This window comes from Dipteris shenzhenensis, chromosome 4 (genome assembly GCF_047967505.1).
Source record: "Dipteris shenzhenensis isolate YYH24624 ecotype China chromosome 4, Dip_SZ_1.0, whole genome shotgun sequence".
In the NCBI taxonomy this organism is placed as follows: domain Eukaryota; kingdom Viridiplantae; phylum Streptophyta; class Polypodiopsida; order Gleicheniales; family Dipteridaceae; genus Dipteris; species Dipteris shenzhenensis.
In genome coordinates, this window is record NC_141599.1 from 45,541,273 (window position 1) to 45,613,361 (window position 72,089).

At 41.4% G+C, this 72,089-nt stretch overlaps 3 protein-coding genes across 3 annotated transcripts; 2 read left to right on the forward strand and 1 right to left on the reverse strand.

Moving 5' to 3' along the window:
* The first annotated feature begins 24,040 nt into the window (after positions 1-24,040).
* Positions 24,041-26,678, forward strand: LOC147902948 (pentatricopeptide repeat-containing protein At4g18520, chloroplastic-like). The gene is made up of 5 exons (XM_087373971.1): positions 24,041-25,607; positions 25,704-26,023; positions 26,108-26,244; positions 26,368-26,477; positions 26,545-26,678. Exons 1-5 carry the CDS (start codon positions 24,041-24,043, stop codon positions 26,676-26,678), a joined length of 2,268 nt encoding a protein of 755 aa, XP_087230097.1.
* Positions 26,679-28,969: 2,291 nt separating this feature from the next.
* Positions 28,970-31,949, forward strand: LOC147902949 (uncharacterized). The gene is made up of 4 exons (XM_087373972.1): positions 28,970-29,218; positions 29,460-29,504; positions 30,586-31,293; positions 31,803-31,949. Exons 1-4 carry the CDS (start codon positions 28,991-28,993, stop codon positions 31,947-31,949), a joined length of 1,128 nt encoding a protein of 375 aa, XP_087230098.1. The 5' UTR covers positions 28,970-28,990.
* A 34,690-nt stretch (positions 31,950-66,639) lies between these two features.
* Positions 66,640-69,481, reverse strand: LOC147902950 (uncharacterized). The gene is made up of 5 exons (XM_087373654.1): positions 69,382-69,481; positions 69,120-69,273; positions 68,486-68,939; positions 67,982-68,341; positions 66,640-67,875 (listed from the first exon to the last, which is right to left on the reverse strand). The coding sequence occupies exons 3-5, from the start codon at positions 68,593-68,595 to the stop codon at positions 67,812-67,814; spliced, it is 534 nt and encodes a 177-aa protein (XP_087229780.1). The 5' UTR covers positions 68,596-68,939; positions 69,120-69,273; positions 69,382-69,481; the 3' UTR covers positions 66,640-67,811.
* Between the last annotated feature and the right edge of the window lie 2,608 nt (positions 69,482-72,089).

Here is a 72,089-nt window from a genome sequence, read left to right on the forward strand (position 1 = left end):
ATCAAAGAAAGAAGTTAGTGTTGCAAAGCATACCTTTTCTTATCATTGCTGGAGTGTTGTATAGAAGGGGCATTGATTAGGTCATCAAGAGATGTGTTTAGGACCATGAGCAAAAAGTTGTATTAACAGAAGCACATGGAGGTATAGCAGGAGGTCACTTCTCAGGAGATATCACAGGCAAGAAAATCTTGCAGGCTGGATTATGGTGGTCCAATGTGTTAAAAAGGATGCCCACAAATATGCAAAACCATGCCTACCTTGCCAAAGAGATGATAGACCAATGGTGGATAGTGAAAGGAGTCACACCAACCCATCCTCCCATTGGGTCCATTTGAAAAGTGGGGCTTGGACTTTATTGGATCAATCAAGCCTCTAGCAAAATATTCCGGTAATCAATATATACTTGGTGCTACTGATTATTGCACAAAATGGGTAGAGGCTGTTGCACTCAAAACATGTAAAGCTAGAATAGTTGCACATTTTCTATACCATAATATTGTTACCAGATTTGGTGTTCCAATTGAGATTGTATCTGATAGAGGGACCCATTTCATAAACAAAACAATTAGAAAGATGACAAAAATGCACATGATGTTGCATAAAAAGTCTACAACATATTAACCACAAGCCAATGGTTTGGCTGAGAGTACAAACAAGTTAATGAAAAAGGTTTATAGAAGAACCATTGCTGATCATCCAGAGGATTGGGATCAGCATTTAGACTTAGTACTTTGCAAGGGCAACGTATTGATGGAAAAGTGAAATGTAAGGGCAATTTGTAAGTTGCAAATGTGCTCGATGCAAGGACAACATATTGATGGAAAAATGAAATGCAAGGGCAACGTATTGATGGAAAAGTGAAATTCTCCAATTAAAAAGGGAACGTATTGATGGAAAGGTGAGACGTTCAGCTTATGCTAAAGGTATTGATGGAAAAACCCTTAAATTAAAAAGGGCAACGTATTGATGGAAAGGTGAGATGTAAGGTATTGATGGAAAACCCCTTAAATTAAAAAGGGCAAAGTATTGATGGAAAGGTGAGAGGTTGTTCAGCTTATGCACATCAATAAGGTGAGCTTATGTACATCAATAAGGTGACTTATTGAGATGTTCACCAGTGGCACTTGCAAGATGATGTTCTTTTTGTTCAAGAGCACAAATTGGATGCTAGGGATTGCGTAAAGTTAGGTAAATTGATTTCAGGTCACACTTTCTAGTCACCTCCTTTGGGCACTAGGGGAGCTACATGCATTTCCATTTTGGATTCTATTTTTCCCATGGTTGTTGGTCAGGGGCTCCTCTCTCTCTATAGATCTTAGTGGATATTGATTTTCATTGGGGGATGTAAGGTTGGACTTCTCAACCTTCACACCCCCAAAAATAGAGGGGACCGTGTCCCCTTTGGAAGGATTGCGCCCCCATTGTAGATTCTTGGAGGTGACTTCAACATAGTGGAGTTGCCTTCTAATAAGAAAGGGGATATGCATGGTGGCATCCACTCATTGGAGAGAGTAGCTTGGGATGCCTTACTTTTCCATTTCAGTGGTGGTAGAGGTTAGATTGATGATGCCTTAGTCATAGTCACTCCTACTTTTGTTGTCAAACAGGAGGCCGCAGATGCCCACCCATGCATGGATTGATAGGTTTTATGTTGATGATTAAGCTCTAGACAGAGGTGGATCGGTACGCATTTCTCGTGGTTTTCCACGTACAGATCACTTTCTGGTCATCTTGATGATTTTGGAGCCTCATTTAGGAGGATTGTCTACCAGTATTTGGATTCTAGATGCCTTTGATGCAAAGAAGAACCTCATAGAGGTAGCTTTGCATATTTGGGTATCTCATGTGCAAGGTGGAGTGCCCTCCCCCTCAGATGTGGCTACGGCCTTGTCTGCCATTAGTGTCTTCTATCATTTGATCGCTAGTACTAGAAGACGTGAGATTCTCAGAAGGGAGATAGGTGTTCTCTAGCAGTTGGCTTGTCTATAGAGGGAAGAGCAAAAATGACCTACTGATGCTTGGATACAGGAGCACTTTGCTACAGCAAGGGCTTATCAACAAACTTTGTTGGATCTGAGAGATGTGTATGCCTTTCATGCACATGAGTCATTTGGACTCAGATGGGGGTAGTCAATAAACGTTTCTTCACTACTCATGGACCTAAGCATAGCAGGGAGAGTATTTCATAGCTCATTGACTCATACAAAGTTTTGCAAATAGATCCTGATGCCATCATGGACCTAAGCATAGCAGGGAGAGTATTTCATAGCTCATTAACTCATACACAGTTTTGCAAACAGATCCTGATTCCATCATGTGCATAGCTACAGGCTTTTATGCCTCCCTTCTCATGGAAGATCTTGGTACACATAATATAGATGATGCCATATATGCTATATGCAGTATATTCCTTCGTTGTGGTGAAATAAAATATGCAAGTCTCAATTTCCCTCTACAAGGGTAAGTGTCCAGGCTCAAGATAGGCTTACACCCTCCTTCATCTGCCCGTTGCTGCCACATATGGGGTGGGAGCGTGTTGGGAAAGGCTTGTGGGGGGAGGCTAGAGAGGGTGCCATGTGGCAAGACCTTCACATCACTATCTTTGGTTTTTTAAAACCTCATTTTTGGGAGGTGACACTTGTAGAGAGAGAGCATTGAGTTCTACAGAGAGAACAATGCTGATTATATATGGTATAGAAATCAAGCTTATAGATAAGGGCCTTTTCACACCTATTTTTATGTTATGTTAGTAAACACAACTATTTACGTTATTTTAAAGTTACTACTAACAACACAATGCCATTCCCATTGGTATCCATTATGTTATGCATAAAGTTGTCTTATCTTTCTTGCAAAACTCACATGGAATCTTTTGGGGCTGTGGTGCTTGAGGTGGTGGCTTCAAGCTTTGAAGCTGCTCCTTTCTCCAGCTTGGAGATTTTATCTGCTGTCTTTTTTGCTATGGATTATTCTTTGTTTTTTTGCTTCTTCTCTTTCTTTTTCTTCTTGGAATATTCTTCATCATCCTCATCTTCTTCTGATGAGGTAGCTTCTTCTTCATCAATGTCTTCTTCTGCTTCACTATCAGTGTCCGTATTTGAATCTGATTGTGAATTTGGATGCCTTTCCCTCTTTATCTTCTTGGACTTTGATACTGTACCAAGTCTCCTTTCTGCCCGTTGGGCTTCTTCTACCATATTACTAAAGTCATTGGCTCCTCCAAGTTAGTCCTAGGCAACTACTGCAGTTCTCATTCTTTGTTTAATCCTTTGCAAAAATAATCCCCCACTTGCTCCTGGGTGGGTTGTTGGTTTGCGGTTAGTCTTCTGTTGAGGTTTTGAAACATCTGAGAATAATCTTCAACCATAAGATCTTTTTGTTTCATAGTTCTCAATTTCTTGAGGATATTCTCTGGAGCTTTATCCTTTCTAAAAGGACTCAAGAATGCTACTTTTAATGTGTCATAGCAGCAAAATGAGCAACACCATACTGCATAAACCACTTCATTGCTTTACCATTGAAGGTAGTTGCAAATTGTTCTTTCTTGGTAGCATCTGGCAATATCCTATTTGACATGGATTGTGCTTTCCATAAAATAAATGGAGAAATTTTTACTCACTGGATTTCAATCAATTGATTTTTCTTGAGTTTAAAGCCTCAAATGATGTTCTACCTATTGCGACTCCATGTTGATGTTCGATTGTATTTGTTGTAGTTGCTTGTCATTGTTTTTTATGTCACATGTTGCCCGTCGGTAATCCGACTGTTGTTGTCTTGACTTGTTGTCGTCTGTTGGTGGTCTTCTTTTCGCCGATAATCCGACTATTGTTGTCTATTGATTTGTTGTCGTCTATTGGCGTACTCACAGAGGAAGATTATCTAGTAAAATTGTTTCTGCTTCGACTTGCTTTTGTTTTTGTGGAGTTGTCGCTTTGCTATCTCTACTATTGTTATCAGTGTGCAGCAGCGTGAACTAGAGACTCTAGGAATGAATGCTGTGAGGATCACCAAATGTGTTTAGAGTGGTATTCAACTAATGAAAACATAGAACACACGTCAACTCAAATGCAACAGGTGCAAGGAGTTGGACAAGAGACTAACAGGAGTCGGATTGCATGTAGACTGAACTAAACAATGAAAGAACAATAGAGAACTCGTGAATTTGCAAAACAGGTATTTTGTATTATGCTTCAACAAAGATAAACAACAACTCAACCTCAAAATGGGTTGTTACAGGACTTTTATAGCTGTCCAGATCCCTTCTGACTATTATAAGTCTCTAGCCAGTTATATCTTGTAGTAATAGCCCTTGTTACAAAACATCATACTATTGCATTAGCCCACTAGTTTGAGTCTCTTTTTCACTTGCTTTGGATTGAGAAGAGTTATCCCTCGTTCTCCTTCCCAAGCCCATAATGACTGCCTTGGTCTACACTGTGGTTTCTCGTCTGATGTCCTATTCAAGACAAAGAACTAGTTGGTACCACAACCTAGCACTGGTCTCTTGAATCTCCAATCAAGGAGGATATTTTTAATGGTTTTCTTCAACATTGTATGTTAGGTGTGTTTGTTGTGCATTCATGTATTGTGTAGCTAGTAAATGCATGTTTTGATGTGTTTTTAGCATAGCCCATGCATACCAAATACTAAAATGCTAGTTGGGGTGTGTACTTTCATGTTATAGTATTTTTTTAATCAGGAGTATCTATTAGAGAAACTAGAGGTGTACACATGTATAAGACTCACATGTGCATTGTTTAATACTAAAGGAAACTTCACAAACTAACTTAAATAAAATAAATAGAGAATCCTTAGAATCTAATACAAGAGTGCACAAGTGCGCGAGGGCACTGCCTCCTAATATAGTGGTAAACTTTTGGATGCATAAGAGAAAGCAAGCAATTTTTAAAGGGGTGTTGGGCTATTAAAAGGTAATTTTTGTAGGTAGATCTCTATAAATGGGAATTTAATATACATAATTATTATTATTTTAATTACTGGTGGAATTCACAAAAGAGTTTCAATTCTCCACTATAGCACTGCCTCTAAGGAGGTAGTGCTCATAAAATATTAGCTAGGGGCAGACCCTCTTACACTAGGATAGCTCAAGGTCAAACTAGGAGATTCTTCTAAAAACCCAAATCAAAAGACCTCAACATGAGAAGCGCTTATCCTCGCAACTAGAAAGTCTCTTTCTACCTCCAAAAACAGAGAAAGTTCATGAAGAGATAGAGGTCCAGCCGTGCAAATGCTAGACAAAATCAAGAAGTTAGAGATGAATTACCAAGTAATATTTTGTCGATGATAGTCCATACTAGATTATTGAATGAAACAACCAATTGCTTGTGTGCTAATGTCGTAGTAGGATATGTCCATGGTCCCAAGCCCCTTGCTACCCTTCAGAGGGGTGGGTGAGGAATTCTTGGGTTAAGAAAGTGTTGCTAGTGTCACACATTAGGTTTTATGCAATGTGTGCCTCCTCATTTTTGTTTTTGAGAAAGTAGAAATGGCTAGTGCAATGCCTTGGCAATTTTATCATATCAAACATATAACTTGTTGAATCTACAATGACTCTTATTTTTTGCTCAAATACGAGTAGGAACATATATACTTGCAATAATATCATTATTACAAGCCCTCAAATGTCTAATAGTACACAAGCTGCTACTTACAAAAGTTGTGGGAAAATAGCTCTTGGAAATGGGAATACTCCAAATGGTAGCAAGGTAACTTTTGAAAAAGGAACATAGTTATGGAAGTGAAGGTCATTGGGCAAACCTCTCCATGATAGAGCCTGCATAGAGTTACAAATATTAGCCCCCCATGCTACCATTTCCAAGGCTTTAATGGGTTTATGTATACGTAAGGTTCATATGCAGGTTGTAAACAACCTAGAATTTGAGAGCTATAACCTTACAAATGGCTTTAGATGACTTATACCAATCGATTTGAGTACTTGGAGGGATAAATTCGGACCTCATATGAGGAAGTTATGTTAGTTTTTAGGCGAATTTTTGAAAATTGAAGCTCTAAATATTAGTTCCTGAAGCTTTTAGATTCGCCATTGGGCACCCTTGAAATTTACCCTGAATGGTAGTCACTAGAATACGATTGATTGAATTTCTATATTGCCACCATAATACTAAAGTAGTAGTAAGTCTCTTACAAGGAAAGCGTACACAATTTTTACAATTTATTGCAAGCTTATAGTGTGTTTTCTTGCCCGTCATGTAGAGACTAAGAAAAGTGTTGGAGTGACTTTCCATTGAGAGAAGCGTGCAATCATTCCATTGATTTGCACTCATTGTTTATCAATCACATTAGAAAAACAACATAGTTTTGTGTCCAACTTGAAATGTCTGCAACCATTGAGAACCATAAAAAATTTATTCATGCTTTCAATTTTCTTGCCTTTTTCCCATTGTTTGAATATTGAACATATTTAGGCAGGTAGCATTGTGGGATAAAAGGCAATTCTAGCTTCCCATTGAGCCATGTGTCTTAATTTTAATTCTCAACTTTTTTATTTTTCTTTTGTGAAGGGCTATAGTCCCTTCCAACATAACTACCCCCTTTGTCGCTTGCCTCATAGCTTTCTTGCTCATGTCCATTTGCCTTCTTGATCAGGGGGTTTCGCACAGGATGCCATAGCCAAGATCTTGAAGCTAGCTCCCATAGCTCCCTTGCTTCCTCTTCGCCTTCTTTTCCCCCTCCTTTTCCTCTTCCTATCCCCCACCATGGCCTCCCATGATGATTTCATTCACGTCACTGATCCCCTCCCTCACCCCCCTTCCTCCCTCTCCAGTATCCCCATCAAGGTACCCCTTCCCTCCACGATGTCGCTCACCTCTTCAAATGCTTCATCTACCCCTCAAGCCCACCCTACTGCCACCGATGCCTCGACCCCTCTATCGTCCATGGCATTGCCCAGTTCTTGACCGAGGAGGAGTTTTCCCTACCCAATTCCTGGATCTGACCGAGAAGGAGTTTTCCCACTACTTGGGCTTGCAGGTTGCCGACCAATGATTTGACCGAGGAGGAGTTTTCCCTACCCAGTTTTTGGATCTGACTAAGAAGGAGTTTTCCCACTACTTGGGCTTGCAGGCTGCCGACCAACAATCTGCAGATCAATTTCGATGCAACTTGCCTTCACTGTCTTATAAAATTAATCTTCAAAGATGTTCATCCTCCTCTCCTTCCTCTGTGTGTTGAAATGAGAGCAACAACAACCGCAATCACATGCAACAAGGATGTTTCTATTGGATCCATGCGTCTAGTGGGAGAACAGGTTCAATCCAGTGATTGTGCGTTATCATTGAAAAATGCATAAATCGAAGTTGCAGGCTCATTTTTTAGTAGAACTGATTGTTTGGATTTCCAAAAGCATCACAACTTTCAGAAGCATGGAGACTATGTGTACAATGATGTAGAGGAGGCACGATGGGTTGATATTGGAACTAATTGTTTGAATTTCTAGAAGCATGGAGATTGTGTGTATGGTGATGTCAAGGAGGCCCGACTGGCCCCCAGGATACAAGCGCCTCCCACTGGAATCCAACTATGCTGCTCCAAATTCGAAAAAATCATGTTGAATTGTGATAAATTCTTGCGGTGCGAATCAATGAACGAATCAACGAAATAATCAAAAATCAATCTGAGACAAGGAAAGGTTGATGCCGCTGATTGAACACAATCACCCATTTGTGGTAGGTTGTTGGGACAGGATTGCAAGATTGAAGAGCCACGTAAAACATCGATAAATACTAAAAAAAATTACCACCCGTGCTCCTCTCTACTACTACTACAAACGCAGCCAGGAGCTAGTCCACAACGATCAGCAAGCAAGCAGCAGGTCAGTGAAACTTTCAACAAAAATGAGCGGGGGGTGTGTGTGTCTGTTGTTCAATTGGAGGTCAAGTCAAATGGAGAATGGAAATGAAGCATTTGGAAAGGGCTGTGTAATTATAAGGTGAGGAATACAAATAGGTCGGAGAGCATCAATCCGAGGATTCAGATTTGGAGGAGGAAATTTATGACAAAGTAACACAACGGTGGAATATTCTGATAGCAATGACAGAGAACTAATACAAAACAGAATAATTGCTTAATCGATTGAAAGATACAAAGTGAATGATCACGCATGTGATATTCTCCTAGAATATAGGATCTAATACATTCGGTGCACATGATATATAGTGGAGCTCTCCATGTGTTACTCCACATGATGCATTTTGAGATGCTAGGCTATGATTAAGGTTGAGGGTCGTGGATGACCTAACATACCCCCCTTCAAACACGACCCTCAATTCATGAGATCGTGAAAACAGGTTTGACTTGATTCGTTTATATGAAACCTTGCTAAGGAATGGTTGATACGCCGAGAGAAAATCGGAGCAGTTGGAAAAGTGGTCAGAGAAGAGGCTTAGTGAGAATGCCTGGTGGGATATCAGATGTAGGCAGATAATGGACCATTAGAATTTGATCACATACATGATCTCGGATGTAATGATAGTGGAAATGGAAGTGCTTTGTTCGTGAATGCAATACTGGATTTTTAGTCAAAGCAATGGTGCTTTGATTATCACACCAAAGAGGTGTGGGAGTGGAATCTGGAAGTTTAGAAAGATCCTTAAGTAATTGACGAAGCCAAACGATCTCCCGGGATGCAGTAGAGGCTGCAATGTATTCTGGCTCAGTAGAAGACATTGCAACCACTTTCTGAGGTTTGCTGAACCAATTGATTACAGTGCCATTGAGAAGAAAACACCAACCAGTATGAACATTTGTACCCCAATTGGCATTTGAATATGCATGTAGTTCAAATGAAGAGGAGGGCTGGCATCGAAAAGTGAGACCAAAAGCTTGAGTACCATAGAGGTAGTGTAGGATACGCATGAGTAACTACCAATGGATGGGAGATGGATGGGAACTGTATTGAGAGAGAGAGAGATGACAACAAAGGCTATATCAGGTTTGCAGCAAACCATAGTATAGAGAAGGCTTCCAAGTAAGCTGTGAAAAGGAAATTGAGGAGAAGTTTGATCAGAAGTGGGAGTAGTAGCATTGAAGATAGAGATGGCACTCGGATCCATTGGAATAGAAGCTGAATTACATTTAGCCATGTTATACTTGGACAGCAAATCACGAACATACTTATGCTAAGAGAGGTGGAGGATACCAGCATCATGATCTCGAAAAATTTCCATGCCCAAGCAATAACCAATCTCGTTGAGAGCAACCATGTCAAAATGAGTATGGAGACTATATTTAACTTGTGCCAAAGTAGTGACATTGTTGGCAAAGAGAATAATGTCATCCACATATACAGTAAGCAGTACAATGGTAGAGGATTCATGAAAAATGTAAAGATTGGAATCTGCAGAAGAGGAAATGAATCCATGAGTGTAGAGATAAGAGTCAATTTTTTAAAACCAGGAACGTGATGCTTGCTTCAGTCCATAAAGAGACTTGAGAAGACGATAAACATGCTGTGGATGAGAAGAGTCCTCATAGCCCGGTACTTGAAGCATGTAAATTTATTCCTGAATGTCACCATGCAGGAATGTTGTTTTTACATCCATCTTATGGATATCAAGGTCCTCCTATGTAGCATAAGCAAACAAAACTTGAATGGTACTTAGCTTGACAACTGGAGAAAAAGTCTCAAAATAGTCGAGGCCGGCAACTTGGGAATACCCTTTGGCCACTAGTCGAGCTTTGTATTTAGAGAGAGAGCCATCTCCATGAAATTTCTTTTTGTATATCCACTTGCAAGGAATTGGTGACCTCTGAGGTGGTAATTCAGTAAGCATCCAAGTGGAGTTGCGAATGAGAGAAGCATATTCTTCGTCCATAGCTTGTTTCCAATGTTGTGCTTCCGGGCCATTGATAGCTTCATCAAATGAAGTTGGCTTGGGTCCATTGTCAAGATGACAATAGGCTTGAGCTTGAAACCAAGGGCACTCTCCTACATAAAAATTTCGAGCATTCTCGATTACCTTAGCAGATGGTTTTCGTGATCAAGGAGGAAGACAACTAGGTGGTATAGCATCGGGCTCTACTTAGAGAAGATCATCCATGTCACGGTAAACATCATTAAAAGCATCATGAATAGGAGAAGGAGAATCTGTTGCTGAGCTTGATGGAATGGAGGAGGAGACTTCAAATGAATCAAGGGAAGAGGAAGCATCAGAGGAAGCCTAGTTAGGAATTGAGGATTCGTCATGAGCTATAGGAGTGTCAGAATGAGATTCCTTAGGCAACGAGACGTCATCATCATTCATGGCAAGATCAAGAAGATCATCGTTACCAATGAGCTGAATGTCATGAAGTTCATTACTAGATGGAAGAGCACAATCGAGAGGTACGCTTGGAAATTCAAAATGGGAAGACTCATCATGACCATGCATTGTACCTGCTGGAAAAATATTTTCAAAGAATATAACATCAGTACTTAAGATCATGCGCGCTGCAAAAGGATCCCAAAGCTTATAGCCACATCGGTCTATAAGATACCCAACAAATATGGCTTTGTGGGCTACGAGGATCAAACTTTGAACATTGTGAAACCGGTATCTTAGCAAAAGCCTAGCAACCAAATACTCGAAGTGTAGAGACATCATACAAAATACAAAATCATACATTTCTAAAAACAAAGTACCATGTGCAAAATGCAAAGTGCTATATTCTATATCCCAAACTCAAATTGCTACATACTATATGCAAAATGCTATGTGCAAAATGCAAAATCATATGAACCCAAGGAAGGGCACATTCCTTGGTCTTATAATTTTTGGAGAGGAAATGTGCCGACTCTCCCCCTACACGAATGTGTGGTTAAGTTTATTTGTTTATGTGTTGGATACAAAGTGCTATTTGCTAAATGCAAAAATGCTAGTTGATCAATGCTAAGTGCTAATTCTAAATGCAAAATGATATGTACGAAATTTAGAGTGCTATATCTCAAATTCAAATTGCTACCAAATATATACAAAGTGATAAATGAAAACTGCTATATCCCAAATTCAAATAGCTACAAATATATGCAAAAAAATATATGCTAAACACAAACTACTATGTGCAAAAAGAAATATCTATTTACCATGTCCTATATTCGAAATGCTATATGCTACATTCAAATTCCTATATGCTATATTCAAATTGGTATCAACATAAACTAGAGACGTTATAAATTTTGAGTGAAAAATATAAAGTGTTAACAACCTTGATATTTTGTTTGCAGATTATTCGAATTGGTGAATTTCAAGTCATTTTTAATGCTCTCATCCACAACGGGAAAATAAAGTAGGTGCTTCTACTTCAACATATAATTTACTTTACAAATATGAAAAGGTCTCTTATTGAAAGGAGAGAACGTGCTTCCTATATTAGCATAGAAAACAAGAAAAGACGATTACAACCGAGTTTCTCCTTATGGCTATTCATCAATAAATTTCTAAAAGAATAGAACCAAATCACTTCTCAATATATTTCGAAGATGCAATATTGTGTATATTGTGGTAGAATATAATTTAACACAGGTTCTTTTACAAAGTTAAAATCAGTAATATCACTACTAGAATCAAGTATAACACCATATGACTTATCCAATACGTTCATAAGTTTGCATGTAGAAAATGGCTTGTAAAGCATGCATAGATAGTCCATTCATAAAGTTGTACTCGGTTCCCTATGATCCACACTATTTACATAATGTATTAGGTGCAAACATATTTCAAATGCAAATGCTTTCTATAATCGATATATCCTTAAACATTTCTAAAGGTATTACATCTTTAGCAACAGGTATACTACAAAGGAGATCGATGTTGGATAATCTACTAATATGTTGGAATTGCCAACAAAGATTCTGTAGTAACTCAACAAACTTACTATCAACAACAAAACACGTTCTGGCGTTTAACTCTAGAACAAACCCCATATTTAAAAAATACTTGACAATGTATGAACGACCGCATCCAAAACTAGGAGTAAGTGTTCTTTCTTCAAAAGTTATTTCTGATATTATTGAAAGACACTCTGCTGACTCACCATTTGATCTTATGAAAATTGACATGAGGACAACTAGTTGCCATACATGCTACCTACAACTCATCAATTCAAAAAAAATACATCACATGAATTCGGGACAATTGTACTTCGTGATTCAACAAGAATTATTGAGCGTCAGCTCATAACATCTATGGAAGGTCTATCACAATGTGACGAATTAACACTAGAGTATGCATTATTCCCATTCCTCAATCCTTTTGAATATGGTGCTCATGACAACAAGATGTTCTTCAACGTATATTTAAAAATGAGAATATCAACATTGTTCTCTATTTTCACTCTTTACAAACCATACTTGTTATTGATGTACCAAATACGTCAATCTATTTTAATAGCAAACTCTACTCAAACTACAGTATTACAAAGAGATATTGACCAACAAAGACGACAAGATCCAAGGATATCTGAACAAGAGATAATTAGACGTATTCTTAAGTTTCATATACCAAGTTCTATTCCTGGATCTCCTTCATGGCACCGTAGAAACTTAAAAGATCTAATGGCAATGGTTGACACATGGGGCCTTCCCAATATATTCCTTACACTTACGGCAGATGAGGTATCAACCACAAGATGGTGTGAAATCGATCAAATAGAAACCATTGCTAAACAATTCAATAAAAACTTCACATGGAGAGATTGTCCAGTTGAATGTGCAGTGCTCTTCCATGTTAGACTGCAACAATTCTTAGCAATATACGATAAAGGACTAGTAGGTAGAGTCAACCATCACATCATAAGATATGAGGTACAAAATCGAGGATCTATGCATGCACACATGATGCTATGGATAGATGAACAAGACATAGATATTGTATCAAACCAGATAGATGCACATATCCCTTACATGAATGATTTTAATAACTGGCAAGAGAATTCAACTCAAAGAAAGCTTAACTATATGGTAAAGAGAAAACAAATCCACACATGTAGGCCAACATGCAATCTATTTGACTCAAGCACAAACCACAAATGCAAATATGGATTTCCATATCCAATACATTTAGATACTAAACCTACTATAGATCCTCTCACACAAAGATGGATCTACTTCCGTCCATCACTAGAACATCGTAATGTCGTTCCATACCATGCATGAATATTACTCTTGTGGCAAGCACATATGAATATTCAGAAAATAACAAACACAGGCCTATCATATTACCTTCTAAAATATGCTATGAAAACCGAAGCCATGGGACACATGAACTTGAATCTTGGTGATGCAAAACTTCTAGGACTAGATAATCTAGATCCACTTAAATTAAAAATGATATCTGCATACATTCTTTCAAAGCCAACATCTCCAACAGAGGCAACATTGTCATGTTTACATATATCTACCATTCAAAGAAGCGAATCTGTGCATTTCATTGACTCCTCTCCCCTTCTATGCACCAAAAATACCTTCGTGAACATTGTGTTTCTGTAATGCATCCTATAGATACACTGTTGCACTCATCCAAGTGTCATGGAGAACTTGACCTTCTATGAATTCTGGAAAAAATTCAATGTCCAAAAGTCAAAGAAAAAAAACAAAGATAACATAACTATCGTAGATTCTTTTGGAAATTATGTATATCCATCAACACGGATCATACGTTTCACAGATTACCACCCTGCTCATCATTTTGAAGGATTTTTTTACAACCTTCTACTAAAGAACGTAAATTTTAGAAATGAGAATGAGCTCATTTCTGAAAACAATCATACGAAATCTTAAGTACTTCATAGAATGCCATATCCGAGACCTCATAAAAACAGAAGAAGACATCGAATCTCTTATCGATCAATATTGCAAAAAGTGCACTTGCTAATAGATCAAAATCGCCACCAACTAATAAACATGATACTCCAAAAAAGCCCATTACGTGTTATTCAAAACTCTTTCATGGCTTCAACCGATCTTCATGAAGATACCAATATACATAACACAACACGCACAAAATTACTTCAAATGATGAACGAGTTCAAGGATTTTGAAAATGCAACTCTTTCTTTTGAACAACAAGAAATTTACAAAAAGATTAATGGATCACCCACAGGACTTCATGTCATGTGTGGTACTCCTGGTTCTGGAAAGACATTTATGATCAAGTACATTACTTATAATTATGTAAAACAAGGAAAATCAATTGTTCTAGCAGCAATAACAGGAGCTGCTGCAATGAGACTAAGTCGATTAGCAACTACTATCCATCATCAATTTGCTCTACCAAAGAGACACAATATGTTTCGTGCCTCCTTACCAGTGTCAGACAAACGATACATAGAATTACAAAATGCAAAAATCATAATAATTGATGAGATCTCAATGATGACATGCCAAACATTAAACACAGTAATCAGACAACTGTGTGAAACTTGCAAGCAAACAATCTTGCAGCCTTTTGAAAATAAAAAGATGCTCTTATTCGGACATATGTCCCAGTTGCCTCCAGTCTGTAAATGCAAGTTGCAAGAAAATGAATTTTGTAGAAAATGTTGTATTGAAAACTCGGGTTTCTGGACAACTGCAACCTTTTCATTCCTACACACATCAATACGTCACCTAGAAGATCCAATATACGTACAATTCTTAAACATAATCAGAATAAGACAACCAACGGTAGAAGAGATTCAGTATTACCTAGGTAATTTAATCATAAGTGATAGTGAAGCAAACGATTTCATTGACAAGGACACAACTATACTGTGCACCCATCAAAAAGACACACGATACTATAATGAGCTCATACTACATAAGAAATTGAAAGAGCATCAAATTAAAAGTGTCACTGTGACATCCAATGTAGATCAAATCTTAGAATTAAAAGAATGGATAATGGATCCAAATTTCCACTCCATACAACAAATAGCAATAGGAGCGAAAGTGATGATCATAGAAAATATAGATCTCACAATCGGAGCTACAAATGGCGCTATTGCAAGTGTCATATCACTAGAAATAGATAATAACACAAACAACATTTTAAAAATTCATGCCAAGATCTTATCAACAAATGAAAAAATCACACTAAGACGATCAAAACATAAACAGAAGGTATTAAACTCAATATGGTATCACAAAACAACTTTTCCAATCACACTAGCATATGCAATTATGGGACACAAGTCACAAGGATGCACACTCAAAGGAAAGGCTCTTGTAGTAATTAAAAAATCATTTGCACCAGGACTAACATATGTCATGCTTTCACGAGTCACCACTCGAAACAACTTAAGAATCTTAAATAAAATAAATCCATCTAACTTCATTCCAATGCTTACATGAACTTTACAAAAATAGTAATCAATAGAAAATCCTTTTATTAAATATTCATCAATATAAGAGAAAATAAACTTTTGATATACAAACTAATATGCAGAATCTATCAAAAAACTTATTTGAAGAACAACCAAAAATAAAATATGGCAACATCAGACAAGGTACATTTTCAGTATTAAGCATTATAGCATTTCTTCACATTAGTTTATATTCTAATTTATAATAGATTACTATTTCGCAGATCTTTGATCAATTCAAAAGTAAAGCCCGATTGGCTCAACAAGATAAAGAGAAATCAACAAAAAGAACAAAGGGACAAAATTATTTCTTGTATACAGCTTAAATGCGTCTCACAAACATGGCTAGAAAGGAACCAAATGAATACATTTATGGATGGAGCACATTGCAAGACCTTAGGAATTTCATGGATAACAATCAACATGAAGTACAACAATGGAAGGCAGAACATGGGGACAAAGAAATGAGAGCAAACGGTTAGTAACCCAATTTTATTTATAAAAAATGATTAAATTTTAAATTTTAAAATATAATAAATAACATATACATAATATCAATTCAAACATAATGCAGGTCTAACCAAGTACATAATTCAAAAAATCACAAAAGAGGACGATATCATTACTCCAATGATGTTGAGAACAGAAGCACAAGCTATAATAGATAAGCACTCAGAAGGAATTTCAGCTTATTGCCTTGAACTTCTACACTTTGGCTACAATGTAAGCTTAGCCGAACTCCTCAAAATAGATCGTAAGAGTGGAAATGTCATACTAGCAGAGTTTAACAACATGTTCCAAACAGATTATCAAAAAAAAGCAAAAGAGTTGCCATTTACCATAGAAGGTATAACTTCCATTATTGATTTAAATTTTGCAAAAGAAGCATATGGCGAACATTTTGAATTTTTCCCAACTCCACCAAAGAACAATATATTTCAACCCCCTACAGGTACATTCTTGACTCCATATCTTAAAATACATACAAACTTCATCTTCTAACACATAAGAAAAACTCATCGTACTTCATTTTGCTATTTCAAATAGGAAATCGCGAAGAAGACAAAGAAAAAGACACAAAAGGCTCATATTACATATATTCTATTCTATGTATTGCTACAGAAAAAAGATATATTGGACAAACTAGAAATCTTGAAAAACGGATAGCACAGCACCAAACCAATCCTCCATTAAAATTGAAACATGATGTTAACAGGTAAAAAACCGTTCCACTCGAACTTCAAAACAGAAATCCTAGCCACCACAAACTTTAAAAGCAAAGCGAATACACTCGAAGAGAAATACATAAGAGAACTCAACACAACTAACTCGAAATATGGCTACAATAATCTCAGTGGAAATCCAGCATCTACAAAAAAAATTTACTTTCTCAAAAATAGAGACATAATCTAGTATATTTAGGTAGAAGCACATTTTCAATACATGTAAAGGACTTCCTATTTCAAACTATAGTTAAATCATACTCTTCAAGGACTCTTAATTCATAACATATATTACTCATTTTTTTCCATTTTCAAAGCAATACTACTTTTTTTCAATACACATAAAATAATTCATATATGAACTGTTATTAAAAAATGCTTTAAAAAACGTCATGTTTTTAGTGATATATAACTCCATTTATAACAATTCCAATAATAACCACTTTTAGGTATACTATATAAATTTTCATCTATTGTTACTCTTATAATAATATTATAGTGTATTTCAAAAAATACTACTATAATAAAATCTAAGTTCTAAATTCACTTTAACAATCAAGTCAAGATGGAAATTATTATTTAACAATTTTTACGAAATAGCACTAAATTCATTTATATATATTCTAGCTCAATACAGCTACCTGCCCGGATCTAGTTTACATCATTGTGGAGAGACGTGCTCATTTTTCTCAAAGGATCCAAGATGATAAGACACACACCTGTGGTAATTAATATGTAAAGGTCCGAGGTCGGCTAAGATCAAATCTCAACTGTTGGATGAAGCCATTTTTAGAATAGGAATATGGCTAGCCCGTGGCGGCAAGTACCTCCAAGACTCTCATAAGACAATTCCAGCTGCCTCCCTGGAATGCTCCACGTGGGGGAATGGCTCGTGGTCGGCCATTTTCGGGTCGGAAAGTGCCGGGCCAATGGCTTGCAACCGTCATGCGCTCACCATTGGCCGGGCACTTTCTTTCTTGGAAAGGCCCATTTCCCTATACTTAAATATACCTTCTTTTTCCTTTTTTTTTTTTTTTTTTTTTCGATAAGCTGCGATTATATTAAATTGAAAGAAAAGAGAAAGATTACAGCGCTGCCCGGAGGCAGAGTCAACAACCCCAACATGCTGGGGGGATTACCAAAGGAAAGTCCTATTCAAAAGGGAGGTGCTACTGTCTATCCTCTAAAGAGGATTTTGCTAGCACATTCTACAACAAGTAAATTTGATTTTTGAGTAGTGACAGGGCTACGAGGATTTCTTCTTGTTTGGCTAGGTTCTCCTCCATTTGAGCCAGCTTGGGATCTTGTACTTTGTACGTGTGGCCTTCCATCTTCTGCTTCAAGGCTTGCATCTTCATCCTCGCGTCTTTGAAAGAGTCTTCAATCTGCTTAAAAATGTCACGGATTAGAGGATGCAGTATATCTTTAAGCGTACCTTGAAAGAGCATTTCATTACGGCTGATCCAAACATTCCACAAGTAAGCTGATCTAATACTATTCCAAAGAGTTGTTGGCAATCCATAGATTTCTCCTAGAAGGAGTTCCTTAACTGAAATAGAAGAAGGATGGATGCAGGACATGAGTTTGTTAAACCAATTTAGTGCGGGAATGTTAAAGCTGCATCCCATAAACAAATGTTGGAGAGATTCATTTTCAGTTTTGCAGCGGCAACATTTACCATCTCCCTTTCCTATCCTAAAAGCCCTCATGGAAGTCCACACAGCATGATGTAAGATTAACCAAAGTAGGCAAGACTTTTTGGGGCTGATGTCCCTTTTCCAGCAGTTGCTGAACCTAAATTCCCATTGTTTTACATTCCAATTGATTTTCCAAAGTCTATTAAGTTTAAATTGAAGACTGGAATTCAATTTATGAAGAGAGGGGAGGGGGAGAAGCTGACCCCCTTGATGCCATTTAAAAGATTGGATTTTGAATTCTCCTTTGAAGTGGATCCTTGCTGGCCTGGAGTCCCAAAGGTCTATCCTTTCCTGCACAAGAAGATAATCAGAGTTAGACAATTTGAATAGACTTTTAAGACTCCTTTTATCCTTCCATCTCCTATTAGCGTAGTCCCATATGTGACCCCAGAGCCGAATGCCCTTCTTGTGCAGTTTATAAGCATGTTTCAGATCTCCAGAGAAGAAGTTCTGAAGTTGAGTGCTGAACCAAACAGAGTCCAAGTGAGCCCATGAGCAGATATGACTGGAGTATCTTTTGAGGATAAGTTGCTCTTTGAACTTGTTCCAAGAGTTCCAAATCCCCTTCACCAACTGGGAGCCTTTCGGAATGATTTTGAGAGGGCTACAGATGAGGGGGATAGTGTCCAAATTTTTCCAAGTAGGGCAGTCCTTAAGTCTAAAGTCCATGTTGTGCCTATGGAGCAGAAGGGACCAGTTGTCATTAGGGGAGAGAAGACTTCTAATGACCCATTTAGCAGCCATTCTGTCAGATAGCTCACAAAGGTTAGGGATCCCAAGACCTCCCTTCTCTTTGGGAGTGGTGCAGAATTCCCAGGCCACTTTGGGCAGTTTGTAGATGCTCCCGTCTCCACTCCACAAGAAGTTCCTGCATAATCTGTCAAAGGACTTTAGGTCAGCATTAGAAGGCCTCCAACAGGAGAGGAAATATATGGTGGCAGGAATCACTATGTGTTTGAGGACCAAAACTCTAGAGGCCATGTTGAATTGCATCCCCTTCCACTTGTCGAGCTTGGCTTTCAGCTTGTCAAGGACCCACTCCCATCTTTGGTGTAAGGAGACACCAAATCCCATCGGGATACCAAGGAGTCTAAAAATATCACCATCCCTAATCATTTTGCAACCTTGTTGCAGGAGCCAGTCAGGGGGGAGTTTGTTCATAGTCTTGATTCCAGTCTTGGAATGGTTAACTTGGCTGCCACTGGCCAAACAGAAAGTGGCCAGACAATCCCAGAAAGAGGAGATTGATTGGTCATCGTTATGGATGAGAGCATTGGTATCATCAGCAAAAAGTTGCAGGCAGAGGTCAGAGGGGCTATTGGGAATGGCAATTCCTTTTAGGGCGCCTTGTTCCATCTTATCCTGGACAAGCCAACCAAGGGCATCAGCAGAGATGGCAAAGAGGAGGGGGGCTAAAGGGCAGCCCTGCCTAATGGATCTCTTGAGAGGGAAGGGGTCAGACAAAGAACCATTAATGGCAACTCTAGATCTTGCATTGCCAAATAGAACCATGACAAATTTAATAAATTTTCTTCCCAAGCCCATGTCATGAAGGGATTGAAAGACAAAATCCCAGTCCAACCTATCATAAGCCTTGTCAAAGTCAATCTTAAAGAACATAAAGTCTTGGTTGGTAGACTGGGCATGCTCAATACCCTCCCACATGCTAATGATAGCATCAAGAATGTACCTTCCCTTGATAAATCCCTTCTGTTCCTTTCGGATCCAGGAGTTTAAGTGGTTGGAGAGTCTCAGAGCAAAGGCTTTGGCATATATCTTGTAAGCAGTGTTAAGACATGTAATTGGTCTCCAGTTATTAAGAAGGTGTTTTTCTTCTCTTTTATGAATAAGCTTGATAACTCCCTCGTTAACAGAAAGTGGGAGAGAGCCAAACCTGAGGGATTCGTTCCACACCATCAATAGGGGAGAAGTAATACAGTCCCGAAAGGTTTGGAAGAATTCGTTCGGAAGGCCATCAGGGCCCGGACTTTTGCCTTTTTTTAGCTGGTCAATGGTGTACTTAATTTCAGTTTCGGAGAGGTCCTGGTTGAGAATGTAGTTCAGCTCCTCTGGGACAACAGCTTTTCTACAACGAGCTATAGTAGCTCGAGCCCTGGTCTTCTCAGTAGAGTAACAAGGATCCCTACTGAAAATTTCAGAGAAATAGCTTCTTATGTACTCTTTATTCTCCTCTTGGGAAGAGATGAAGAGACCATCTTTTTTCTGCATAAGGGGAAGGAGGTCTCTTCTAGACTTCTGTTTAAGGGTCCGAAACATTTCCTTCGAGGGTCTATCGGCTTTACCAGCCCACCAATTCCTAGTGTACTTCTTAATTTGGTTGCCCTCAATAAGCTCTTCCCTTTTGAGATCAGCCTTGGCTTGAAGGATGTCAGAGAGGGCTACTCGATTTCCAGCAAGCATACTAGTTTCAAGGGTTTTGAGGGAGTCATACTTGGCTTTCCTCCTGAGCTGCCTGATTTGTTGGACAGATCTTTTAGTCTCTCTAAGGAACTGTTGGGTTGATTTCACAGCACAAGCCCAAGCACGGGAGGGAGAAGAGGGACCTTCAAAATAGGAGGACCAAATCTTCTCAATCTGATCCTTGACAAGGGGGAGGTGAAAGAGGTCCTGATCCACATGAAACCACCCAGACTTGATATTAAAATTGGAGTTGGAGAGACTAAGCAAAATAGGTTTGTGATCTGAAAGACAAATGTCTTTGAAGACCTTGACCTGAGAGCTGTTGAACGAATGAAGGAGACCTGAGGAGACATAAGCCCGATCCAATCTAGCCTTCCTATGATCCTTTCCTTTCTGAGAATTATCCCAGGTGAAATCATTAGAGGACGAGGCATCGACCAGGGCATGGCTGTCTTTACATTTATTCCACTCTCTCTTCTCCCTACCACTTATAACAACACCCTTCCTAAAATATCTATCAATGCTAGACTCTACCATATTAAAGTCACCAAGCAAAATAACCGGAAATTGAAAAAAAGAGAGGGAGGTCCAGAGGGAGGGCCGAGAGCTAGCAGGACCCCAAGCATACACAGAGGCCACCACAAAGGTCTCCTCGGCTTGTATCTCTACCGCTACCCACCTGTGAGAATCATCATAGAAAATGTTAGTGATTGATGACCCCCATTTCTCATGGACTCCAAGGGCTGCTCCCCCCTTCCTTGGGGGGTGGTTAGTGTGGAACCATCTGTGGGAGGTTGACACAGCTTTGAGATTGTACTCAAGAGTCTTGTCAACAGCCTTTAATTCCTGCAAGCAAATAAAGTCAGCAATAATATTGTTGTCACTCATCCACTTCTTAAAGACCCTCGGTCTGTCTGAATCTGTTAATCCTTGGGTGTTAAATGAGATGGCTCTTATGGCTTGTTTCATTTCGAGTTAATTTTTCTGTTTCCTAGCTTGAGAACCTTTCTTCCCTATAGATTGGTGGGGGATTTCCTGGCTAGTACCCACTTTGGAGAGCCTGCGTTTAGCATTGAGGTGTTGGGGCTTACCTTGAACCTTGGGTGACTTTTCTAGAGGAGGTTGGAGGTTCCTACCTGGCAGAGTTTCTTCTTCAGCCTGCGAGAGAGAGTTGTCTTCCTCCATGATTGGCTGATTCAGATCATATTCATTTAGCTCCCGAGATAATTGTTGGTCTACGTTGAACTGAGTGTCATCAACAAAATCGTCTTCTCCCATGTCATCTGTGGAGGATTTTATGTCTTCTTCCCCTGTCAGTTCTACATTATTTTTACCAGCATCTTTAGATTCCTTTTCATGTGGCTGGGAAACAATTAGAGCTGGTTCAGTCAGGTCAACGAGGAGAGGAGAGAACTTATTAAAGTTTCTACTCTTCACCTTATTGTGGACAACAGTTTTTGAGAGTTTATTTTTCTTAGAAACGGTCTGGAAACCATCACTATCAGGCTCATTCTTCTGCCCTTGGACGGGGGCAAGCTGAGAGTCAGTAGCAGACTTTTTTATTGTCTCTGGGCAGTCTCTTACAAAATGACCAGTACGCATACACTTAAAGCAAGCATTAGGAAGATTTTTGTAAGAGATTTCCTGTTTTCTGACTATGTTTCCTTCTGAATCCTTAATCAATATGAATTCGGGCATAGGACCCATCACTTCCATCTCAATGAGCACCTGCGGGTGCCATCTCGGGTTGATGTCTGTGAAAGGGCGTTGGCCTAGTAATTTCCCTAGAGGTTCAACTATTAATTTCAGTATAGGGACGAGATGAGCAGGCAAATTAGGTAATTCTACCCAAACCGGCATTCGGGTGGGTTTTGGGCCCATAGGGTCAAAATCTTCGTTCCATTTAAACAGAGACAAAGGGGAATTGCGAACCATCCACTGTCCCCCCCCCAACACATTCAACGCTGCTTCTTGACTCTCAAATAGAAAGAGGAAAAAATTATTAGGCAGATACTGTGTAGATAATACCTTGTTTCCTCTAAGAATCCAATTTTGTCGAGTCCACTGACGAAGGACTTCCGCGGGAGGACGAGGGCCATGGCATAGACCAACCAACGCACGTTCCTGATACATTTTGGACCAGCTGAAAAGAAGGTTGGAAGGGATTTGAACAGAAGCCATACCTCCCTTCGATGCTGCAAGTTCGCTGTTCTCACCTGAGGCTTGATTGCTGGTTGTATATTTGCCTTGAGCTTGGGAGATTTCTGCAGAAGAGTACATGTCCGCTTGGAGATTCCCAGCAGAAAAGCCATCTCTCGTGGAAAGAATTGGAGGGCTTTCACCCAAGAAGGGGGCCTGGGGAGGGAATGGAGTCCTGAAGCTCCCAAATGCCGGGCTGTTGAAGCGGACGCTATCATTGTGCGGGGGCTGGGAATTAAAGAAGGGTCTCAAAGGGACTGAAAAGGGTTGGAACACAGGGTTCCCCGTTAGCGGAGGAAAGGAAGGTTCCCCAGGCATGCGAGGAAATCCGAGGGAGGTTCCAAACATCCTATTATTCTGAAAATCCAGGGCTACCGTCGTATTGGTTCGGGCTAGCGTCTCGAGCTGAGATAGTCGGTCTGTATGGCTTTGAAGGAGATGGTCGTTTCCTTGCAGTTCCTGACCTTGGAAGGCTTCGTGCTCCAAGTCGAGGCGAGGGGGAAAAACTGCTGGATGGCGTGATGCAGGGGAGTCTTCCACCATCTCTGTGGAAGGGCCTGCCTCACCCATGGTGAGGTGGCCCTCCTTTAGGGAGACGGAGAGCCTGTGCGGAAGGGAAGGGGGGGAAATAAAACAGACAGAGCTGGAGCTTAGGGAAGGAAGCTTGCATGTGAGGTGGAACTGACGGGGAGCAACGGCTCCTCAACGGCGCTCCTTCCGCTACTCTCATCTACCGCTGGCATACCTTCTTTTTCCTGATGATGCCATTGGCTGGAAAAGGCCTCCCCGGCAGATTCCCCTATACTTCCTTTTTCCTGGGAGACTTTCTTACTCTCAGAAGGCAGGTGAGTCTCGTGACAAAGACAATGATTTTATATGCATTTGTCAGGTACCTCATGATGACTTCAAAGTTCAGCAGCTAGTAACAAGCCACTTTAAATGTAGGCTACCACTCGAAGGAGATTAATTCGACACGAATTCCCTCTCTGTTAAGATTCAAAACATATAATGATAGGCTCCTTAACCATGAGATAGCTGCTGCTAATTGGAATTTGGGGGCCGTTCGGAGTCTTAATCATTGCGCTATATTCCTCTCCGGGTATTGGGCATGCTTTGTGTTGCGATTGGAGCACACGACGCAGTATGTTGCACATGTACAACTGCCTTCAGGCTAGGGACACGGAAATAGACTTTGGTAAGCACAAGGGCAAGACTCTGGGATCGTTGCCTGTCCCCTATATGAGTTGGATAACCACCAAGCTACATGCTGGGTGGGAGGGGTCCAAAGTTGAAGAAGAGGTGCTAAACAAGCTAGGGACCTCAAAGACGAGCCATGCGTATGCGGTAGATGGCCACTTTCCTGTGAGGAATAAAGATTGCCATCATCAAAGCTTGAATATGGACCTGGGTCCGGAGACAGATGTGGCTACATATGCGTCGTTTTTGAGGCGTTGCACCACCCTGTCGGAGGGTGAACGTGTGCATGAACACATGGCCAGGCGTGGGCTGACAGGTAATAGATTTTTGAGTAACCTTCTCGTTCAGATGTACAGCAAGTGTGGGAAGCTGGAGTATGCCCGTGCTGTATTTGATAGGATAGTCTATCGGAATTTGTACTCTTGGACTATTATGATTTCTGCGTGTGCCCAGAACGGGCACTCAGAGGAGGCTCTACAACTGTTTGGTTTAATGCAGGCCGAAGGCTTTGAACCTGACGACATCACCTTCATTTCCGTCTTGGACGCATGTGCGAGGTTGCCAGCCCTAGAAGAGGGTCGAGAGATCCATTTAAATTTTACTGGCAATGGATGGGAGTTGGATGTCATTGTTGGCACAGCCCTAGTCAATATGTATGGCAAGTGTGGTAGTGTGGATGATGCGAGGGCTGTGTTTGCAGAGATGCCACTGCGGGATGTCATCTCTTGGAGTTCCATGATGACAGCTTATACCCAGAATGGGCACTGCAAGGAGGCCCTACAATTGTTTGATCAAATGGAGGCAGAAGGCTGCATGCCAGATAAGAGCACCTTCATCTGCGTTTTGGATGCTTGTGCCAGTGTGCCAGCTATAGAATTGGGTCAACAGATCCATGCTCTTGTTGCTGGTAATGGCTGGGAATCGGATGTCGTTGCAGGGACAGCCCTCATCAAATTGTATGGCAAATGCGGGAACCTGGATGATGCAACGGCTATATTTGCAGAAATATCACTACCAAATGTGGTCTCTTGGAGTGCCATGATGGCGGCTTGTGCCCAGAGTGGGTATGGAGAGGATGCCCTGCAATTGTTTCGTCAAATGCACACTGAAGGTTTTGAGCCAGACAAGGTCATCTTCATCTGTGTTTTGGACATGTGTGCTAATATGGGAGCCCTGGAAGAGGGTCAAGAAATCCATGCTACGGTGAGTGGCAATGGATGGGAATCGGATGTCATTGTGGGAACAGCCCTCGTCAATATGTATGGCAATTGCAGCAGCCTGGATGATGCCAGGGCTGTGTTTGCAGAGATGGCATTGAGGGATGTGGCCTCCTGGAACGCCATGATGGCAGCATGTGCCCAGAATGAGCATGGCAAGGAGGCCCTACAGCTGTTTGATGAAATGCACACAGAAGGCTTCAAGACAGACATGATCACCTTGATCAGTGTGTTGGATGCGTGTGCAAGCTTGGCAGCCCTAGAAGACGGTCGTCAGATCCACACTAACGCTTCTGGCAATGGATGGGATTTGGGTCTTGTTGTGTGGAATGCCCTCATCAATATGTATGGGAAGTGTGGGAGCCTGGATGATGCAAGGGCTGTGTTTGCAGAGATGCCAGTGCACAATCTGGTTTCCTGGAATGCCATGATGGTGGTGTGTTCCCAGAATGGGCACAGCAAGGAGGCCCTTCAACTGTTTTGTCACTTGCAGGCAGAAGGCATCAGGCCAGACAAGATCACTTTCCTCTGCATTCTGGATGCATGTGCCAGTTTGGCAGCCTTGGAAGAGGGTCGAGCGGTCCATACTACACTTGACAGCATTGGATTGAAGTGGGATGTTGCTGTGTGGAATGCCCTTATCAATATGTATGGAAAGTGTGGAAGCTTGGATGATGCAAGGGCAGTGTTTGCAGAGATGCCATGCCGGGATGTGATCTCCTGGAATGCCATGATGGTAGCATGTGCCCAGAATGGGCATGGCAAGGGGACCTTACATCTATTTGGTGAAATGCAGGCTGAAGGTGTTAAGCCAGACCAGGCCACCTTTATGTGTGTGCTCAATGCATGCTGTCATACAGGTTTGGTTGCTGATGGGAGGCAATACTTTGCCTCTATGAATAGAGACCATAGAATAACGCCCTCTGTAGAGCAGTATGTATGCATGATTGATCTTCTTGGGCGAGGAGGGCTATTGGAAGAGGCAGAGGACCTCATCATAAGCATGCCATTTGAACAGCTTGCTCCAGCATGGTTAAGTTTGCTTTCATCATGCAGGATTCACGGTGACGTGGAGCGGGCTATCCATGCTGCAAATTTTGTTTTTGAGCTGGATCCAACGAATCCTTCACCATATCTACTGCTAGCAGACATCCACGCTGATGCAGGTAGATCTCATAATGTAATGAAGGCGAGAAAGGCAATGATTCACAACGGCAACGAATAAAATGCCAGGTTCCAGATGTATTGAGGCGAATCCAACGAATCCTTCACCATATCTACTGCTAGCAGACATCCACGCTGATGCAGGTAGATCTTATAATGTAATGAAGGCGAGAAAGGCAATGATTTACAACGGCAACGAATAAAATGCCAGGTTCCAGATGTATTGAGGCGAATAGTGTGGTGCTTGAACTTCATTGTTAGCAACACATCATATGCGTTGCAAAGATTTCTAGGCTTGCAACCACCCCAGACTACATGCCTCCAACCACTGAGTGTCTCTCCCTCCTTTGGAATCATGATCAGTTCCCATCCCTTGGTTTTGATGAGCAAGTACACATGCTTGGTCACTGCATTGCTCTTGGACTTCGATCCACCCTTGAATAACACTGAATTGTATCACCAGAAACCTTACGGTTTACTATCAATGTCATATTCACAATTGAAATTGACAAACTTCAAACCTCCTAGCATCCATGAGATAGGATTAAGAAATACTGAAATAAAGAAATATGACACAGCATGGGATGTAAACGAGACTATTCCCTACTAGGCTGAGACTACTCTCCCTACTAGGCTATTGATTGGATATTTTTCTAAACTTGAAAGCGTTGCAGCATTAAGAGATTAAAGTGAATGGGCCTTTCTTGCTAGGCCAAGCCCAAACCACTATGTGCATCGGAAAACATAGATTATTATCCCCCAAGATTACTTACTGATATGAATCCAACTCCATGTATGTGCAAAAGAATGTATGGAAAAACTTAATGCTCAGATCTGGAGACACAGAACAAGATATTGCAACCAAAATGTAATCAGTCAGTCCACAAAATAGGACCAAAGGTGAATACCAAAGGTAAACTTGCAGCCTAGTGTTGCCCAATACTCTTGCTCTATCATGCTGCATGCCTCCAAGTGAGGCCTTGAGTGGCTTTGGGAGGGTCGCCAAAACGGCTTCGTTCTGTTCCAATATTGAGCTCTACACCCAAGTGAAGACCCACTTGAATGCTGTGTGTTTACTGGTGCCTTTGTTGTAGTCTGCTGCTGTCGCACATAGTTGCCAGGGAACGCCGTTCCATAGCTATGGAACATTGGAACGGCGTTCTCTTCACTCAGCTTGAAGAGAACGTCTGTGGAACGTCTGGCCTCTGGAACGGCTATGGAACGTTCCATATCCCTTGTGGAACGTCTAGGGAATGTTCCCTAAGCCGTTTCCTTCATGCAGGTAAAGATTTGGGACAAATTATATAATCCTAATCTAATCGACGCAATTCGCTGCTGTGTGTGTTCCCCGCTTGCAGTCGACCTCCATGCTTTGCATGTTCACCGCTTGCAAGCTTGCTTCAACTTGCAAGGCTTCATGCAACGCCTAGCCTATACCTAGCAGCTTGCTAACGCTATAGCCTATCAAGCTATGCTAGCCTATGCTACCATCGCGCAGCATACGCTACAGCCTATGCTACAGCTAGCCTACGCACAGTTAGCCTACTGCATGCAAGCGTTCCAACACACACAGGTAACGGCACAAGACAGACAGCTACGCTAACGCCCATCTTCCGACTACATGCACAGGTGAAGGCTGCACAAAAGAAGAGTTCTAGCTTGTCGCTGGAGGCTGGGCCTTGGCAGCTACACTAGCTTCTACGAACTGTTGGCAATAGACTGTTGTGCTCAACGACCAATTAGAACTTGGCGTTGAGGCTTGAGCTAGAGAAGGCTGAAGCATTGACTGTGGACTCTACGTTGAGACTCTACGTTGACTCTACATTCAAATTCCAGAAGCTGAGCAGAGTGAGGAGTTAAGACTCAGGAGGTGCTCAAGCCTCAGTGAAGCAGCCTGCAGGTACATTACTACAAAAATTATATACATATGCATAGTGCTAATGCTGTGTGCAAGTTGCACAGTTTGGTCATAATGAATTGCATGTATAATCTGTCAATGCATCATATATTTGCCTATTGTGCAATGTACCAAGTTGATATTGATGGGATTTCAATTTGTTGCTTTAACAGTGAACTGTGAGGGCAGCAAACAAGTTACAACAATCAACTTTGAAGTTTGAATTCTCATGGCTCCTCCACGCGCTGATGCCCAATCCCCTTGGTGGAAGGAAATGGACCTTCTAAATCCCGAGGAGGTGCTTGCAGGAGGTTCACGAAAATGGACATGTCGCTATTGTGGCCAGCCAAAGACTGGCAGTTCAGTGAGAGTGAAAGCTCACTTGTTAGGAGAGCAGAATAAAGGCATTAGCATATGTCCTTCAATGCCAGAATATGTTCTTTTACGCTTAAAAGCATTGGCAAATGCATCTAAGCATGGTGCTCGAGCTTTTATGCCTGTTGGAAGTGCAGTGTCTACGAGTATTCCAGTCTCAGCAATGCCTTCTATTTCAGTTGCCACTTCCAGTAAGGTCACATTTGGGAGGCACATTATCCTAAGCTCACTTTTAGTGCTTGCATGGCACATTGCTTGAATAACTTGCTGAAGGACATAGGGAAGCTTGCTTGGGTTCATCCAATAATTGATTTTGCAAAGGATATTATTGGTTTTATCACACAACACCACTACATTCAGTGTAAGCTTGCCTCCAAAGACCTCTTGAAGTATTCAGAGACACGTTTTGCATACAACTTCATCATGTTGGAGCGTCTTCTAGAGGTAAAAAATGCTCTAAGGCAACTTGTTGTGTGTAATGAATAGGAGGCGTGTTGGAATGGTCACCTCCCCATCTGTAAGCCCCCAAATGAGGAGAGCGTGGGGGAGGGAGACCTAGGGCAGAAGATGCCCAGAGAAGAGAAAGGGAGGGGAACTGCCACATGGGCAGCACCTCACACAAAGCAAGAAGGGTACCTGGCAAGTCGTGGAGCTCCTGATGTACAGGGCAGACACGTGGACATCAGGGACCTGCAGCAGCCTGATTACGCAGGGATTTCCAGCAAGGACAGACGGCGCAGCAGTACGGAAGGGTACGGTATGCATACGTGGCTGTAGGGGGCTGGTGAAGGCCTGGCAGGAGGCAAGGATGCTGCAGCAGGAAGGCGCCTGCATGAAGAAAGATACGGGGCAGATCAGAGTGGCGCAGCAGAGGCGGGACAGACCAGCACATGGGTCGGCCAGGAGAGAGGCTGGTTGGGCCAGGCCTGGGCCCTTGCCTTGATTGGACGGCCAAAAGCCCTAGAAGTGTGGGCCAAAGGGCCCTAGTTTTGTGAGCCCTTAAAGGGCTGTTTTGGGGCAGACTGGTCGGCCCAAACAGACCAGCCAGTCGGCCCATTTAGGGCTGGCTGGTCGGTTAGTTCACGGGGCCCTTGGGGCCTATAAAAGGAGAGGCTTGTGGCCTCATTTCTCATCCAGCATAGCCAGCAGTTCCAGGGCAGAAAGGAGCAGCAGGGAGGCTACTCTCTGGGCCTATCTACAGGAGGTGAGAGAGTGCAACAAGTGCTGCAGACTTTGCCAGGAAGAGGCTGGACCTTGGCTGTCTTCTAGGGCAGCAAGGTGCTGAGATCATCATAACTTCTGGAGCAGCAATTCACAAGCAGGTTGGAGCAGTGGAACAGGGACCTGTGTGCTGCAGACAAAGCTTGGCAGGGGCTGCCCACCTAGGCTGATTCACAGGCAGTAAGGTGGAGAACAACACACTGGACGGAAAGTCTACAGACGCTCGAGGTGGAGCACGCGGGCTCGAGTCTAGAGATAGCCAACAGATAGGAGAAAGACCTTGTGGTAAGATCAGAGGACCACACCGTTGGTGGGACTCTGGATCTCTCTCTTGTATTGTGTCCATAGTTTTGGACGAAAATATATATCTTGGTGGTTTCTCTATCTGGTTGGTTCATTGTCTATTGATGAGTCTGCACACCTATTTTATGCACATAAGTAAAGAAGTTTGTGATTCCACACCCACACCGCACACTGTGTGAGCTCCTGGGCATTACTATAAGTCTTCCGCTGTGCGTACCCTCTGTTGGGTATTTTCTAACAAGGCATGGAAGGAATAAAAGAGTGCAAATGCCTTGGAATGCAAGTCTTTATGCTTATCTGATTCCTATTGGGAGGATGTCAATCATATGGTGAAAATAGTGAAGCCCATCATCCTTTTAATGAGGCTTATGGATAGTGATGAGCCATGCATTGGCAAAGTTTATGAGGGGATGGACAAAATGATTGAAAATGTGAAGGAGGTGGTGACTAATCCTGATAGGAAGCAAGAATTAGTAGACTTGGCAGTGGAGCGGTGGAACTCCTATCATTCACCCTTGCATGCTACAGCTTATGTCTTGGATCCTGAATTTCAAGGTAACAAGCAAGAGTCGGATAAGGAAGTGATGCGAGGATGGGAGGAGATACTGAAGCAAATGGTACCAGATGCACAAGAGCGAAGGCAAGTAAAGGATGAGTTGGCTTTTTATAGGAAGAAATATGGAATGTGTGGCTCTGAGGATGCACAAAGGGGCAGGTATATTGTGGGGTCTGCTCTATGGTGGGAGGATTATGGGGCTGATACACCTTTGTTGCAGAACTTGGCTATCCGCATTTTGAGTCAAGGAGCAAGTTCCTCTCCTTGTGAGCGCTGGTGGAGTAGCTTTGGGCACATTGCATCAAAGAAGAGGAACAGACTTGGGACACAAAAGGCAAGTGACCTGGTGTTTGTGCATGCAAACTTACGTTTGCTTCAAAAGATGAATGCTGGGTACAGCCGTGAGGAATTCATTGGATGGCAGGAGAAGAATGGTAAGGCAACATGCCAGCAAATCGTTCCTATGGTGGGTGCATCCATGGATGATGTTGGAGATGACCAAGAAGATGGAGATCATCCAGATGATGGAGATGATGAAGAGGAGGAAGAGGGCAGCAACCACAATGCTGCAGATTTAGATTGATCATTGACAGTGTTGAGTGGATCATGCATGTGGCAGCTAGTTTTTTAAGTTCTAGGAGCCTCAATAGTAGGAGGTGTCACTCTCCTTTTCTTATACCCAATTCAAGATTCCAAGACTCAAGATAATCTCATATGTTTGTGCCTTGTCTCTGATGGACTTTGCTTTTGTATGCCATTGGCAAGCTATAATGATTTATCAATGATTATTCGTGAACTATGTCCCGAGTCTTGAGTCCTTAAGGCTTACTCCAAAAGCAATTGCAATGTTTTTGAGTCTTGGATTCTAAGTTTAAGCTTTCTAATGTATAGAATAGTATGTTTTTTATGGGTATGGTGATGTGGCGTTCCCTTCCCGTTCACGTTCCCTAGGATTTGGCCGTTCCCGTTCCCCAGGGGGTCGACATTCCGTTGCCGTTCACGTTCCCTAGTAACTATGAACCTGCATCTCTCGGAATGACTGTTGGCTTGAATTGTATACTTCTGCCTCCCCAATGGGGCTTTATTGTCAGAAAACAGAGGGCTTTGAATCCTTGGGGGTAAGCCAGGCAGGCCAGCAACAACAAGTAACATGGACTAGAAAGGAATAGCTCTATCCAAACACTCAATGATGCAACCTCACTTATAGACTTGAACAGTAGAGAGAGAGAGAGAGAGAGAGAGAGAGTTTATTCTTCCACAGGATGTGGGCAAACTAGCTCAACTGTGCACCAAAACAACCAGCCAAAGGCTGAGGCAAACCACTGCTGAGATCTTTGCTGAAAACTCCCCTCGGAAGAATTCAAGTCACGCTGCTTGTAGAGGGCTTCAGTGAAGGATTTGATGAGGAACAGAGGGGGGAAGTGGAGGTATTTACAAGGGGCCTGGTAGCCCCCTGTTTGACCGACCTGGAAGCCGACTGACAGCCGACTACCAATTGGTTGGTTGGCTGGGCCAACCAGCCCCTGGCCAAGGTGATACCCAGGCAACCAGCCCCTGGCCAGGCTGATAAGAGGGCTTCCCTGCGCTGCTCCCACTGCTGGAAATGTTGGCAGCCCTCTGCCCACCCAGCACTTGTAAAATTGCAGCCCCATGAGCTCTTGCCTTTCTCCAAAGTCTCATTTAATGAGGCTCAAGGCAGGTTTTGCAGACTGTCACAACCAATCCCGTGGCTGTCAGACTGTTTGGGCCAATGAGAATGCTTGGGCATTGCAATGCTGGGCTGCTCTTTTGCTGCTGCTCCTGGGGCTGTCCTGCCACACCCCTTTGCTGCCACACAGGCTGCTCCTGCTTGCTGCGATCTGTTCCTGCACCCAACCATGGAGTAGATCCATGCCACAACTATTCAGGGTGCTGCGCATACTCATGGTCCAGGCACCCCTAGCCCCTACTGTCATCTGAATCTGATGTCCTCATATGGGAGCCCTCACAGGTGAAGTCAGTGACTTCTAACATTTATGTAGGGCTCTTGATCTGGCTGACCTGAATTCCGACAGATCCCAGCTCTGTCAACCATATCTGCTGCAGTCCAATGATTGCCTTGACTGGGCCAACCAGGAATGGCAGACTTCCCTCGCCTATATACTAATGTGCAGGTGCGGCTGCTGTTCTATCTGCCCCACAAAAGGGGCAGCCTACCTGCCCTATACAAGGGGCGCATTTGTGGTCAAAGGGTTGCTGTCCTATGGACACTTGCTCTTCTAGCTGGACCATAAACTACCTCAAGGATGTGTTCATGCTCCCCACATCACAGCCAATGTGCTGCCCATGTGGCAGCCAATTTCTCCTTCACCAATCCCCCTACCTTTCTACAGGTGTCCCTTGCCTCTCCTCATATGGGGGGCTTACATGTGGGGAATTGACCCTCATTCAAAAACACCCATCTTGACGGCCAATGTGGGCCGCAAACCTCCCCTCGAAGAATGTGGTCCATGTGCTCCTTGGGAAGAGTGCTTAGGAATGCGTCAAAGGCAGCCTTCAAATCTGGTCCAAACCCCCGTATCTCATACTCCAGGTTTTGCTCTGGTGTGGTGCATGTCCCTTGCTGCATTGTTTATGCTCTATTTGAGCGAAATTGGGTAACACATCCATCATGTTGCCCTCCACGTAGTAGTGACCATGTGCTTGATATCTCCATAACGCTCCAAGTTGATCCTTGTGTAGAGAGACCCTAGTGCTGGTCCACGTCAATCCTCTCCATCAAGGCTCCATTAGAACTCAGCAACTAGCTGTCTCCGGATCATTGCTTCCTATGAGAAAACCTCAGGTTCACTTGTCCTCTCCACCACTAGTATTATATGAAGTCTCGATTGAGAACTTAGCAACTAGCTGTCTCCGGATCATTGCTTCCTATGAGAAAACCTCAGGTTCAGACCCTAACCCTTTCAAGGTACTTGTCCTCTCCACCACTAGTATTATATGAAGTCTCGATTGAATTTGCCATGTGAATCTTCAATATCCTGTAACTGGATATCATCGAGTAACCTCTTTGACAATTGATATTGTCAGCATTGTAGTCTTCAAGAAGTCCATGACGTGAACCCTTATAGTCATGAAGCAATCGCTTCACATGCCTTTACAGTGAAGCTACTCCATTCGGCTGGTCTATAACCTTCATTTTCCTTGTTGAGAACTCCAACACATTCAGATACTTCAAAGCTGCACCGTGCCTTTGCAGCGAGTCAGACATCCAAAGTGTAATGTTGTCCATCATTTCTACCTACAACGGTCTTTGTTTCACTGCTCCTGAAGTCTCCACTCAACTGGCATACTTAAATTTCATCCTCCTCAGTGGTGACAGGGCTCGTCCTCTCTTTGAAAATCAAAGCAACACATGTCCTCCACCTTCACAAGGAATCGGTTTCTATGCACCAATGCTGAGTCAATGTTTCACGCAGTCACCTCATTGGCCGCAAGTCTCGTCTTGGAGATGCTTGGGGAACAGTTTCTACCACCGTTGCCTTGGTTCATTCTTTTGAGGTTTTGTTGCCTTCTTCAATTTGCAATCACGTGCTGTGCCAGGGCTTAATGTAGTAGAAGCAGTTCTTCTTGTCTCCACCTTCCAAAGATCCCTTCCACATCTAAAGAGTCACCATCGGTCCTTTTCTTGGGTTTATCTAGTCCAGGCTAACCTTATTGTTATTCTTGCCTGATACCGATACTGCAAAGGCCTTCTTGTCGCCATTAGCTCCATACTTCATCTGATCCTCTTCTTGGAGCAAAATGGTCCAACTCCTTGAAGGTAATTGGCTTTGATCATTCTCCAACCATGATGGTTGTCACCAATCCTTTGTGGCTCTTCGAAAGCTTACTAGCTGGGCCAACTCGCTGTTGCTCACGTTGTGACAAACTGTAGCTGATAACCTGATAAAACCTGATAACTTTGACAAGGTAGTCATGTGCTTCTCCCATCATCGTTGTGGTGATGATCCTATTTGTGTTATTGGTCTCATTGAGATCTCTCGGAATTATATTACTATAATCATGGAGAGTGCTAGGGCTTCCACTCCCTGATCTTAGGTTGTTTACACACTAAGAGGCGCCCATTGAATTAATAGGAAGCAAGTTTTTGGGCCCTTGCAAGGGTCCTAAGGGAGTGTCTTGGTTTTTAGGTCCATAGTTTTGAAGTTAGTTCATTTGATCAATTTGACCATGCAAATTGTGATTAGTACGAGCTTTAAGTTGCATTAGTAGTAGTTTAAAAGCTTCTAATGTGTTTAGGGTTTAAGGTTGTGGAGGCTCTAAATGTTCTTGTCTTTTGTTGTGGAGATCCTAAATCTTCTTTTGTTAGGTATTTCTCTCTAAAAATAGAGGCTCTCTTTGTCTCTTGTATGACACCACCTTAATATTACTCTTGCCAAAATAGGCACGTCCCCACTTTTATTTAATGATCCATCCATTACACACCTCTTTCACCTCTTTTCTCTCCTCTCTTTCACTCATCGATCTTTCCCCATATTCCTTCACCTTCACTTGCTTTTTCTCTTTTCCTTTCCTTCGAATTTACATCCATCGTTTCCCTTTTACATTTATCTGAAGGAGCAACTTTACACTTATACTTATAATGTCACTCCAAAAGGCAGATCCCCACCTTGTTTCAAGATAGCGGGCAATGGGTAGGCATCTACACACACACACACACGCGGGCACGTGCGCCCTGCTGACTCCACGTCTTGCCCTCCCCAAGCCCTTTGATGGTTGGGTAGCCAAGCTTGGCTGGCCAAATATGTATGTTGGTTTCAATGACTTGGCGCTCATGTGTGTAGATATCATGCCATTTGGGTCTCTTGTCTTGCTATATTTATTGAAGTGAATTATCCTAGCATGATTTCACTCCTTTCGTTCAAGCTAGGTGCTTGTGTACACACTAGTGAATGATGCCAAGTACGTGCCTTGAAGATGGGATCTTTGCTTCATGTACTTTCTATTATATCAAATAAAAAAATATATATGCTTAGTGGATCCATCTTCTCTAGTTGGGCGCTATGCTTTATGAACAACATACGCTCATCTGATGGGCTTGTGTTTATGTGATAAAATTCTCTATTGCTACTTGGAAGAGGCAAGGACAAAAACAAGTATGTGATAAACTTCTCTAGTGCTACTCGTAAGAGGAAAGGATAAGGACAAGTATGATGCTTGTGGTGTATTTATGTGTGTGTTCAAAATTGCATTGTGCACATGCCCATTGGTAGGAGCATTGCTTTGCATACATTGGGACAATGTGTGCTTGACTTCTCTAATTGTGGCCTTGTTGACTTTTATCATGAATGAAGTGCAATATGATGTGGCTCCATGCGGTCTCAAAATGAATTGCACATCAATATTATCTCCCCACCATACTTTTGATAAGGTCATTTTGAAATTACTTGTGTATATGTATTTAGGATTTCTTTCTCATGTCTTTCCAAGAAAATTATAGCTTGTACATCCTTGCACACAAGGCAAGAATGTGCTCATCTTTGTCATTACAAGCTCGTGAAAGAAGTTTTCAAGGTCAACAACAAGGACAACGATTGTGCAAGCAATGAACAAACATGCTTAAAGTTTCTTTTGCATGCAATTGAAACCATTGCTCGCTTAGTGGAAGCAAAATTTTGTTTTGCGCATAGTGGGATGAGGAGAGCCAAAGTAGCAAGGTTTGTTTTTCTTCTAGCAAGTCTTTTTGTCTTGTGGATTTGGATGTCTTTGGATGGCAATGAAAATTTCTAGATGTATGAAGTGATGTATGTGTCTATGAACTCCTCTATCTCATTGTTTGACGTGATGCCATAGAGTGGTGCATTTTCAGCCCACAGCAAGCCATGGTCATGTTGGCTTCCCATGTTTTGAATCTCAATGATAAAGAAGAAGTCAATTACTTTCCCTAAAATGTTAGAGTCTTGTTTTAAGAGGGGTTCAAGAGGCGCTTTATTGTTTGGACCCCATAAACATAGTATTGAGCAGTGGTGACTTGATTTGAATGGGCCAAATCAATTGTGTGTACAATAGATGTACTTTTCTACATTAATGCATCGTTGTGTTGTAGATTATGCAAGCATCCTAGAAATGTCTCCCAAAGCTTCTCTACTGCAAAGAAGGCAATAGAGCCAATTGTTTCACCATGGCAAAAATGTTTTTTTGTAGCTTGTGCTTGTAGTGTACAAAGCTTTGTGAAGTCTCGAAAGCCAATATGGGATTGCCTTTTGGCATACCCCATTATCCTAATTAGCCTAAGATACTTTTATGTTGAAATCTGTCATCACGAGTGCATGAATTTGTAGAATGGACAGGGTAGCTAGGACCACACTCAAGAATGACATGTGGAAAATATGCAAAGGATATAATTACAATACAAGAGGGTAGTCCAAATATAAGGTACATAACCCTTGAAAGGAGAGGACCTTGAATGCCTTGGATCCATTTTAAAGCAATCAAGGTCCTTGGAGTGGCAAGGTGGCTAAAGGATTGGGGCACCCTCAATACACAACTACACCATATTAATGTCACATGTTGAATTTTTTATAGAGAATTAGAGCCTCTCTCTAACTCGGCATGGAGAAAACACATGGCAAGGTCAACTCAAGAAACTATTCCAGAAAAAAAAGATAACAGTCTTCCCTTAAACAAACCGATGCAAAGAACAAGTTGTAGTGAATGGATGTATATAGAGTTAATACAACAGGCTGACAAGCTCATGGTTGGAAGGTAGTTGTGTAGAATTGTTGCAAAGAAGAAGCTTCCAATCAACACATGCAGCTGACTAGCAAATCGGACTGCAAGCTAGACAAAAAGTCATATCATGCACATGTGGTGTGTGGGTCTAGGGACCAAGAGAGCAGACATGGTATCGAGAATCTTAGCAGCAATGGTCCCAAGAATAGTCACATGGCAAAAGTGATAGGCCAAACTAAAAGCAAATTGTGGGCAAACTATAATAATGAGCTCGTGCACAGATTGCAGTGCACTGACCAAGAGACTTGATAGAAGCCACAACTTTGTGGTGAAGTGTGAAGCTAAATAGTGGACACGGGGCCAAGACTTAAAGAAAAATTGATAGGATTAACGCAACAAGATGACTTTAGCAAAAAGCAAGTTGACTACAGAAGTCGGACTGAATAGTGCTCACCAAATAATTGAGTTGAACACAAAAGGTAGTAGCCATGTGACACATGAGATTGTGTGACCAAATAGGATAGCAAAATCAAGCAGACTGCAATGGCTTGATACCAAACACATGGACTAGTACCAAAGCTAGAGGTTGAATAGCCATGACACATGGTAGCTTGAGAATGAGCAAGCAAGAGGGAACCACATTGCAAGAAATTCGTGGACAAAAAATAAATTGGATGGAAAGAGAGAGTAAAAATATGGACCGTTGGAGGTCTCTCTCTCTCTTAAGTTATGAATCACACACATGTGAAAAATACCACTAATCCTCCAACAAATGAAACCACACAAGAGGAAGAAGTGCTAGATAAATAATCAACATGCAAGGTGAGATTTACACAAGGTGACAGCCACAGCATGAAAGCCAATAACAAGGTGGATCCAATGGATTGTAAGAAGGAGCACATGAGGACAAGGTATAACTCGACTCATGATTGGAAGAGGTTATTGAAATGTGCAATCATGAGTGCATGAACATGTAGAAGGGAGAAGGCAACTAGGACCTCTCCCAATAATGACACATGGAAATATGCAAAGGCATAATCCCACATACAAGTGGGTAGTCCAAATACCAAGGCACAGAGGCCTTGGAAAGAGAGGACCTCCAATACCCTAGATTCATTTTAAGGGGTCAAGGTCTGTGGAGTGGCTAGGGTGGCTAAGGGGTTGGGGCACCCTCAATGCGTGGCTCCACCACCTTAATGTCACATGTCACCACAAACTGCAAGAAGGATCACATGAGGATAAATTCAAATGGCAAGTTAGAAGCCGACTCATGATTGAGGGGGGCTATGGAAATGTGCAATAATGAGTGCATGAATGTGTAGAAGGTAGAGGACAACTAGGAACTCACCCAAGAATTACACAGGTACATAAGCCTTGGAAGGAGATGGGCGCTCCAATACCTCGGATCCCCTTTTAAGGGGTCAAGGTCCTAGGAGTAGCTAGGTTCTTGAAGGGGTTGGGGCACCCTCAATACATGGCTCCACCACCACCTTAATGCCACATGTCATTTTTGACACCTACCATGAATTGATGCAATCCTATGAAAAAACCTACCTTGGATATAATCCCACATACAAGTGGGTATTTAAATACCAAAGTACAATAGCCTTGGAAGGAGAGGACCTCCAATACTTCTAATTCAAAAATCATGTCATGACATGCCCTCTTCCTTACAAAAGGAGATGGCCTCATCTGTGTCTAATCAAATATCCTTCAAAATTTGTAGGGTCATCCTTCAATTTCTCTTCATCAAACCATTGTCCATCTTTAGCAAGGTATTTTTTAACTTTACCAAGTATCATGGTCTTCTATTTCTTGTAATCTTGACCTCATGGAATAGTATGCATTCCAAAACAAGTAATTCTACCCCGTCTTGAAGTTCTAGTTCTTGTTCCTCAATAGGCCTTGCCTGTGGTGCACTCTTAAGTGGATTCAAAATGCTAACATGGAAATTGTTCCTCATCTTCTAGTTAGCAAGAAGTGTGAACTAGTACAATGTTGGATTTCCTCTAGATGTCTAACCTCTAAAACTTGGAAAGGTCACCTTAGTATTTCCTTGCACTACCTTAATTCTCCATTTGTTAATCTTCAAAAGAACCCAATTTCCTTTTGATAATATACATAATTATGTTTCTTGTTCACAACCTTCTTGTGAGCCTATTGTAGATGTGATTTAACTTGTGTGAGTACCTCTTGTGAGTCTTTAACAAACTGACCAATAGTCAAAATCCTATCTCCTAAATGTGCAAGTAGTGTAGCCAGAACTTGGATATATGATCTTGAATGGTGCATTGCAGGTATTGAATGGGTTAAGTTGTTATAAGAAAACTCTAATAGAGATAGAGATTGCTCTTATTGAGTAGGATAGTCATGGACATAGCTACATAATAAATGGATAATAGCTTGATTCGCTATCTAACTTTTTCCATTAGTCAGTGGGTAATATGTAGTAGAGAATGGCAACTTAGTTCCAAAGTTCTCAAATAGGACTCGCTAGAAATGGATTTGGAACTTAGGATCATTATTCTATGTAATAGACTTAAGTAATCGATGAAACCAAAGAATTTCCCTAATGAATAAGTTTAAAGTGGTCTATGTAGTAGTGATGTTCTTCTTACATGGAATGAAATGTGCTTGCTTACTAAGTCTATCTATAACTGTGAGAATTTGCTCATTTTATCTCTTTGGTTTGGAAGATATGTAGTAGAGAATTGCAACTTAGTTCTTAAGTTCTCAAATAGAACTCACTAGAAATGGATTTGGAACTTAGGATCAATGTTTTATGTAATCAACTTAGGTAATCAATGAGACCAAAAGATTTTTCTAATGAATAACTTAGTGGTTTTTGTAGTAGTGATGCTCTTCTTACACATAATGAAATGTTCTTGCTTACTAAGTCTATTTACAATTGCTAGAATTTTTTCATTTTATCTTCTTAATCTTCAGGAATTCTGACACAAAATCCATAGTAATATGTTCCCATCTTTCACAAGGTATAGGTGATGGCTTAAAAAATCCATGTGTTTTATGAGGATCACTCTTAACTTTTTGGCAAGTTAAGCATTGTTGAACTAAAGTAGTTACATCTTTTCTTCTTTTTCATAAAAAATACTGCTATTATGTATGAACAAAACCCATGAGCTAGAGCAAAAACTCAAGGCGACAATACATCATGCGGTGCATGAGAAAACACCCCACAAAAGGAGGTAGACAACAACCAAGGTTGAGTTTAAAATGCCATCTCAACCCTGTCATAGTCTCGTAGAAGAAAGGGGATCCCCTCCATTTTGTGAAAAAATAATCTCTCTAGTAGAGGCTACACATGAGGACCCTTGCATGGTCACCCAAATGGCCATCAGTGTATGGATAGTGTCTGCACAAATACTTGCCAAGATATAAGAAGGGTGGACTTGGGATCCATCCAAATCCTTTGTGCATGTGGCTCTCCAAATATTCCACGTTGTAATACTCACCAATACCTCCCAAGAAGAGGCCACAGATGCATGTGCAGCTCTGAAAGGTGAATCATCCATAGAGAATTGCTCAACTAAATGGTGACGAATCAATAAAGCCCAAGATGAGTCATGTCTCTCATAGAAGACCAAAGGCCCCAAAAGAGAGATCCAACCAACTAAGCCCCAAGTCATGAAGAAGGGTTGACGCGAATTAAGGTACTGAGAATCTTGGCTGTCCCCTTCCAAATTATATTGGGCCTATCTACAATTCCAAAGGCAAAATGCTAAAGTGACTCCACGCTAGAGTGGTGGCGAGAAGAAGTAGAGTTAGCTCCAAACCTGAAATAGGCATATCATCTGTTTCCATCCAATCCATTGGGATGGCTGTATCAATATTTTCTATTCTTTTTGCACTCTCTCTGAGATAGATTACCAATTGGGCCTTATGCTCCTCTCAAAGGTTTTTTAAAGCTTTCTAGGACCCCACTATGGAGATAAGACTCCTCTCCTATTTGCACCACTGCATATAGTGTGAGGAACCAAGTGATCAGCCATGATCATCAAGTGTGTTGTCGTTCCACATGTTAGGCTTCCTATCCAGCTCTTCATGAGAGAAAGGGGGAACTATCAGGAGAGTACTCCTAAAGCTAGCCCAAGCCTTCAGTATAGTATCCATAAGAGGGGACGAGGGAGACTTGAGGTGAGTCGAAGTATAGTCCAAGCCTTTAGTATAGCAGCCATAAGAGGGAACGAGGGAGACCTAAGGCAAGATGAAGTGAAAATCCATCTATGATTGTAATTCCAATCTACTCCCGAAGTTGGTGTACAAGACTGCATGTTGTGCATGAAGAAATCCTTCCACGGCTCTTGTCCTGGCATAAACAAATCCTCCATGTCTCTTGTCTTGGCATAAGTCCTCTCACCACCATCTTGCAGAGCAATGCCCTACAATGTAAATATGGATCTATGATGTTAAGGTGTGGGGAGGATCAATGTCTCCCAAGCCATCCTGGCTATGACATCTATTGTGCCATTAAGCCCACTCCATAGAAAATTCCTTACAAGTCTCTTGAGCCGAGTGATACACTCACTAGAATGGCACTAGCAAAAAAAAATAAACCAAGTAGTGGCCAACAAAACTTGATTGATCACCACAACCCGGATGCAAGATCAAGCTTGGCTGAACTTCAAAGGAGGAGTTTTCTCCTTATACTCTCCAACATCGGCACAAACTGTTGTGATGGGTAGATACCCATGCCAATCTGGCACCCCAAATACCTGACAAGGACACCCCAAATACCCAATAGGGACATCCCTTTGAACCCAAGTGAAATAAATATCAATCCCCCAATCAGGGATGTCCTCAATCCAAAAGCTATTGGATTTATCCCATTGATTGATGTGTGCATCCGTAGTAGTGCAAAATGTATCCAAGTTTATCCTTAAAGAAGTAAGCATGTGTTGCGGCATCCAAAAGAACAATAGTATCATTTTTGAGTTCACTCTCCAAAAGTTCGTCATCCCGCCTTTGAGGAGAATTATAAGCCCAAAGATATCAGCTTGAGATGTAATATAGATGCTCATCACTTCAACCACAAATCAAAAGAGGAACGGTGGAGCTAGAGGGCATCCTTGGTGGAATCTAAAAATCTAAAATCTCTCTCCATTGACCCACTAATAAACACCTAGCTATGGGCCAATCTTTATAAGGAGGATACCCCTCAAACCCATGCATGTAAAAATCAAAAGCGAAGAAGGGTGCGTTCCAAAAAAAACCAATCTACACTCTCACAATCTTTCTCAAAATATTCCAGAGTAGAATGTCCAACCTATGGCACAGCCCACTCACAAGCCTCCCAATATGAGAAAATATTATCAAATATTCTCCTGCCATGAATGAAGCCCATCTAAGAATCATGTATAAGATCTAGAAGCATGGGCTACAAGCGTAGGCTAATTGCTTTTGCCACAATTTTATAGTAAGTGCCCAAAATAGTAATCGACCTCAGCTGAGACACTAAGTTCCATCTATCCCCTTTTGGAATAAGATGAATGAGACCATTTGTAAGTGATATCTGTGGGGGTTAAAGGTCACTGTGCCTTTACTCCAGTTATGTACAATACTCAAACACATATATAAATGAATGAAAAAGAAGATTAGGGTGGTTCTGCATCCACCAAAACTTGTGTGGCTCTCTGTTTCTCTCTCTCCTTCTTCCATTCTTGCTTCCGTTGAGAGCACTCTCAACTGGTATCAGAGCCCGGGTGATCTAGCTGAGTGTGCGTGAATGCTTGCAAGCTCAACAGCTCTGTGGGAGGAAGGAGAAGCTCTGTGGGAAGCTTTGTGGGTGACTTTACTTGCATCCGAGTGTGTAGAGACCTTGGAGGAACCTTTGGAAAAGTCACTTTTGAGTGTTTCTTGAGAGTTGAGAGAGTTAGATCTTCATGAGTTGTACCATCTTATTCTCTTTGATAGATAGATAGAAAGAATTCTCTTCTTCTTGCTTGAGATATTTCATTGTCCGAGAGAGATCTTTTGCTATGAATTCTTCTTTGCAAGATAGTGTCATTGAAAAAGCTTAGTATTCATTCGAGAAAGTCTTAGACTTTGTGAGTCTATCCTATGACCTAAGCTAGTACAAATCGACTCTAAAGGTGGCTTCTATAAGGATTCACAACAACTAGAAAGCCTCCTAGCCACCAACTACAACTAAGTTACACAAGCGGCAACTCTCCACCGAGCTTCTTTAGCCTTTTCAAGCACATCTAAAGCTACAAATAGCTGGTCAAGATACACCGAGCTATCGCCAATAGCATCTAACAAAGCAGCAGCCTATGCGACTTGCAAACAAGGCATCAAGCACTTAGCCCTAGCATGCCATCAGCTCACCTTCCACGAAGCTCCAACACACTAGCCTACACAACACTAGTCACCTCCGACTTCAAATGCCATCAATAAGCTCACCTCTAACTCTCCATAGCCAACTCGGCTATGAAGGCCTCACTACACCACACACAAGGGCTTCAAACATAGCAAAGACGCTACTAAGGCAACTCTCCATCTACAAGGGATACAAACACAGCAAAGGCACTACTAAGGCAGCTCCAAGGCAAAGGCAAGAGCGACTCTACACCATCGATTAGAAGCATCGACTGGCTGCAAGCAAGCATCACCTTGCCAACTGCACCATCGACCAGTATTGAGGAGAAGCTTTAGCCATAGCTAAGCTCTAGGCTCAATGCCGTAGTGAGGAGCACCAACGAACAATGCCAATGAGCAATGACCTCCAAGCATCGCCTAGCCAATCAACTAGCTACACCTACAAGCTCTGACTCATCCAAAGTGCTGCAGCAGCCTACATACAGTGCAATAGTGGCTTGGTAGATGATAAATGACAATCCACAACGGAATGATCCATAGGACGCTGTAGTAGTGAGTGACGGTAGTATTTTTGTCATTGGAATCTCCAAAAGATTTCGGTAGTATCGAGAAGATTTTGGTGAGGTCTCCCTGTGACACATGGCACTCCAACAACCTTATCATCAGCCCTATCTTCACCAGGGTCAAGGCTTGGTCAGTCTAGTGACTTATGGCATACTGTCTAGCATGTGGCTTATTAGCCACATCAATAGAGTAGGCCCATTGACTACCACGTCACCCTTATCTTCCACATGATAGACGCCTACCACATCATCCTCCAATTGACACATCATCCCATCCACATCATTATCACATCAGCATTCCCAAGCCATTTTCCACATCACCATCCACATCATCTAGACACATGCCATGTCACTTGCCACATCATTGTGCCACATCACCTACCACATTAGTAGATATAGTCAATAGGCCACCTTAGCATCCCAGTCATACTACCACATCATTTCCCACATGGCACACAACCTCCTGCCATAGCTTGCTCATAGATATTGGGGCAGAATGGGGGTTGGAGAGGTTGTTGTCCTAGGCTAGGTGCTAGCTACCATGGATGTGGCAAGGGATTGGGCTCATGCGACTCCTAAGTCATATCAATGATCTCCTACCCTACTCCAATTGGCCTTTTAGCATGTGCTCATGGTGGAGCCATTCCACATTCTCTGCTACTTTCTTTTGAGCTTCTCCTGTGCAGAGCCTTTCCAATTCCTCTTATTGCTAGAGAAGATCCTGGCGCTACTTCTGTGTCACTTCTTCTTCCTTAAGCCATTAGGCCTTTGCCTCTTCTTATAGAATTTTTGCTTCCTCTTTGTCTTTTTGCCTCTTAGCAACTCCTTCATCTTGGGGCTGTTGTCTTTGCTCCTCCATCTTGCATTTGGGTGAGGGATTTGTGGGCATAGATCTAGTGGAAGGGGGTTGTGAGTATATTGAATTCCCTTGCCGCATCACCATACCCTTCTGGAATAAGGTCGTGGGACCCCGTGGGACAGGTGATGGATGATGGGCATGAGAAACATGGTCTTGCTGATTTTTTCTCCATGCATATAGATTCCTCCCTCGAGAAAATGGAGTCGGGAATCCTGCATGACCGGGGGGGAAGGGTCTGGGCTGCCGAATCTAATGAAAGGAGCACCGGTGCATGGTCGGAAAGTGTCGTCCCTGGAACTATACCCGCCTGATCTCTTAATTTGTCTCTTTTTGATTTGTGAAGGTGGGCCAGGAAGTTGGGTAGCACCATGCTATGATGCTCTGCTAGCTGAATTTTTGCTAGCAAAGTGATAACTCAAGTCAGTGTTGTGTTCTGAATGAGGTTGATAGGGACACTACCCCTATGCACTTTGGTGTTTTATTTCACAACTGTGGCCAGCCTTTTCTCCATGGTATGTAGCTTTACAAATGGTTGGGAGATAGTGGGGAGATAAAGGCACATTAAACTATGTCTATCGTGAAGCGCTAGTAGCGGTATTGCCCATTTGCATGCATCTAACTGGTCATGCTAGTGGCCTGATCGTATTTGTCTATGAATTCCACTGCTTGGCAGAGGTTGAGATGACATGGGAATCTACTATGGCCATTGTGTATAGTCCAATTTCTTGCAGGAACATTGCTAACTTAAGGTCCTAGAGATCTTGATAGAAAGGGGAGTTGTGGTAATACAACCTATAGTCTTTCTCATTACACTTGTATTGAAAATGAATGACAACCCCCTGGAGCTTTCCATCCAATCTTGTTCGAGGGGGGAGAATCGTGTAACCTGGACTGCATGCTCTGAGAAGCTCTATGTGCATCTTGGGTGCCAAGGATGCAATGTTTGTGGAGAGTATGGGTGCTAGATTGTCAAGAAGACAACTCTGGCTCATGGGTGGCCTATTGTACAGAGGTTTCTTGTTCCATCTAGTTGGGGAGTGGAAGGGAGATGGTGTGTGAAGAAGAACGATTAGTAGAGTGGGGAAAAGTTGAGGAGGCTTTGTCTATCAATTCCTCAATAGATAAGAGGTTGTGTGCACTAATAGAGTGCAAGGAGGTGTTGGACATGTAGAGGGAATGGTAATAGGAATTATTTGGGAGCATTTGGAGCATGGATGTTTTTATTAAAGGTATATTTATATATTAATATAAAATACTGGTGAAAGCTTATCGCGCTATTTTTTTAGGTTTCACAATATTGATAGCATATAGTACCATTTTGTATATTTTCTTTTGAATTTTGAAGTAAATCATGTAAATCTTGGCAAAACTTCAAAAATTTTAACATAAAAGTTTCAAATCTTGGCGAATGTTTCAAACATTTATTTTAATTAGGGCATACAAACTTTCGACGCCTATATAAAAGTTTCGCTTCTTAACCAAGCTAGCATGTGAAAAAATCATCCCTGATTTGGAGGTTGTGAGAATTTGTTGTTAAAATTTTTGGCAGAGTTATAGTACAATGCCAAGTGAGATCTTGCAGAATGGGTGTGATTTTTTGGTGAGCTCTTTGTCATGAGCTTTTTTTCAATTTTCATGAATATTGTGAGCTTTTCATTCACCTAAGAGAGAGAGAGGGGGAGGGGGGGTTTCATGGAGTGGGGTGGGTGGAAAGTTTGGGTTATGGTTGCAGTTAAGAGGAGAGAGGGGGGAGAGGGGAGATAAAGGAAAAGGGGAGGGATGGTCGCATGGAGAAGGGAGGGGAGGGGAGTTGGAACATATATTCATTATCATAGTTAGAGGGGGAACTTATAAGGTATGCAAAGAGGAGTGCAAGGAGGAGAAAGAGGATGAGGAATGTGAAACTTATGTTCATCTCCTAAATGTAAAGGGGAAGGGAGAGAGAGGATGAGGAGTGTGAAACTTATGTTCATCTCCTAAATGTAAAGGGGAAGGGAGAGCATAAGGGAAATTTGTTCATTTTCAAAGTGTATAATTTGATAGATTTGACCTCATATTTCGATTCCTTCGTCGAATTCCGGTCATTTTGAGTACCAACATGACCATATTCCGATAAAAATTGGAAAAATGGTGTTTTTGTCATTTTGGCCTGTTTTGGGCCTGATTTGAGTCTGCGCTAGTTGTTAAGGTCTTCTTACTACACTCGTCGTTGCTCATGAGATAAATCTCTCCACGTCGCTGGTAATTATCACGGGCGATGGCTCTTTTTCATTCCTCCCGTCCAACTCTCAGGGACCTGATGCATAATATTATCTATTAGCCGTGCGACGGTCTTTATTCAGTGGACAATCCTTCCACTGATGTCGCTGAAGGCAGCCGAAGCACAATCCTTCTTTCCTAGCTTTCTCTTTTTGTTCAGGGGTCAACGAGGACTTTGACCAAGCCCGGGCTGCCATTGGAGTTATTTTCCTTTTCACCCCAACGGTGGTACTTGTTTTTACTGGTCCCTTAACCGGCTTCACTTGAAGTTGCTGGTTCATAATCTGCTGCAAAGCATCCTCTAATATCGAAATATCAAAGAAGACCTTAACAACTAGCGCAGACTCAAAACAGGCCCAAAACAGGCCAAAATGACAAAAACACTATTTTTCCAATTTTTATCGGAATATGGTCATGTTGGTACTCAAAATGACCGGAATTCGACGAGGAATCCAAATATGAGGTCAAAAGTTTCAAATTATACACTTTTAAAATGAACATATCTCCCATAGTTCCTTCCTTCTACTTTGAATATGGACATATCTTCCATTATCCTCTCCCCCTCTTTCTAACCTCCCCAGCTTTCTTATAACAAGAACATGTATGGATTTCTAAAAAAAGCTCGCAAAAACAAAGGAAATGGTAAAAAAGCTCACATTAAAAAGCTCGCCAAAAGATTTTTCCCCTGCAGAATGAGGCTCATTGTTTAACCTAGTAAAGCAGTGGGCCAACTTTCACATTAGTGAAGTGAGTGGCCTTAGCAGTGGATTAAAACAATGACTTCTCTTAATAATAGCCTCTTCCTAGGCAATTTATGTGAACAAAATTGGCACCTCATTAGTGCCCCAGAGGCACACCCTTTAACAGGCACTATTTTTGCATGTGACTCCTCTTGCCACATCATCATTTTCACCCTTTTTGCCTTTCACCTGATCAAGGCATATCTTTTGAATTTGAGGGTGCTCCAAAAAGGAAAAACACTCAATTGTTGATGCTCTACATGCTCGTCACATCACATGTATAGCTCGATGCAAGTATCATACACATTTTAGCCTCGACATCAAATCCACTTCTTGCACCCACACAAGCCTCTACATCGACGCATCTAACCCCAAAAACGAACAAAGAAAAGGAATTATTTGCTGCTTTTCATTGATCGACAGTTGGTCTAAATCTAGATCAGAGTAGGTTAGATCATCCTAAGAGGAGAGAACTCCAAAGCATCCAATCGGAGCTATGGCAAAAAATTCCCAAAAATTCCTACTCACGGTCAGTCCCTTCGCTCACATGCGGTTTCACATCATTACATTTCTTGAAACTCAACCACCATTAGTTCAGTGTGCAGACTTTAGAGTTTTTTAGAGGCATTGGCCGATTGATTAGCGGGAAGATTGCACATGATTTGATTTTACACTCACATGCCACCATTGTAAAGCCCTCATTGGCTATTTTTTTGCAATTGTGCACTTATTCAAGCCTTGTAAAGCCTCTTGGATATTCTTGGAATCATTTGCACAAGGCTTGTAATAGATTGGATTATATATTTCATTGCATCTTCACTAACAATTCAGATTGTAGTTGATTCAGACAGTGATTTTCATAGGCAAGTTGAGAACATTTCTTGCACCATTTCTACGACTAGCAACCTCAATTTGGAGGTATCTGCTATGTTAGACAACTCAAATTATGGCACATGGAAATATTGAATGGAGATCATTCTTGTACTTCAAGACAAATGAGAGTATGCCAATGGGTCTACACCTAGACCATCAAATGATCCAACATCCACTCCCACCGTTGCCATAGCACAAGCATTGGGATCTACACCCACACCAATAGTGTCTGCACTAGCACAAGTAGCGAAATCTACACCTAGACCATTGGATGGTCCAGCATCCACTCCCACCATTGCCATAGCACAAGCAGCGGGATCTACACCTACAACACCAATAGTGTTCGCACATGTAGGAGATCCTACCATTGCCGAGCACAGGTAGAATGGGATAAGAAAGACAAATATACATATCATTTGATTAAGCAGAATGTGCAAGATGTCATGCTTGGACAGCTCAACAAAGTGAAGACATTAAAAGAAGCATGGGATATGTTCTCAGCTCTTTATGAGTCTAAGAACACATCCAAGATTCTCACATTGAGAAACCAGATTAACTAGAATTTCCACAATTGCAATGAAACTGGTCATGCTTATGTACTCAGGATCAAGGATTACAAAACAATCAACTCGCAGCAGGCAAGAAAGACCATGAATCCCACAGAAATGGTTCAACTCATCCTGAATAGAATAGGATAGGGATACAAAAATTTAGTCCGGAGTATTGCCATTCAATAACAAATTCCAACACTGGAAGAATTACTGTCAGTGTTACTTGGTGAAGAACTCAGGACTCAAGCCATTGATGCATGCAAAGGTCATTCCAATGATCAACAAGCATTCATAGCTTTAGATAGAAGTAAAGAAAGAGGCAAAGTGGTAGAGGTAGAGCATTTCAGTGAAGTGGTCATCATCATCAACAAAGTCATCATCAAAGTCAGCATCAGCATTAGCATCATTCTTAGCAGCATCAACATCAGTCACTAAGAGGAAATCATTCCAATAGAGGAAGATTTGAAGGATGAAGGAATGCATCCACAAGCATGTCAAACATTTAGTGCAACTACTGTCATAAGTTCAGACACTATGAAAGAGATCACTGCAAGAAGTAGAATGTCCAAGGTGGTCAATTCAGCAGTAACATCAAGGGAATTTCTGTGGAAAAGGAAATCATTGCGGTGGACATTCAAATCACAATCATTATGCCAATGAGCCTCATAATATGTTTCTTGCAAGTGAGGATATGCAAAAGATTGATACAGTGTATCTTGACATTGATTGCAATTTGAAAGGGGAGTGCAGTTATCAAGTCGATCAAGAAGATGAGGATCCTTGGTACATCAACAACGGTGCATCATCTCATATGACAAAGCATCAAGAATGGTTCACAGAGATGAAACCATTAGAAGGACAGAAGAATGCTATCTACACTACATATAACACACCAAATCTAGTTCAAGGGAAAGGTATTGTCCCTATGAACAATGTCAATGGTACAAAAACATTGGTGAAAGATGTATTCTATATTCTGAAGCTTAGCAAAAACCTCTTATCAGTTGGGCAAATAACAAAACACCATTATCAAGTAATTTGTGATGGAGATGAATGCACGATCAGAGACAAATCCAAAGGATATCAGCTACTAGGAAAAGTAGTCAAGGAAGGACGCTTGTTTAGAATGCTAGCTTCAGCTCCAAATTTACATGCCATGTCAGCTCAAGAGCAAAACCGATGTTACTTTTCTTAGTATAGCACAAGAGATATGGACATGTCAATTTTAAAAGCTTGATGTAGCTAAGGAATTAGAATATGGCAATTGGAGATCCTAAAGCTTCTTGGAAAAGTTTGCAAAGCATGTTGCTTTGGTAAACAAAAGAGAACCAATTTTGGTAGAAGCACCTCTCGAGCATGAGGTATTCTTGATTTGATTCATACAGATGTATGGGGTTATGCTCAAACCCCTAGCATCATTGGTTCACTTTACTACTTGACTTTCATAGATGACTACAGTAGATATTGTTGGGTCTACTTTCTAAAAGAAAAATCTAAATTGTTTTTCAGATTTCAAGAATTCAAAGCCATGGTTGAGAACCAGACCGGTAGAAAGATCAAAGACATGAGATTAGATAGAGGAGGTGAATACATTTCTTCAGCCTTTATGAATTTTTGTATAAGTAATGGCATTCAAAGACAATTCAAATGTGCAGATCCTCCTCAATAGAATTCTCAAGAGCTGAAAGGAAGAACGGTACTTCAGCAGTAGCAGATAGTGCTAGAGCAATGCTCAATGAGAAGCATCTTTTGAATTAGTATTGGACAAAAGCAATTGCCACTACAAACTACTTTGTTGAAGCATTCACTGGGCATAAGCTATGCATTGGGCATCTTCACATATTTGGTTGCATAGCATATGGCCACATACATGACGACCATCATAGAAAATTGGATGTTAAGTCACACAAATGCATCATGGTTGGCTACAATGAAGAAAGCAAAGCATACAAGCTATATGGTGCCATCAACCAAAAGGTCATCATCTCCAAAGATGTAATTTTTGATGAAGAGTTGGAATGGAAAACATTAAATTCTTAGGAGATACTAGACACACTCATTACTTCAATCACCTACATAAAAGGTTGATGAAGAAGAGCAAAAATTCCCAGAGACACCCTGACACGAGTAGCAGCTCAAACGGTCTACTAGGGAAAGCAAACCACCAGCAAGATTGACATATGCTCAGAAAGGCGAAGCAATTCAGGTTGAAACTACCAATTATCATCTTATGACTACCATCATGGCTACAAGAGAGCCAGTGTACTTTGAAGATGCACTTGACAAGCCAGAATGGCAAACTATTATGAATGAAGAAGTGGAAGCCTTTTACAAAACCAATACTTGGGAATTGTGTGATCTTCCACTAGGAAAGAAGGCCATAGCAAACAAATGGGTTTACAAATTGAAGTACAATCCAGATGGAAGCATTGAAACAGACAAAGCTAGACTAGTTGGAAAAGGATTTGCACAACAAATGGTCAGATTATGATGAGACTTATGCTCCAGTAGTAGCAAAGCTAGATTCCATACGGTTCTTGATATCACTAACGACACTAAGAAGATGGAATGTATGCCAGCTAGATGTTAAGAATGCTTTTCTCAATAGTGTAGAGGCAGTGATCAATTTCACTCCTTCTAAAACCCTGGGACTGAATGAAAGCATCAAACTTCTGATACCATTCTCTAGGTGCTTGCTTAAGACCATAGAGACTCTTTTTTAGCTTGTAAACTAAATGTTCTTTGGCCTTTTCTTCAAAGCCTTCCGGTTGCACCATGTAAATTTCCTCATGCAAATCCCCATGCAAGAAAGCTGTCTTGACATCCATCTGCATAAGCTCCATATCCTCTGCTGCCACTAGTCCAAGCATGCATCTAAGTGTGGTCATCTTCACAACCGGAGAGAATATCTCATCAAAGTCCACACCCTTCTCTTGCTTGAACCCTTTAGCGACCAAACGGGCCTTGTACCTAGGCACTTCATCACCTATGACCTTCATTTTGTAGACCCATTTACATGGCAATGCTTTCTTTCCATGTGGCAAAGAAACCAAGTCCCAAGTCTTATTCTTCATAAGTGAACTCATCTCTGATTGCATAGCATACTCCCACTTGCATTGATCCTCGTGCATCATAGCCTCTTTGTAGCAAGAAGGCTCCCCGCAATCAGTAAGCATCACATAGTCTACCCCTGGAACAAACCTATCAGGCGGTCTAGACACTCTAGATGATCTTCTCAAGAGCATTTCAGCTTGCTATCCCACCTGCATATTAGCCACATTTGGCTCATCATTTCCACTAATAGATGATCCATCATCTACCCTTGATTGTATACCTGTGGGAGTACTTGGTGGTACCATTTCTTGCACATTTGGTGCATGGACAGCTTGCTTTCTATCAACATATGCAGGTGGATTCACATCCTGGAAAGTGATTCTCCTCATTTCCACATCCCTCATGGGTGCCTTATGCATCTTCTTCTCATTGAAGACTACATCATGGCTGCATATGATCTTCTTTGCTTCTGGATCCCAGAGACGATAGCCCATCTCTCCACTTTCACCATAACCCAAAAAGATGCATTTCCTAGACTTAGGATCTAGCTTCTTTCGAAGCTCTTTTGGCACATGTGCATATGCCTCACACCCAAATATACGCAAATGAGAGTAAAAGGGCTTCTTGCCACTCCATGCCTCTTCAGGAATACCACCATCCAAACTCTTACTAGGTGATCTATTGATCACATGCACTGCAGTCTTCATTGCCTCAGCCCAAAAACCACCAGAAAGACTTGCATTGGAAAGCACACATTGCAACCTTTCTTGAATGGTACGGTTCATCTTTTCTGCAACTGGATTTTGCTCTGGAGTACGAGGGGATGTGAGCTCCCTCTTATTCCCACGTGTATCACAGAAATGCTGAAAGTCATGAGAGAGATACTCTCCACCATTGTCAGTCCGTAGGCATTTAAGCGTTCTACCTGACTGATTCTCAACCAAGGCCAGCCATTTATGAAATACCTGGAACACATCACTCTTCCGAGCTATAGCATAAGCCCACACTTTCCTAGTTGCATCATCAATGAATGTCACATAGTATTCAGCCCTGCCTAATGACCGTATAGGCATGGGACCACATACGTCTGAATGCACCAAATCAAGCTTTTCAAACTCTTTCTTTCCCCTTATTTTATGGGCTGATTTAGTATGCTTCCCATAGAGACAATGCTCACAAAATTCAAAATCAGAGAAACTCAAATGCGGTACATAACCCAAACGGCATAAGAGTTTCATTCCATTTTGGCTCATGTGCCCCAACCTGCAATGCCACAAAGAAGTGCTTGGCTGCTCGGTTATTGCAACAACATGATCAAATACCCCTAATACATGTAAGGGATACAAAGTCCCACACTTGGCACCCCTAGCCAAAAGCATAGAGCCCTTCTGAATTTTCCAACTCTGAAAGCCAAAAGTGGTGTGAAAACCAGCATCATCTAGCTGGCCCACTGAAATAAGACTCTTCGTCAGCTTAGGCACATGTCTCACATGTTTCAAAACAAATGCAGACCCATTTGCAAAAGAAAACTTTATGTCACCTGCCCCCACTATGTCACATGCATAGTCATTTCCAAGATGCCCACAACCTGTCTTTCCACTATCATAAGTGGAGGACCATTCCCTATGGGGAGTAACATGGAATGAAGCACCAGAATCCAAAATCCAATCCTGGGAATATGCATCATCTGAAGTGGTAAGAAACTCTGCAGATAAACTAGACATGAAGAGAACATCATTGTCACTATCATGTGTGACTGCATTGATCTCCTCGATCTTCACTTTTCCTTTGTCCTCCCTTGGACTCTCTTCCTTTTGATTTGCACCCCAATTTGCATTCTTTTTCTTATTCTTTTGCTCTCTTTTTAGCTTGTAGCAATCCTTTTTCATATGGCCCTTCTTGCCACAGTGGTAACACTCAATGTTCTGTGCCCTGGATTTGCTATGAGACTTCCCTCTTTCTTGGGACTTCCCCCTGAACTGTGATCTGCCCCTTTGCACATTTAAGGCTGCATCCTGCTTGTTGCCGTCCATAGACTTCCGTCTAATCTCCTCGGCCAACAAGCTACCCACAACATCATCAAATTTCAGTACTCCACCAGGTGCAGAGTTACTGATAGCTGTATGGAAGTATCCCATGAGGATGGCAATGAACATAAGAGAAATATTGCCTTAGTCTCCGCATCAAAATTCATCTTCTGAGCCTGAAGCTGGCTGAAAATAATATTGAATTCATTCAAGTGAGAAGCAATGGAGACCCCTTCCTTCAACTGCAACTCAAACAACCTCTTCATGAGGTAAACTTTATTAGAGGCAGTTTCCTTCTCATAAGTGGCACACAGTTTCTTCCACAAATCTTCCGTAGTTTGCTCATTTACTACTGTGAAATAAACTGACTCTGTAGGATGAAGTCTAATAGTAGACTTTGCTAATGCATCCAACTCATTCCAATCATCCTCAGACATATTTGCAGGCTTAGCTTCAATCCCTGCCAAGGGTTTAATCTGCTTCTTTTGAATAAGCACATCCCTTATTTGTCCTTTCCACAAAGAAAAGTTTGTCCCATCAAACTTTTTAATGCTGAAAAACTCCTTTACAGACATGGAAGAGGATGCCATGATGCAAATGAAACAAAATCCCAAATGCTAGTGCCTGCAAGAGAGAATCACACCAAATACCAGGTGCACCCAAATGTGTATGCCACAATAGAGTGAAATATCACCAAAACTCAAAGCTCAAAGCATCAAAAGATGCATCTGACTCATGTGCATATACTATGCATCCATATGAGCAAATCTGGCCCAAAAGGAAATGCCAATAAGTGCCAAATGACTCAAGCATAAACACTGTCCACTGGCATATGCATCAATAATATCTCATCCAAGAGAGCATAGCACTATCAGTGCATCACCTGCAATGTGTCAAAGCTGTCCCTCAGCATAAAATAGCATCCATGTGCAAAGCGTCCATAAAAATAGCATCCCACAAGGCAATTTGGGCCTATCAGCGCATCCAATAAGGACCGCAATGCATCCAAATGTCCTATAAATCATCCACTGCAACCCAATGCACACCACAAATGATCGCACACTGCTCAAACTGCAACCAGAGTGATCTACATAAGGTATGCTCAAGAAATCAGAGTCCCATGGTAATGACCGCTACTGAAATTAGAACCTGAGATGCCTCAGAGCATGGGCACCATTGCATAATCGGACTCAGCAAGAAAATCTGCAAATATCTCTCTTCTGCTGGAACTCCAAAATCCCAACCGATGAGTGAGAAATGGGAGTCAACACTTATCCACTGCCATGTGGCATAAATCTAAGGTTTCAAAACCTTAGAATGAAAAATGCATAACAAAGAGACGAAATCGAATACACAGAGATCTATAACTCTGAAAATCCTCCACCGAATTGCGCAAGAACTGACAGGTAGGGGTTTTTGGGCATCCGGGACGCAATGGGACAGATGGTTTTGGAAACCGTGGTCTCAATCACTGGGTCCAACACACGGACTGAAAAACGTTTTTGGAAACAGAGCTATTTGTAAACTCCACCAGAGTGTAAATGATGAGCAACATAGAAGTTTTAGGACCTCCTGAGTCCACCGGAACTGACAGATCTGCAAATGGTTGCTCCAAACTTGAGTTCTAACACCCGGGAAAAAAATGCAGAAACTGACACAGTGAGTCAAAAATCCAATGAAATGATTCCAGATTCAAGAATGGAGGTGTTTCCAAGTTCCTGAAGTGAAGTGGACACCAAAAGCAAGCAATAGTTGCCTCTACAAGTCAATACGGAGTCTCTGTCATCGACCGGAACAGGGAAAAGCTCAAAAAACGACTTTTTCTTTGCAAACTCTTAACAGGCCCTCAAAACCACTTCGCAAAACACATGAAAAGAACTCGCTTAAAGAATGGACAAAATTCTCAAGGAAATGAACGGAGTTATTTCATCCAAAATCAATCACTATCTCTCACACACTCTTATATGGATCACAATGCCTCAGCGAAAGGCAGGATGCTTTGATACCATGAACAAATATGGAGAGAGGAGAGGAGAAGAGTAGAGATAAGGAGAGAGGGCACAGCTAGAGAGCACACCACAAATGACTAACTGTACACTAGATTTAGTTGAAAATGATGAATATATGCAAACTCCTTTAGGGTTAGGGTTAGGGTTAGGGTTAGGGTTTTTAACCCTTTCCTTTATAGCACTCTATGTGTTAGTGCTATACACAATATTGATCACATGATGTTGAGATGGTTCCTCAACAATCATGGCCTGCTTTGAATGTCCCGTCGAGATATTCAAAAGCAAGCCATGATTGTTGAGGAACCATTTCAACATCGAGCTATACACAATATCGAGCACATGATGTTGGAATGGTTCCTCAACAATCATGGCCTGCTTTTGAATATCTCGATGGGACATTCAAAGTAGGCCATGATTGTTGAGGAACCATCTCAACATCATGTGCTCGATATTGTGTATAGCACTAAGACATAAAGTGCTATAAAGGAAAGGGTTAAAAACCCTAACCCTAAAGGAGTTTGACAATCAGCTTTATATACGCTGTTGACAGGCCACATGGATTTTCGTGATTGTAATCGTTCCTTAGAAAAATAACAAGCTATGAGTCTACATGGATTATCCTTGACTCAATGTTGCCATGGTAATCGACCCATTCTTCTTGATAGCCTTCCTGTCGGATGCTACAGTCAGACATGACATGTACTTCTTTCCTCAACGGGTTTAATGACTACAACCAAGTACGCATGGCCAAGATGTGAGTAATGCCAGGGAAATTTGTAAGCTTGCTAGAAAGAACACTATACTCATCTTTGATAACAAATACCTTTGACAAACCTCTTTCTGTTGATGAACTTTATGAGGTTGTCAAGGTAATGGCAGATGGCAAAACTCCAGGAGAAATTGGGCTGCCTATTGAATTCTACAAAATATTTTGGTCCACCCTTCTTTTATGGCAAGAGAGTGTTAGCAGTGGGAATCTGCCTACTTATATCAATGGGGGAGTTATCAAATTAATTCCTAAGGAGGGGGATAAGGACGAGTTCAGAAATTGGAGGCCACTCACCATGCTTAATTGCAGTTATAAGGATTTTGCCAAAGCCCTTGCTTTGAGAGTCCAAAATAGACTGACTAAGTGGATCCTACCAGAACAGAAGGGTTTCATAAAGGGCAGACATTTATTGGAAGCCATCATTAATATTTGGGAGGGGTGTGAATATGCTAGGGAATCAAATCAGGATATCTGCTTTTTGAAGGTTGATTTTGATAAAGCATATGATAGATTGGAGTGGGATTTCATCGTCCAGACGCTTTCTGGTATGGGACTTGGCCCCTTGTTCATCTCCTATATCAAACTTCTTCTCACCAATGCCTCAGCCAAGGTCTGTGTCAATGGTACCATAAGTCAACCCTTCTTCCTTAAAAGATCTATAAGACAAGGTTGTCCTATTGCTCCCTTTCTCTTTGCAATTGCTACAGACTCTCTAGGATGGCTTCTTCAACATCAAAGCCAAGATGGAAATTTAAAAGGCATTGAGTTACCTTTTGGAAAACACCGTAGATGCCAGATATTTTTTGTCAAGCTTTTGGATCCAGAATCAATCATTCCAAAACTGGGTATGCAACTCTCAAAGGTGATGATCAGGTTGTCTTGGAGGAAATGGGTTGCTAGAGAATAAAACATGGTATTGTGTTCAAATTATTGGGTATTCTTATGGGCTTTGACATCTCCCTCAAGCACAGATGGGACAGGTTTTTGAACAAATTTCAAAACAAGATTGAGAAATGGAGAGGTTTCTAGGCTAGTCTAGGTGGGAGGAGAATGGTTCTTAACCATTGCATCTAACCAATTGTCATTTTCTACCTCACCTCTTGGTCCCCTTCTAGAACAAGACTTGACAGGTTCATCGAAATTTGCAAGTCCTTCCTTTAGGGAGGCAAGATAGCCAAGGTCAAATGGGATTTTTGTATCAAACCCAAGCAGGAAGGAGGCCTAGGGGTGGTTGATATAGAACAGGCTTCTTTGAAGTTATCCTCAACTTGGATAATTAAAGAAATTCTCCATCCTCAAGAAGACTGGACTCAACTCCTCCTTAGGAATGTAAGCTCTTTAAGGCCTCTAAGAGCTCCCAAGTGGGAAAACTATCCCATGATGTCGGCCATCTGTAATCCTGAACCTTGCAAAGCCAAAGGCAGAGTCAGCTTTGGCAATCTCTATGAACAGTCGTTGAAGGAATTAAAAGCCAAATTGTCTCCTCTGGCAAAGGGGCTTTTATGTCACTAGATTCAATCGGGGTTTGTGTTATCTTTAAGGAGGCTTTTCTCTCTGATGAAGAGTTTGATATGGCTTCAAGAAAGGACTGTAGTGTTGGGGTCAGCTATGGAGTAGAGTTGAGTTCAAATGGAAAACTTGGATTGAGATAAGGAGGAAATTCAGGTTAGATAATCAGAACCACAGGCTTTGATCATGAATAGAATTCACCTTTGGGAGGGTAATCAGCAATGGAAAGGTGGAACTTTTTTTTGTCTACAGCAGAGAGTTCAGTTGGGTTGAGAGTACTTCCTTCTTCCCTAGTCAGGGACATAGGGGATCTTTTCATTATCCTTAATACTAGATGGAATTTGCAGGATTCTAGGGGCAAATGGAAATTTAGATTATGTTGCATTTGTTCAAGCTCAATTCCTGATAAAATGTATGCCTTGCTTTGGTTAATAATGCACAAAGCTGTTTGGACTAACAGCGGAGGACTGAGAATTGGGAAGGGAAATGGCAAGTTCATGAGATTTCCTTCTTCAGAGAAAGATGTCTTCCACCTCTTTGTTGCATGTCCTACTGCTAGAAAGGTTTGGAAAATAGTACAATATGAAATAAGAGAGCCCATTAATTGGAAAGCTATTCTGTTAGGGGACTCTTCAAAGACAAAGCAGGAGATATGGGCACCCATCAGAGCACATGCACTATGGTTATTTTGGATAGCCAGAAATAATTTTCAGTTTAACCAACTTGATTTGCATGCTGATACACTTTTTTTAAATTGGATGCACAAGAACAAAGGAAAATTGCAGAGCTGATAACTCAAATCAGATATGATGCTGCTCTGTTTAATGCTGATCTTCAAAACCATGTACAAAGATGCTTTGGTATGGACAACACTACCCCCTTTGAAATCCCTACTGACTTTCCTTGTTTTCTTAAGCAGATCCAAGCTCGAACTATGAAGAAGGAATCAGCTTCCCTCAATGAAGCTCATGATGCTGCCTTTGATGACTCTGATAATACTAGTGACTCACCGGATATGGATTTCAACTACTCTGACTACTCTACTGATGATGATACAAAGGAACCCTCCTTTTAAGTCTATTGCTGTGATAACCTCAGAAGTTTCCAAGTTCTTGAGTTTCTATCAAAAGTGTTCTGCTGATGTAACTTCTCCCCATAAGGGCTAGCTTTTCTACTCTAAAGGCTATGTACTGATCATATCTTTGTTGATATAATATATTACAAACTTCATCTTCCCAAAAAAATAGAGTGAGCATTACCGGTACATAAATACAACGTACCTACCTTCCACAAATTTCCTACAAATGTGGTTGTGCAATCTTCATCATCCAATTGTCCTGCTGAAATTGAGTTTCTTTTGAAATCAAGAACATGCCTTACATCCTTCAACAACCATTGGTTTCCATTCTGTAATTTTATCAACACCTTGCCCCCTTTAACACTTCATCATCACCTCAATGAACAACTCCAAAATCACCTTGAACATAGTCTTAAAAGTATTTCCTATGAGGTGTAGCATGAAATGAAGCCCCTGAGTCCACTAGCCATGCATCAGTGATAGTATCCAATGAAAGAATTAAGGCATCTTGCAACACACTACGTGCTACATTTTCTTCCTGCATATTCTCTTGTTGTCCATCTTCCTCTTTTTTCTTTCATGACAATAGTCTTTCTTCGGGTGTCCTTTCTTCCCACAATGCTAGCACTCTAGGTTCTCTTTGGATTTGGATTTGCTTCTTCTTGACTTGTCACGATGTCCTGGGCTCGTTCCTCTCTCCCTTTATCTTCCCCAGTTCTCAACAGTCAAAGCATTACTTGATGTTTCATCTATGCTTTTCTATCGCCGTTGCATTTCCTCGCTAAGGAGACCACCAACATCATCAAACTTTAAAGTGTTTGACCCAAAAACAGAGTTACTCACACAACCATGACCAAGCTATCCCAACTTTCTGGAAATGAGCACAAAATCAAGAGAGCTTGAACCTCCTCATCAAATTTTACTCCTTTAGACCTTAGTTGGCTTGTATTCGTATTGAATTGATCCAAATGATCAGCTCTATAGACCCACCTTCTAACATCTTTAGATTGAATAGACGCTTCAAATACCTTGTTATTAGAAGCTAATGGTTTTTCATACAATATATCGTGTGCTCACATCAAGTTCTTTGTTGTCTTTTGTTCGTCTTTTGTTCAAGAATGTTGAAAGCCACTGATGCTCCCAAACACAATCATATCATTTCTAGTGTATTTCTGTCAAGAACCTCCCAGTCTTTGGTTGACATACTCTCAGTCTTCTTTGCGATACCACTTAATGGCAAGAAAAGGTCCTTCTGGTACTAATAATCCTCAATATGTATCTTCCAGAGATCTTCCAATGCTGGCAGTTCTTGCCATTGAACTTCTCGATTTTTAACTTGCCTTCTTCCATCATTTCTCCCACTCAAACCAGGAACCTCCCTCCTAATGAGTCAACGGGCGTTGCTCAAACAAACGCTCTGGAACTAATTGTTAGGAGAAACAATGCAAGACACGGAATGCATAAAATACACAATACAAAAAGCGCACAGAATGGAAGAGACAAATAGACACCGATATAAGTGATTCACCCAGCGTGGGCTATGTCCATGAAGAAACAACCAGTCCTACGTCTTTCTTACCCAGCAAGCGAGAAGATAGAAGATACAAGCAGGATATCCATTGCTTTCCTGGTATGCGAGCCACACCCTTATCTTACAATTTTGACCACACAACTCATAAGCAGTTAACTCATGCACCAATTTTCATCTATTTTTTGCTTCGGGAGCACTACCCTGAACCCCTGCCAAGGGGGGCTAAATGCATGTCACCATGCCGTCTTGAAATCCCCCAGCTACCCCCCCTTCATGGAATGGATATAAGCGTGCTTGGTTCCACATCACAACCAAAAAAAAATCTCTGAAAAAATATTAGGCTCCACATACAACATCACCTCTAATAGTGGTCCGATGCTTGGCAGGGATGACCACCCGACTCTAGAATCGGACTCATCATAGTCAGAGTGGTTGGATGTCAAACACTCAGAGAGCAAAAAACTGTCACCAAGCAAGAGCAACAGCTAGCCAAGTTGGCATGGGCACAACAAGTCATATAAAGATGAAGGCATGGCATGACCAACACATAGTGGAGAATCCCTCAAGAAAAGCATGCTTGTGTTGAAAACTCACTGTACAACTATTTGACTTACAAGCAAAGGTGGTCCTAGATCTACTCAATGAAAATAAGGTAAATCCTTAGCATGCAACCACCTTTTAAATTTCACCTTTATGGTGCACCCATGAGGCATGAACCAAGTTTCATATTCAGATTGAGACCAATGATCAACGCTACATGCTAAGTCTAAAGTGATGGCTCCCACAAAAGGTAATTTTTTCATGCATAGTCATAGTATTGTCTTCACTCGTCTCCTTTGCAAGCAAGCCTTGCCCCAATGTTCTACATAGTATTCCCTTGCAAGCTCTCCCCAGTTACCTTTTGCGCTACCTCCTTGCACTCCCCGTAGATGTTGTTATATCAGTTACAATAATACCATACAACTGCTTGACTTACAAGCAAAAGTGATCCTTGAGCTATTCAACAAAAGTAAGGTAAAGCCTTACCATGCAGCCACCTTTCAAATTTCACATTTATGGCACACCCATGAGGGATCAAACCAAGTTGCATATTCTACATCATTGAGACCGGTGATCACAAAGGCAACGTTGCATGCTAAGCCTAAAGTGATAGGCTCTCACAAAAGTTAATTTTTCATGCATAGTCACACTATTGTCTTCACTCATGTCCTTTGCATACAAGCCTCACCCCAATGCTCTACACAAGCCTAAAGTGAGGGCTGCCACAAAAGGTATTTTTTCCTGCATAGTTACACTATTGTCTTCACTCATGTCCTTTGCAAACAAGCCTTGCCCCAATTCTCTACACAATATTCCCTTGCAAGCTCTCCCCAACTACCTTTTGCATTGCCTCATGGCACACCCTGTAGATCTTGTTGCACCTATTACAATGTCGTCTATGAAATCATATCCCAACATAAGGCCCTTCAAGAAGAGATCCTTCCAATCAGCTGGGATATGCAATCATAACTTGGTTTATAAATACAACTAGAATGATTTTTTGGTTAGTGACACTTTGCAGCTTTCTATTGGTGCTCATCAAATGAGATCAAGTGCAATGTAGAAGCAACTTGAGGGTGGTTTTTTGGATAAGCCAAATCCCTTTCATTGGTCGACATCTTTCTTATAGGGATGTGATGATTTGGTGTGTAGTGTGTGTTGTGGGTTCAAGACCTTTAGAGTTTGAGGTTTTTGATGTGTGTATTAGTCTTTTCCAAATTCTTCTACACGAATGTCGACATGATCACCGTGTGAGCTCCAATGAGATTCGTAGGCCTAAGGAGACTTCATGGATCTAACACGGTTGCATTGTTTAACAAAATATCAACTCTAGCCTTTGTGTTTCTATTCTTTCTAATTGCAAGTTTGAGTTGACTCTCTTTGTAGTGGAAAACACCTCATCGTAATGTTTCTAGGTCCTTGAGAAAAAGCTACATTTTTCCCTAAATTGCTACGGTATGTTCTAGATTCAATTGTCTTACGTTTTTACAAGTTCATACATTTGTATCCACCAAAATTGAATTTGTATTTGAAAAATATCAATAGTGGTATCAAAGCCGATGGATTCCAAGACGGAAGCCTGTATCAACCAAAATCAAATTTTTATTTGAAAAATACCAATAGTGGTACCAAAGCCGATGGATTCCAAAATAGAAGACTATATGAAGCTTGAGAAGTTCACTGGTTCAAACTATTAGTTCTTCTTTTGCAATGATTGCAACCTTTGATGATGAATTTCGGTTTGGGGAGAGATTTCTTGGTTTTGTTCTTCTCTCCTTGTGCCTGTGAGAAAGAGTTTCCCTCTAGGTGAACTTTGCTTCTAGCTAACTTTGATGAAGCCCTTTTGCTCTAAGTGTTCATAGCTTTGTCAAGAATTTTCTTTTGAAAGAATCAACATCTTTGATGGATTTCCCAACTTTTGATTGAGGGGGATTGTTATGGATACGCAATGACAACTTGTTTGTGCATGCAATTGCAAGGGGTCTTTTCTTAGTGACACTTTGCAACTTTCTATTGGAGCTCATCAAATGAGATCATGTACCTAAGAGCAACTTGAGGTGAATTTTTGGATAAGTTGAATCTCTTTCATTGGGCAACATCTTTCCTATAGGGATATGACAATTTGGTGTGGAGTTATACTATGGGTTCAAGACCTACAGAGTTTGATGTTTCTGATGTGTATATGAGTCTTGTTCTTCTACATAGATGTGACATAATCACCTTGTGAGCTTTAACAAGGCTTGTAGGCCTAAGAAGGCTTCATGGATCTAACTTGACTGTGTCGATGTAGTTCCTATTTGACCAAATGTTTAGCTCTAGCCTATGTGTGTCAATTCATATCTAGTTGCAAGCCTGATTTGACTCTTTTCTAATGCAAAATGTCTCTGGGTCCTTGAGATAAATCTATGTTTCCAGCCTAAATTTGCTACATCTGTTCTAGATTCAACCATCTTACTTTCATGTAAGATCCTACATTTGTATCAACCAAATTCGAGCCTATATTTTCCGAATACCAACGATAGTCTCACCATACCCAATTGACTAGATGCAAAAGAGCCAGCAACTACTACAAAATGATAACTTATGACGGGTTTGCATAGCTTCCCTGGGTGGGGAAGCCTAATTTAGTGCCATCAAAGTGGAGGCATCAATTAGCACCTACAAGATTGTGATTAATCGATCATCATCAAGCGAAGGAAGGTAAGCATCAACAGGCCCCTCATCGAGCATGTTTTTGAGTTGCCAATTTTTCTCCCCCTCCTGGATATGAAGCTCAGAGCCATCCCAGCTTGCGAGAGCCTGCTGACACACTACATGCGACTCCCTTGTCTTCTCTTTATGGATGATGGGGGCATATAGTCCACACGAGAGAAAATATATAGTACAAAATCTAAATCTTGAAGAATAACGATGTACTAGGTGAAAGGAAGGCATCCTAATAGCATAAAGTCATCCAAGATGTATCCCATCTTACTATAGAGAAGAGGCAAAACTTTAACCTCTCCACGGAGAAACAAACGAGTCTCTTCATACTTTTTGAAGGGATACTCTTAAAGAAATTAGTAACATGCCTAAGGCTCTCAAGATGTGTGTGTGTGGGGGGGGGGGGTCCACCTCTAAGGTTACTTTTGAAAGGCTTTGCACTTTTGACATATTAAGTAAAGCCATGTGTCTCTTTGTGCTCAATTGTTGATGAATAGGCCTCTTGTATAGTAGCCTTTACCAAATAGTGTTTGGAGTGAGGCATTCTTATTGAGTGGTGGCTCCAATAGAGCTTGCCTTTATAAGAGTAGTGTTTGGAGTGTGACATTCTTATGGAGTAGTGGTGCCAATAGAGCTTTTAGAGACTATAGATCTCCATGGAGAATTGACACAAAACAATGCAAATACTTCTTCCATGGGTTGTGAAATAGCCGAACACTAATGTTTTTTAATCACATGCAAATACCTTTTCCATGGGTTGTATGGCACTATCATCTTTTTTTGCATTTCCAATATTCACATCCCCAAAGGTTGACTCTTGCCACCTACACTTCTCGACTTATCTCAAGTTTATCTTGCTTATGGTACAATGTCCAACTCAAACAACAATTTCCAACAAGAAGGTGTGAAAAGGAAGTGGAGTTTTGTTTTGTCAAGAATAAATGCACTTTCATGGACCTTTGGAAAGTGATGCTCTTCATTTACAAGAAACTCACCTACAATTTGCAATGTGGTGGTGTGTTCCTTATGTTATTAGAACCACTTGATGAAGCTAAGGCTTAATTACATATTGCTCACAATGAATTCTTGCTATGGAAATTATGAGCTCACCCATTTACTACATTCCATGTTTATAATGAAGCCTATGTTGATGGGAGTTATGATAAACATTCCCATTTTATGGTATATGAATTTCTTCGCAATGCCTTTCTTGCGCAAGCATCAATCTAGCAAGATTTGGATCATTTCTTGGACGACTCATTTTTTAATATATTTGCATGTGATTTCCATGGTTAATATGGCAAGGAACATTGAGTGCTTAAGAAAGGACAAATTCGATAGCTTTGTAAATTTCCCAAGGAAAGTGTGCCTTCCCTTTTGCCTTGCTACATACATATATTCTTGACACTCAATGATGCATATTTGCATTCATATGCATGTTATTTTTGCACATCATTCACAATTGCAAAAGTGCATGCATTCACATTGTTTAGTTGGCAAGAACAAGCTATTGTGCCTTAATAGAGCTACTATGAGACACATAAGTAAAGTACTCTTCACAACTTTGCCATATTAGCAAAAATGAAAACCATTTATACTAGAAATTTTTGAGTATGGAAAGATGTTCCAAGTTTTTAAGAATGGGATACAATTCGGATTCAATTTTATATATATAGTCTTCTCTCTCTCACACACACACACACACGCACACATACACGTACACATTAGAGAGAATCTCCAAGCTATAATCTCAAGGCATTTGAGCATTACTAGTTTCTCCAACATGGCCACACCCTAGCTATGGAAGCATACATGGCATGTGACCTATCATAGATGTATTGGCTTTTCCAAATCATGGCTGGGCTCAAATCAGGTCTTAATCAATTTAGCCAATATATTCCTATCATAGATGTATTGGCTTTCAACGTTCATGACAATTGTCTTGCTTGCTTCTTATCAATGTCATACTTTTTGGATTCACAAACTACTGCTCTTGGACTTTTTGATACGCATTGTAGCGTAATTAATGGTGGCAAGACTCATCAAACAATGTCTCAAAACATCGGGAGAAACACAGATCTCCGAAGAAACAAGCTACGGTAGCAGCAAACTTAAGAGCCCTCAGTAAAAAAAAAACTTGATCACGAAGAGAACAGTGCAAAGCATGGCTCAGGTAGAGAATGATTTTGGATGACAAATGAGTCATAGTTAATGATTTTGGATGACAAATAGGCAATCTTCCATGAGAAGGTACTGAGAGACACAGCTTTCTCAGGCTGGAGATCACATTAAAGGTTACTTAGCATACGCAGACCTATAGGCAGAGCATCTTGAGACAGAACTGGGAAAGGGGAGTTTTCAGGATGGCACGAGCATGCAAAAAAATACAATACAGAACTTGTGGCAGCCTTTCATGTGAAGGACCGGAAGATAAGGTCTGCAAATGACAATGGCATATCAAACAGGGTTTTGGCAATCATAGGTCTTGTGAAAGAAGCTCAGATTCTCGTGACAGAAGCTGAGACTCTCAAGTTCTCAACAGAAGATTCCGTGGGAAGAACCTGAAAATATGGTCTGCAGAATAACGATGCAATGTCAAACAGGGTTTTGGCAATCATAAGTGTCGTGAAAGAAGCTCAGATTCTCGAGAAGGTGAAGTTGACAGAAGCTAAGACTCTCAAGATCGCTAGTTACGACCTACGATGCGAAGGAAGAAGCTGAGATTCACAATAAAAATGGCCTGCAATTGCCGGAAGGAGCTTAACAGGGAAACGTTTACGTCTGCTGCCAAATCAAGGTGATTGCGGACTGGAACTAAATCTGCTGGCAAATCACGCTCATATTGATCAAGCTCAAAAACTCTGCTGGCGAATCACTTGATCAACGCAGGCCTGCTTGCAGAAGAGAAATCTCCAATTGCTCCGGAAGCTCCTTGTCTGCAGGTTATCGCCAGACAACTTTAGCTATCGAAACAATGTGCTTAATGCGTCTCTGATGTTATTAGACAACATAAAGAGCTGGACGCAAGCGAAGTTCACATACTCTGTAGAAGTTGTGTCGCTAGCAGCTGGTCTTACCGCCACAGTGACTTTGCTCAGCCTGCTTGGTCTTGGCTGCTGTCCGGAAGATAAAGAGGTCATGAGATCATGCTTCAGCGGCTTGTCCGTCGGTATTTTGCTTCTAGGATTACCGCCTTTCTTTGACGATAGCTGAGAAATGCAACAGCCTTTCTTCGCAGCAGCGATAGGGACTGGAGATGGAGGAATGCGGTGCAGACGACAGCGAAATGAGCCCGCGTGTGTGGTAGGGGCACACAAACAGCTTCTCTTGTTGGAAGGAGCTGAATCGGAACCTTTGTTGATGGCAGACGTCTTGCCGGATCCATCTGTGTTTCCACAATGTCTGCCATCAAAGAAAGATCGCAAGGAAAATCATCGCCGTACTTCATCAATCAGTGCTTCATACTCGAAGCATGAACACCGCGACAAGAGCGAATCATTCCGATGTCATTTTCGCCAAAAATCATTCCGATGTCTTCGAGATTACCTCGTTTGGGACACAGGATCCAAGCTCTGCTTGGCCAGATTTGAAACGGAACTGGTGAGCGGGAAACAATGAATATCTTCAGATTCCGCTTCCGGCATAGTCTCTCCCATTTCGAAATCTCACGTCACAGATCTTGTTTCTGTTTGCTCAAGAATAGCAACGAAGCATCCTCTTTTAGCAATCGCGATTTCTGGTTGCTTCATCGCACCGATTCTCTCGATGCTCTGTCAAAGCCGAACTCGCGCTCCATAGTTGACCTAGCGCAAATTCCTCTTGCTTCCCCTCTTCCCATCACAACTTTTTCCCGCCGTCGCTGACCGAGTAACGCGCTCGAAAAGCTTGGTCTCCGTGCCTTCGGCTACGGTGCAAACGTCAAGTTCTCAGCTCCACAACAATCACGATCCCTCCTGCAACTTTCTTGAACAGGAACACAGCCACACATTCCACGATCTTTCTGCAGCACAACACCCAGTATCGATGGACACCCGATTATTAGCAACCGCGTTACCAGATTCAAAATCTTTTGCTTTCATCGCCTGCTTCGGCTTGCAATGCCGAGCAGACACAATTAATACGGAAACAAAAGCCAGCGGAAATCGATCAGACTGTGCAACCTGATGCTCGCATTCCTTACCTGTGCCTGACCCATTCTTCATCGTCATTCAAGCAACAATGCTGCGATGCTCCCATCAAGCTATAAAGCAGACATCGATCAGAGATAGGCTCGGGAGCAACATCGATCAGACCTCGAAAATCGCAAGTGCAACTTTATCAATGCTCCGAATTTCCTGCAGGCAAAAAAGCAACATCGTTTCGATTCAAGCAACAAATGTAACAAAGGATGATCGATCTGAGCTCAGATTAAGATCATGGAAGCAAAGAAACATTGATGAAACCTTCGATTGAGTGTCTGTGTGCTCCCATCTTCATCTTCATCTTCATCTTCATCTCCATCTCCGTTGAAGCTAACAAGAGCATTTTTGAAGCCTCGAGAATCTTTCTATTTTCCCAAAATTCTGTGTAAATTGATTCTATACCCCTTTTATTTATAAAATAAAAAATTAGATGTTACCCTAACCTGTGTAAATTGATTCTATACCCCTTTTATTTATAAAATAAAAAATTAGATGTTACCCTAACCTGTGTCAGATATCATCCCACCTCTAGTAACATGCCCACACTGCTTGGCTTGCAAGCAACATCTCTCAAACTTTTGTCACTCGTTGCGGACTCACAACATCACCCCGATTGTTGTAAGTCTCTACCTCTTAAGTATTCATCTCAATCAATCACTTCTGACGTGAACACCTGGAAAACCCTCCCATAGGCTGCACAAATTTCAAATAAATGTGCCAATTTTGTTGGTGCAGCTGCTTTGAGGCCTTCCACATGAGGGAGTGGATGCCTTGTACTAGCAATAATTATAAAAAGGGTTGCCCTTGAATAAAGAATTAAGCTACAACATGGGGTCCCACGTCCTCGAACTGCCCCCAAGCCCGACTCCCCCTTGCACTTGAAAGGTAAAAGTATTGCCTTCAAAGGAAAACAGAAACGTCATTGATATGTCCAAACTTAAGCTTGGTTCAAAGATGATTACCTATCAAATGTGCATTGGACACATTCATTCACCTTACCTTTAATGCCTGCATTGGACAAGAGCTTTCACATTCACTCACCTTACTTTTCTCACCTTATCCAAGCTGTAACACTTTTGGATTGTTGAACAACATATGTGCCGTGTGCCATCGAACCCCCTCAAGTCATGTTGGTTCAATGCACCTTGAGAAATCTATATGAATCTTTAGAACATGGGTGTACCTACCTATCTTTATTGTTGGAATCCAGGTGGCATTGCAAAACATCACTTGATAAAAGCTTTGGGAAATGACTTTTTGGTGTAATTTTTCATCCCAACGTTGGAGCATGAAAATATCGATCTCATCACATTTGGGAGTGAAGACCCATTTCTCACTTTCTACCAGTTGTTTTAGTTAATGCTTACTATTCGAAGGACACAAAAGGTGTTCATTTTATTTTCTACGAAGCCATATTTACATTGTATTGATTTAATGATGTATCTAAACTCCAAAACTAAGCTCCATTAGTTGGGGGCTTGCCTATAATTAGCTCTCAACTAATTCATCCATTAGTTTGCTCATCTATACATCCCATCTAACTATTCTAAAGGCCCTTAATCTCAAGAAATTCCTCCATTAGTCTACTCATCTATGCAACCCATCTCCCTAATCTCAACCCCTTAATAGCTCTCACCTAATTCCTCCATTAGTTTGCTCATCTATACTTCCCATCTACCTATTCTAAAAGCCCTTAATATCAACAAATAATTCCAAGAATTCAACTTAAGCTAAGGAGAAAATTTTTTCACTTGGATCATTTAATTATTTGTTAGGTGAAAAGGTGGAGAACTCCAATTGAGCTAAGGTCAAAGAGATAGCTTTAAAATTTGATGAAGAGGGGGATTTAACTCAAAACCTCTATTACTTCCTCTCAAGGTCATGCCATAAGGCTAGATGAAGATATTACATAAGAAGTAGAGGATAAGAGTTATCAATTCTCACCCTCATAAATAAGAGGGGAGGGGGGGCCCCTTCTCATAAATAGAGGGAAGTTCTCATTATCTTGCCCTTACCTTTTCCAGTGATTAAAACGTTTTTGAATTATTTTCAATTGGGTGGACTACTATCTCCTTGTTGTATGTCCCCTAATTCCTCCATTACTTTGCTCATCTATAAATCCCATCTACCTATCCTAAAGGCCCTTGATCTCAACAATAATTCCATACTTACAATTTAACTTGAGCAGAAACTTAATTGAACAGGCCTTTATTTTTCAATTGAGAAATTCAATTGATTTCTTAGGGGGAAATGTGGAGTAACCCAATTAAGCTAAGCTTAAAGGGAAGGCTTCAAAATTTTTATGCAAACAAAGGACTTGACTTAAGACATCTATTCCGCACTTAATAAGTCTTGCCACTAAGCTACACAAAGTTATTGTTAAAGAAATAAAGTAAAGGGGTATTAAATTCTTTTTTTTTAATAAATAAACTTGCCGAATTTATCAAGGGGTGGTCAGCCCAGCAAATAAAGACCTTAATACAAAAATTGGTATTATGGGCTTATCTACCCCTGACCCAGGTTGCATGCAGCAAAAAACAAAGCCCCTACCCAGGGAAGAAACAACCTCGAATATCTAGTAATGTGATTCACAAGGGGGTCCTAAGACAAGGTCACCCAGCTTAGGTTCCTCAGGTTACTCTTTACCAATGCTATTATGGCGGACTCGCAGAACCCAGCGGTTACCTTGTCTTGAAACATGATCCAATTGCGGACATCCCAGACTACCATCATTACTGCAGCTCTAACATAGGGCTAGCACATGGCAAGCATCGACGGCATCCTAGAGTAGTCACCCAACAACACGATCTGCCTTTGTGTTCCAAGGTAAAACTTGTGTATCAGACTCAAGTTCCGAATGGCACCTTTGACATTGTACCAAATCCCCCTTGTGATGACACAATGCCACATCAGGTGGTTGACCACCTCCGTTGCCTTGCTACAAAACCCTCCCCTTATAAATATAGGGA

Excerpts from the sequence above, each read along its gene's own strand:
- LOC147902948 (XM_087373971.1), top strand. The coding sequence starts at position 24,041 with ATGTTGCACATGTACAACTGCCTTCAGGCTAGGGACACGGAAATAGAC. Across the intron at positions 26,245-26,367 it reads ATAACGCCCTCTGTAGAGCA|GATTCACGGTGACGTGGAGC; the intron begins GTATGTATGCAT and ends TTCATCATGCAG. Across the intron at positions 26,478-26,544 it reads AGACATCCACGCTGATGCAG|GTTCCAGATGTATTGAGGCG; the intron begins GTAGATCTCATA and ends ATAAAATGCCAG.
- LOC147902949 (XM_087373972.1), top strand. The coding sequence starts at position 28,991 with ATGGCACATTGCTTGAATAACTTGCTGAAGGACATAGGGAAGCTTGCT. Across the intron at positions 29,219-29,459 it reads ATGCTCTAAGGCAACTTGTT|GGATTTCCAGCAAGGACAGA; the intron begins GTGTGTAATGAA and ends CTGATTACGCAG. Across the intron at positions 29,505-30,585 it reads CAGCAGTACGGAAGGGTACG|GATGTCAATCATATGGTGAA; the intron begins GTATGCATACGT and ends TCCTATTGGGAG.
- LOC147902950 (XM_087373654.1), bottom strand. The coding sequence starts at position 68,595 with ATGGGAGAGACTATGCCGGAAGCGGAATCTGAAGATATTCATTGTTTC. Across the intron at positions 68,342-68,485 it reads GATCCTGTGTCCCAAACGAG|ACATTGTGGAAACACAGATG; the intron begins GTAATCTCGAAG and ends CTTTGATGGCAG. Across the intron at positions 67,876-67,981 it reads AGCGACACAACTTCTACAGA|ACAAGGAGCTTCCGGAGCAA; the intron begins GTATGTGAACTT and ends GATAACCTGCAG.